This window comes from Hibiscus syriacus, unplaced genomic scaffold, assembly GCF_006381635.1.
Source record: "Hibiscus syriacus cultivar Baekdansim isolate YM2019G1 unplaced genomic scaffold, ASM638163v2 tig00002237_pilon, whole genome shotgun sequence".
Lineage (NCBI taxonomy): Eukaryota > Viridiplantae > Streptophyta > Magnoliopsida > Malvales > Malvaceae > Hibiscus > Hibiscus syriacus.
This window is the reverse complement of record NW_024061918.1, coordinates 2,155,986-2,228,074: the sequence shown is the minus strand read 5'-3', so window position 1 is coordinate 2,228,074 and position 72,089 is coordinate 2,155,986. Positions and strand designations below refer to the sequence as shown.

General features: G+C 34.0%; 3 protein-coding genes across 3 annotated transcripts; 1 reads left to right on the top strand and 2 right to left on the bottom strand.

Annotated features, from left to right (window-relative positions):
* Positions 1–11,386: 11,386 nt before the first annotated feature.
* Positions 11,387–20,190, bottom strand: LOC120138891. The gene is made up of 5 exons (XM_039154283.1): positions 20,088–20,190; positions 19,237–19,433; positions 12,277–12,423; positions 11,872–11,946; positions 11,387–11,776 (listed from the first exon to the last, which is right to left on the bottom strand). Exons 1-5 carry the CDS (start codon positions 20,188–20,190, stop codon positions 11,387–11,389), a joined length of 912 nt encoding a protein of 303 aa, XP_039010214.1.
* Positions 20,191–33,268: 13,078 nt separating this feature from the next.
* Positions 33,269–33,862, top strand: LOC120138881 (VQ motif-containing protein 8, chloroplastic-like). Its single transcript, XM_039154274.1, has one exon. The coding sequence runs from the start codon at positions 33,269–33,271 to the stop codon at positions 33,797–33,799; it is 531 nt and encodes a 176-aa protein (XP_039010205.1). The 3' UTR covers positions 33,800–33,862.
* A 7,632-nt stretch (positions 33,863–41,494) lies between these two features.
* On the bottom strand, positions 41,495–48,264 carry LOC120138871 (glutamine--tRNA ligase). Its single transcript, XM_039154268.1, has 10 exons — positions 48,254–48,264; positions 48,059–48,110; positions 43,220–43,335; positions 42,969–43,068; positions 42,802–42,897; positions 42,483–42,583; positions 42,265–42,370; positions 42,025–42,114; positions 41,804–41,933; positions 41,495–41,589 (listed from the first exon to the last, which is right to left on the bottom strand). Exons 1-10 carry the CDS (start codon positions 48,262–48,264, stop codon positions 41,495–41,497), a joined length of 897 nt encoding a protein of 298 aa, XP_039010199.1.
* Between the last annotated feature and the right edge of the window lie 23,825 nt (positions 48,265–72,089).

Below are 72,089 nucleotides of genomic sequence, written 5' to 3'. Positions count from 1 at the left end.
TCGTCGAAACTTTTTTTTGCCAGAGAGATGAGCAAAGACTCTATAGGCCCCTAAAGTTTTACATTTCAATCTTAGTGAGTCGAGTAGTTTCGAAACAGAATAGAAGAGAGAGAGGTCTATTTACCTGTTTTGTTTGAGCCTTCGCCAGAGTAGGGAGTTTGGTCTCGTTAAGTCGCCAGAGAAGTACAGAGTCATCGTTGAGGGTAGTTATTGGAGAGGTTTTCTCAACTAGGGAGCTGTAAAATTTTTGGTTAGGGTTTTATTTGATTGATTTAAGTTTGAGGTTAGATTGTTTTTAGGTTTTGGTGTTTTAGGAAAGATTATATGAGGTTTGGGTTGTTTATCGGGGTTTGTTTGGGTTCTCGTCGGAGCCGTTGAGATGATGGAGGCCACGGTGGCCATGGCATCTGGTAGGGTTAAAATGAAGAAGAGCTCGAGGGGAGGAATTGTTCTGGTTGATCAGAGTTGTGAATCGTGTCGAGTAGAGGGTGGCTACTATCGTATAGTGACCGGCATGAGGGTTTTGTTCTTTCGGGCTTTCGGAGGCATTCAGATGAGAAAAAGAGTAGTGAAGAGGAAGAGAGTTGCGGCTCTGTGAGAGAGGGAGAGTTTGGAGATGAGAACGGTTTTGGGAAAATGAGTTTGGCAGAAATATGGGTTAGGGTTTGATTTTTTCCATCAATCTTTATGCGTGTTACATTTTAATCCTGAGTTGTGTTAAGTTTTTATTACTTTGCGTATTTGGTATAGCATTTTCCCGGTTTTCATTTTAGTTTAGTATAGTGTCTCAGGTTTATTGCAATTTTAATACCTAGAATGTGAGATTTTCGTGTTTTTCGGCTTTTGTTTGTTTAATTAACTGCTTTGGTCCAATATTAGATTATTTTTAATTTCTTTTTTTTATTTTTAACTTGTAATCTTGCCTATTGTGTTTTAATCCTTAGATTAATTATATTAGTAATTAACCTTTTTGCTAGATTAGTTTGTTAAATTTTTTGTTAGTTTTAATAAAATTTGTATTTTTAATTTTAACATAGTTATATTACTTTGCCATTTTAGAATTAGTTCCTACATTTAAATCCCTTTTAATTTTGTCTTTTATTATATAATTACCTTCTTTGATTTAGTTGTTTTGCATGATGATATGTTTTGATATGCAAAAATATGCAAATAATTTATTTGAGAATTACATGACATCATTTGTTGTATAATGTGTATGATATCCTCATGTGCATAACTCGACAAAATTATATAATCGGATTAAGGATTATATCCTTTTAATCTAAAATTGTTTTAAGTGGGCTGTCTTAACTTATTAGATAGCCGCTTTTGACGATTTTAAATTAGAAGTGTATCCCATTAATGACACTTAAAAATTGATTCATCACTTTAAAATTTGGGAATGTAAGAAAAGGAAATATTAAACTATTTAAATTTATCGAGAACATGTTATTATAACTCATTTAAGATATGGTCTCGACATTTTTAAATAATCAAATATTCTTTATCCTTTTAAAGGCTGGGTAATTTTAATTTAATCTATTTTGGTACTTTCGATTATTGTAAAATTCATGTGTTGTTGTTTTGTTGGGGATCATAAATCAAATTAAAATCGAATTTTTAAATTTCATTGCAAAGACATTAATTAATCGACTAGGTACCAATTTAGGGTGTTGTGGGGGTGCTAATCTTTCCCCACACATAATCGACTCCCGAACTCATTTTCTGGTAACGCATACATCAATTTGTTGTTTTAATTAAAATTAATTTTTATTTAAAATGACGAAACATTTTTGGGTGCCCAATCACACCCTAATCAAGGATTGGTGTCGACTCCTCGAACCGTACGTTTTATTTAAAAAAAGGGAATCTCAAAATTTTCGAAACGAGTTTTTTTTAATCGCATTACTTTTTAACTAAAAAATCAATCAATTAAGAGGTAAGTTAAAAATAGTGTCGTTTTCAAAATCTCGCCTCCTTAAGAAAAAAATCGTTTCGACAGCTTGGCGATTCTGTTGGGGACTTTTTTTTAAAGAGTCGGGCCTATAGTCGATTAATTAATTGTCTTTGCAATTGAAAGTTATAAATTAGTTCTAATTTGGTTTTTGATCCCCTATTTGGTTTTAATATTGTTTGTTCAGAATTTGATTAACCAATAAATAGTTGTACTGATATATTTGCTAATGGTTTTCATATTAATTATGTGTTTAAAGATAATAGATTCTTTTGAGTGTTTTGTGATTATGTGTTGTTTTATTTTCGCTTTTCCTCAGACACCGTACAGTTGCATTTGCATAACATGAGCAATAACCCCGCTCCGTCCTATTTAAGTAGGAGTGAGAGACTACTCTCTCGTGAGGTTTTAACCTCCGCATGGGATTGTGGATTGCTCCTGGAGCTCACGCCTTATGATCCTCGTGATGGTATTCACCTCCTCATGGACATAAGGAGGTTTGTTCTCTCGAAATTGAACTCGATCCCAAAAGGCTGTGATGGGCTAGGATTAAGGGTTCGATAGCCCATGGGGGCACCGATAAGGACAATTCGAGAACCCAATGCTTTAGAACCAAACCCAGCATATAGTGAGCGTAGAGCCTGAACTTAGGTCGAACCTAACCCAAACATTAGGAGTCCTATGAGGAGGGTACACAAGGAAAAGCTTTTTGAGTCATTTATTTTCATTTTTTTGAAAAATGTATGCGAACTAGAGATCATGTGGTTAGGTTTGTTTTTCAAACAAGTATATGAATTAGATATCATGCGATTAGGGTTTTGATGTTCAAGTGAAGCATAGGGGTATATATCATGTTCGGGTAGGATTTGTTAAAGCATGATTGGGTAGTCAACATGTGAGGGTAGGTTTTATTTAATGATTTTGATACTTATTATCTTGATATTTATTTTATGAGCACTAACCCATTTTTTTTGTTTTATGTCTATTTTATTTTGGATTTATTGAATTTGTATCTTCATGTCATCCAAAGGTGTTAATTTGCAAGCGATTGACTAATAAGAAGGTTGGTCATAATGAGGCAAGGAATTCTTAATCATGTAGTAAAAACTGGGAGATCCAAAGATGGTCAAACGATCCATGAAGAAGGACATCCGATGAATGAAGAAATTTGAAGCTGATTGAAACCTTCCTTTAAAGAAGCGAATGTCAATATATTCCCTCAAGAGATAGATACAATCATACTAAGGACGAGGAGAGCCTTCACAAGGCCAGAATATTCCCTCGTGATATATATATAGTCATACCAAGGACGAGAAGACCCTTCACAAAGACATGAAGACCACTTTTAATTGAAAGTAAAGATGGGGGCATCCGAAGTCATCAAAGGTGATAGAATACATCGAAAACTTTTGGGTGTAATGTTAGATTCCATGAAGAGTATGGTACAAGGAAATGAAGAAATGAAGAATCAATTGTATTTTGACTACATGGTGTAATGAGATCTTGTTGTCTAAATGAAGGTTGTTCTATAGTGGTCACTTTTGGAATTAACACCTTTTGCATTTGTATTTGGCATCCACATTTGCATTCACATTGATTTATTTTAAGCATTTTTACATGCATCAATCATGAAAATGTGATAGTAACTCGTGAAAGATACTGTGACAGAAGCTTTGAAAGCAAATTAAAGTTACCCGAGGTGTGTTTCTGGAAAGATAGAAAACAATGAATGAGATATTAGCGCGTGTTGGTAGGATCGAGAGAATTCATGAGTAAAAGTTGGAAAAGGGTTAGGAAGTCAATTGCAAGGTCTGGTGAATCCAATTTACCCTATTACTAAAAGAGACATGCTTGGTTTAGGGTATCAGCTAACTTTGAAGGAAAAACTGAGGGGCATCAAGAAGAGTCAGGAATTGAGAAAGGCAAGATTGACTTGTGAGGACCCGTGCTGGGAACCCATGACCTTCCCTCCATTAAGCAACACTTTAATATCAGGAGGGCATATGTTTCAAATTCAAGGAACAATAAGGTGATGGTTGAGAATGCCTTGGAGGATTTAGGCATTAATGTTATAACCAATAAGGAGTTTGGAGAAATGAGAGCTACGTGCATTTAACCTACATCGCCAGGCTTCGTGTTGAACAATTGGACCGCGGAAGAACTGCCTGTAGTTTACAAGTCTTTTACAGAGTAATGCATTAGAAATTTCCCCTATTGTTCATACCCTGGGGTAATGGGTGATTTTTTGTAAAGGGTTAAGTTGTTTGTTTTTACTTGCTTTCAATAAATGATGTATTCCATTAGTTCAAAATGACAAACATTCTCTCATACATTTTTTCATTATTTGTTATATATATGTATGTATTATTTCTTTCTATTTATTTATATTAGAAAATATCCTCACATATGTATATATGTATATATATATATATATATATATATATATATATCTTCTCTTTAGTTATTCTTTCAAGAACTCAGATATCAATAATATGAATGCTAATGACCCTGACTCGGAGATTAATTTCAAGAAGCCTATGTGTCAAGGAGAAATCGAAGATTATGATGATGATAAAGGATGTGAACTACCTTTTGAATTGCCGAAAATGGTGGAAAATGAAGATAAATAGATTCTGCCTCATGAAGAGCTTATTGAGATTTTGAATTTAGGGACGGATAAGGATAAAAAAGAAGTAAAGATTGGTACCACTCGGTCTGTTGAAGGACGACAAGATTTGATAAAATTACTTTAAGAATACAAGGATATGTTTGCTTGGTCATACGAAGATATGCCAAGTTTAGATACAGAATTGGTTGTCCACAAACTGTTGATAAAGCTTGAGTGTAAGCCTGTACAACAAAAACTAAGAAGAATGAGACCTGAGATGCTGCTCAAAATTAAAGAAGAAATGACAAAACAATTTGATGACGGGTTTCTTAAGGTGGCTAAATATCCTAAGTGGGAAGCGAATACTGTCCCAGTGCTAGAGAAGGATGAGAAAGTTTGAATGTGTGTCGACTACAGAGATCTCAACAGAGCTAGTCCAAAGGATAATTTTCCTTTGCCATATATAGACACTTTAGTGGATAATACTGCTGGAAATTCTTTGTTCTCATTTATGGATGGTTTCTCTGGCTACAATCAAATTAAGATGAACCCTGAAGATATGGAAAAAATGATGTTTGTTACCATGTGGGGAATGTTTTGTTATAAAGTAAGGTCGCTTGGATTGAAGAACGCATGATCAACATATCAAAGGGTCACGGTGACATTATTTCATGACATGATGCATAAAGAAATAGAAGTTTATGTCGATGATATGATTTTCCAAGCCAAGACAGAGCAAGAACATATTAGGAATTTAAGAAAGCTCTTTAAAAGACTAAGAAGATGTCAACTAAAACTCAACCCAAATAAATGTACTTTTGAAGTGATATCTGGGATGCTTTTGGGATTCGTAGTGAGCCGAAAGGAAATTGAAATTGATCCAGATAAAGTAAAATCCATTCAAGATTTTCCACCCCAAGAACACATAAAGAGGTTAGAGGATTTTTGGGGAGATTGAATTATATAGCTCGGTTTATTTCACAATTGACTGAAAAATGTGATCCCATATTTCGTCTTCTTCGCAAGAATAAATCAGGCAAACCCTTGATCCTTTATTTGTCAGTTTATGAAAATTCCATAGGGTGTGTACTGGGGCAACATGACCAAACTGAGAAGAAATAGAGGGCTATTTATTATCTGAGTAAGAAGTTCACTGAATGTGAGACTAGATACTCACCAATTGAAAAGTTATGTTGCGCTTTAGTATGGGCTACCCGAAGGCTTAGGCAATATATATTGTATCATACTACTCGACTTATATCCAAGCTTGATCCTTTGAAGTATCTAATGGGTGTTCCTGCATTATCTGGAAGATTAGCTCGTTGGCAGATCCTATTATCCGAGTTTGACATCTAGTATGTAAATCGGACAGCAGTTAAAGGAAGTGCTATAGCATAATTCATTGCAAGTAGGGCTTCGGAGGAATATGAGCCGTTGAGCTTTGATTTCCCAAATGAGGATTTAATGGCCATTTCAGTGGAAGAAGCAGTTACATCCACTAGTAACTATTGGAAGTTAAACTTCGATGGTGCTTCAAATGCCATGGGGCATGGAATCGGGGCAATTTTGGTCTCACCAGACGAAGAGCATTATCCTTTTACTAGTCGGCTTAATTTTGATTGTACAAAGAATATGGTCGAGTATGAAGCTTGTGTTTTGGGTCTTAGAGCTGTTGTTGAATGCAAAGTAAAAATGCTCAAGGTATATGGGGATTCAGCTTTGGTAATCTACCAACTCAGGGGAGAATGAGAGATAATAGATCCCAAGCTTGTACAATACCGTAAGTTGGTTATGGAACTTGCTAAAGAATTTGAAGAAGTAACTTTTAATTACCTGTCCAAAGAAGAGAATCAAATGGAAGATGCCTTGGCCACAGTGGTGGCATCATTTAAGATGAACGAATATTCATATATATCACCCATTGAAATGAAGGCTTATGAGTATCCTTTCCATTGTTTTAACATAGAAGAAGAAGATGATGAAAACCCCTGGTATTATGATATCTTGTAATATATAAGATATCAGAGTTATCCAGAACAGACCGCTGAGAATTATAAGAGAACTATTAGAAGAATAATATCAGGGTTTGTGCTTGACAGTGAGACACTATATAAGAAAAGTCTGGATCAGGACTTGTTAAGATGTGTGGACACGAAAAAAGCCAAGTTCGTACCACAAGACATACCAGTCATCAAGATGGATCGACTGGTAAACAATATTCAAGCTGCTAATCTCATCTCATTTTCAGATGATGAGATTTTGTCTGGAGGAAGAGGTCGAGCTAAGGTATTACACATCACCACTCACTGTAAGGGGCACGCCTTACCGAGTGTGTAAATCGAAAATGGGTCAGCCCTTAATGTGATGCCTTTAGTTACATTGAAAAGGCTGCCAATGAACACCTCTCACATGAGAACCTGCCAAAGCGTGGTCAGAGCCTTTGATGGGACCAAGAGGGAGGTAATCAGCAAAATTGAGGTGCCTTTAACCATCGGACCGACCACCTACAACATTGAATTTTTAGTGATGGACATCATGCCTTCCTACAATTGTCTTTTGGGAAGACTTGGATTCATCAAGGTGGTGCTGTACCAAAAAGTTAACTTTGTCATTGATGGAGCTCTGGTAATTATTAATGCCGAAGAAGACATTGTGGTGAGTATGACCACAGATGCTCCATACATTGAAGTAGATGAGGAGGTAGTAGAATGTTCATTCCTCTCCTTAGAATTTGTGAATGCCACATTTGTGGATAAAGGAAGAAAGATTTCCAAACTGTGGCTTTCCGAGTGCACCAAGATGGAAATCAAACAGACCTTGGGAGGAGGAGCTAAGACAGGAAGAGGATTTGGGAAGTTGCTGTAAGGAATGATTAATCTCGTCCTTCTTATATCAAAGTTGGATCAGTTTGGGCTTGGTTTTCATCCCAGTCAACAATAAAAGAGGAGAGAAATTCAGAAGAACTTAGAGAGAAGGTTGGCCAGATTGAGTGGCAATGAATTTCAATGGGAACCCATGGTATTCCCATCTCTTTACAACATGTTTAAGTCAGGTGGTTATGTATTTGAGACCACCTAACCAGCTTACGAAGCTACTTTGAAAGATTTAAGTATCAACGCCATAGTAACAGAGAATGCTGAAGATGCAGATAGATCCGAGATCTGCCCACTGCCACCTGTGTTTATGCTTAGCAACTGGTTGGCGAAAGAACTAACTATGATTTTTAAAGTTATTTCAGAGTAATATTCAAACTATCCCTATTCGCCTATACCCGGGGCAATAGGTGATCTTTTGTAAGGGTGAATAAACATTTTTTTTAAGTTCAATAAAAGATGCAATTTCTTTCATAACAAACACTTTCTTATTTCATTTCTTTCTAATTCTTTCATTTAGTACTTCGTTTCACTCTCTTTCAAATTTAATTTTCAATCATTTCGTGTGGGATATTTTCCTCTCACGTATACACATTTCCTTTTTCCTTCAGGTCCTAAGATAACAATAATGCAGGAACTGATGATCCTGATCCAGAGGTGGATATTGAATCAGCCATTTGTCTCAAGTAAATTGATGAATGTGAAAATGAAGAGGAGTGCAACTTACCTACCGAATTGTTGAGAATGGTAGAAAGAGAAGACAAACAAATACTACCATATGAAGAGAAAATCGAAGTCTTGAATCTGGGCACTGAAGATGAGAGAACTAAGGTCAAAATTGGCACAAATCTTTCAGTTGAAGCAAGATAAAACTAGATAGTCTTACTTCAAGAATATATAGATGTGTTTGCGTGGTCGTATCAAGACATGCCGGGGCTAGATATAGATATGGTAGTCCACAAACTGCCTATTAAACCAAAATGCAAACCCGTACAACAAAAGCTAAGGATAATGCAACCTGAAATGCTCCTTAAGATCAAAGAAGAGTTCAAGGAGCAATTCGATGCTGGTTTCCTTCAAGTGGCCAAATATTCGGAATAGGTGGCCAACATAGTGTTGGTTCTAAAGAAAGACGGGAAAGTGCACATGTGTATTGATTACCAGGATCTTAACTAGGCAAGCCCCAAAGACAATTTTAACGTTAGGTAAAAAAATAATAATAAAAAACAAAAACAAAAAAGGAAAAATAATAAAATAAAAATATATTAATAAATATATTAGATTAAATAAATAAAATAAATAGAGAAGAAAAAAAGAAATAAAAATAAAAATATATATGTATAAATAAATATATTAGATTAAATAAATAAAATAAATAGAGAAAAAAATTAATTACAACGTGAAAAAGAAAATATATATATATATATATATATATATATATATATATAATAATAATAAAAGGAGTAAATTAAAAGAAAAACAAAATAGAGAGTAAATTTTAAGAGGAAATTGGGATTAAAATTGATTTTGGGGTTCAAAATGAATGTTTTAAAAAATGGGGGACTGAAACTATAATTACCCCTTTTTATCGACAAAACACGCGGATCCCCTAGGGGATCCAGTCGGGTCGTCAGATCTGGGTATAAAACCCAAAAATCACAAACAAATTTCATAATTCCTCCCCCTCTCAAATAGATCAAACTGAAAACCCCAAAATCATCTACACCATTCTTCGTGTTCTTCAACAAATGAAGAACACGGCCGCCTGGGTTCATCTGGAACTCAGAATCCGGCCACCGTCGCCTCGCCAGTCGCCATTTATCGACGGTAAAAAAAAATTTACATTAATCGAAAGACCTTCTTGCCCTCCTTTCAAAAATCTCATTTGTTTTCAAAAACAAGCCTCGAGGAGGGCTAGATTTGAGAAGAAAGTTCTCGAAACCCTCCCCCATTCATCAACTTAAACCTTCATTTTTTGGATTTTTTAAATCAAAAGCAAAGAAAAAAAAACCACATACAAGTATCAAAAACCGAGAAAGGTAAGAACTTTACCCTTTTATTTCTTTTCGAGACGTTACAAATGCTTCAATTTCGACTATTTTCTCTATGATTTACTTGTGTCCTTTTTTTTCTATGGCTTTACATGTATTTATAGTCCTAAGATTGTTATTTTTAGTTCGGTTATTGTAACCTACTTGAACTAAAATACTTTGGTTGCTTGTGTTCTATTTTGGTTGAACTCTATTGTGTGCCGGAAAACTTGGAGATGTGGGTGGTGGCCGCTGGGATGAGGACTCTCCAAGGGTCCTCCCTCTGCCCGATGACTTGCTGAGGGAGATGTGGCGCTGAGGAAACAAGGGTGAAAGTTAGGGTTTGAAAACCCTAACTACTTTGGGCCAGTTCGGGTTACAGTTTGGGCCAGTTCGGGTTGCTCCAAGATCCGGGTCTGCAATTGCTGGGTCTGTTGGTATTGGGTCACCATTTGTAATGGCTTTGGGATTGGGCCTAACATTGCTTGTAATTTTGGACTTGATACAAAAAAAATATATAATAAATATAAATATATGCTCCATACTATATAATAGAAACATAAATATAATATATGTAACTATACAATGTAGATATATATCATAAATATGTAACATATAATGTGTATATACTATATGATATAAATCACATATTATGCCATATAAATATGTTATTAACATAATAATATCACATAAAGTGGGACTAAATGGTGTGTCTACAATAGGGAAAAAAATTGAGAAAGTAATGTAACGTGTAGATCTCAACACAAATTTTGTTGATAGTTTGTTTGAAATAATTTATTCATTTATATTTTAATGTTTAAAACAAAATTTGAACGTAATAATTCTCAGTGTAATCAAATGTCAATTTTTTTTATTTATTGATTCTTTTTCGTCGGACTATAATATGATTAAATGTGACCACATCGTTTATAAAACATATAGAAAAAATATCGGAAGATGTCATTTCTTCCAACGTAATTTCATACATGATAAGCTTTATTAATTGGATTGTCCAATTGAATATTATAGTGTCCGATAGCAATGCTAATGCCACGCAATCAAAGTTTATGATTTTAGAAACTAATGGTCAAATTCTAAAGTTGGGACGAGTATAGGGATTACTAACAGAATTTGACCTATTAGATTCCAGTATTCTAAAAGTGATTATATAATCAATGGAGTTAGGTCCAAGTTGAAAAAATAATAATTTTATCTTTATTTGTAATGGTTTGATGCAACTAGGGATTTCTTTTGGATTTACTTAATATTAGCCATACGATGCCACTGAGGTCTTTTTAGTTTAATGACAAGATTAAGATTTGGGGCATATTTAAATTTTTTTATTTATTTAATTATTAACAGTCGATGTACTAATAAATTAATTTAAATCAAATAGTACATAAGTTCATTATTAGAGTAATTTTTCTAATTCAATTTACTTAATTCACAACTTAGGATTTAGTATCGCATCCAAATTGATCGACTAATTGTTGAGTAATCTAAATTGTGATTATAAGGATACATTTTTCACTAAAATAGATTTAGAAAAATAATTTTTGTAAATTGAATTATCCTTTTTGAAAAATAACTTTCATAAATCATTTTTTGGTGTTCGAATAATAAATCATTTTCCGCCCAAACCGATAAACGGCTAGCTGGTCGAAGAAGTTTGTAGCAAACTGAATGTTAAATTGAAGCACATGGATATTTGCTAGGAGTTTCTGTTTTTCAAAGGTTTCTAATGCAAGTCATTGTCACTGAACATGAAGAGTAAATGGGGTGTTATGGATGGTTCCATATAAACATGAACCCACTTCCAAAACATGCTTCCCATGGATACCCAAAACCAAACAAACAAACAAAAATCTACATTTACAACAGCAGCTCAAGAAACCGACCTCATAAACACAGCCTAAAGAATTCATGAGGCTACATCGGCCGAGGCAGGACCACCTTTAACTGTCAAGCCATGATTGTTGTAAGCGTGGCCACTGCTTCTGCCACCTCTTCCCCGGTTGTTATAATAGCTCCTAGAATAGTAGTTGTTGCCGGGCTGATCATAATATTGCCCACGACCGTTTTGGTAGGCTCCACTGCCCCTTCCGCTGCCTCGACCTCCACGACCATTGGAATAACCCCTACGACCACCCCCAGTACCACGACACCCCCTTTGGTTGTGACAGGGTCTTCGGGGAACAGACTGCTGCTCCCTGGGTTCTACATCTCTCTGATCGTGGTCCGTATCCGCCAGTAATTTGCCACCTTGTTGAACTGCAGTGTCATCAGGATGATTTTCCAACTCGGGTTCATTCTGAAGATCACAAGCCTCGCATATTAATTCCAATAAATGAAATCCTAAAGGAACATATACAACGTTTTTTGTTCATTACAGCTAACTGAGAGAACCTTTTGAAGTTCCTCTGCAGCATTAAATTGACTATCCGCTGTCTCAGTTTCTTGATAATTGGATGCATCTGCTTCCTACATCAAATGCAAAAATAACTTTAAAACATAATCCCCATTTGGAATCATAAAACAAATGGAGGAAGGACAGCTCCAAAAGATATTTAAACAGATCTGTTGAAGCAAAACAAATAACTCGTATCAATCAGAATCGACAGGCCTGAAAAAAGAAGCCATCCCAAACAGTAAACATCAAGTCCTACATCAGTATAAAGGAAATGAAAACTAAGAAACATCACATTGAAGTCATTCAAATCTTGCTGATCAATTCATTCCTACTTCAGCATATAAAAATCTGTAAGAATCACCTAATTACGCAGAGGGAACCAGCTACCATAAGATTTTGACTCTAGTATCTGGCGGCTTTCCTTGACAAACTGAAGGTAAGAGCTCAAGAAAACCCTCTGTTTCATTTTGCATTCCCTCTACTTTTTTAGGCTGATCTAGTTTCAGTCGTGTTCCATTAGTCTCTTTAAGCCGTTGCATGAACCCATCCTACAAACCAGCCTGATAATCAAGAGATCTTTCAGTATCACCTTGTGATATGAAATGAAAAAGTTTCGTTCTTTCTGCTAGAACACCCTAACCAAAGAAATAGCCATATATTTTTCTCAGTCAACTTCTGGTTTAACAACTCGTATCCAAATACTCTGTTCTAAAAAAAAAATAAAACCTTTCCCTTCCCAACATCTTCATATCTCAAACGTGTCTTGCATTGAATCAAATTTCACCTAGAGCTACAAAAGGTACAGCATGCCACTTGAGACTGTTCTAAGGGTGGTCACCAAGCAAGTGATCCAACAGAAATTTGAAATATTTGAAGGGCCTATTATATTAATGAATTCAATTTCAATCAATTATGCTGCAAGTTCCAACAACCAACAGCAAAGAATGAAATGCTATGAATGAACAAAGACAATGAAATGCTATGAATGAGCAAGGATGCAAGACCCTAAAGCCTGATCTGCTCTTGTTATGAATGGAAGTTTCTTTTGGTTTTAAAAAAGAATGGATGTTCAAGTGGAGGGGGAAATTTGGGAAACTACTTGCTCTAGTCTGTCCCAACTTTTAAAACTTCTGTTTTCCTCCTCATAATATTCATTGTCATTACAAATCCCTAAATATAACATAAAAAAAATCAGTAGCCCAGAAAGTCCAAAAGCTTTACACCGGAGAATAAATGTTCAGAATGCAACACATACAGGATGCAAAATAACAACATGAAGGAATTCAAGGCAACACCTATCGACATCCAAATAGGATATGCACATGCTTGAAGAAGTCAAAAGGAAAACTAGCAAGACAACAATGGTTCTCAAAGGCATTTGCATGTAGCCAAATTCCAGAGAACAAATCAGACTAGAACTCCCCATGAGTAGAAAGTTCTTCTTGATTCTTATCAACTTATTGGTTGAGTTTAAACTTTTTTCTGTACTTTTGGATTGGCTTGAAAGTGGAATGTTAGAACTCTGTAGATATGTCGGCACTTTCTTCTACTACTCAAAAATATTTTCAGAGCTGGTCAGCGTTGTTATTAAGTTGCCCAGTCTTAGGCATCATGTCCAATATAACTTGAAGTAAAGTCTAGAAACCTGAAGCTTATTACAGTTTTTGCTACTTTATAACTCAGTCTCAGTACTAAGAACTCAAAATCAAGAGTCCAGATCATTAATCGCCCTTGAATTCTTGCCATTAACAGAAAAACCTTCCTATAATCAGAGCTTGCAACAATTGGCCATTACATCAGACCTCAGGTCAAGAGTTACCATTGAAGTTGCTATCTGATATACATGACCAAAAACCTCACTTGAACAAACCCTCCCCCTGGTAAAAGGAAGAACAATGAATATTCTCATCTCTTTTCCTTTCTTATGCATGTGTGTGTGTGCACACATGTATAAGACTTGATAGAGTTTGATATGTTATTCCAAAGGATCTCGCAACCTCAATGAATGAAGACTGCTTTCCTCTAATTGGAAAGTAAAAATGATCTAGTTTCATGACAATAGAAAAATACCAATAATAGTCATTGTAGATAGCTAACAAACTGATCAAGTCTGGTAAAATATATAGAGTATTTCAACTTTCTGTACTTACAGGAACATAGAGAATTGGTCCAATTCTATTTCAACCTTTATGCTTACATAAATAACAAATAGCTACTATGCCAACAACCGTGTGGTCTGTTGGTAAAGTGCCAGGACTCTTAGTTAAAGAAACAGGGATCCAAACCCGATAGGTACCATGAAAAGAAAAATTAATATAATGATAGATTGATAAAAAAAAACCTATATGTACAGATGAATGCCCTTAAAATATCTCATTTTGCGGTTTATTATTCATTTATAAAAAGATGGATTCTCTCAGTTCTCTTCCCTACACCCCTCTAGACTGTGATATAGTTGAAAAGCAAGAACTAAATGTATGGCATCAAACCAAACAAATTAACAATCATTTCAATAATGCTAAGAGTATAGAAAAAAAGAGGGGAACCCTATGTTAAAAGTCCAAATTGGCAGCCTGTTAAAAGTCCAAATTGGCAATTGCAAATTGAGCAATTTCGGTGGGTGGAAAGCTGGCCAAAAACTTTCGGTCGTCTGCACATTGTTTTCAACATTCGGTGCAACATTTGTTGAAATTGGGTAATGGGATAATTACACATTTAGTACTTGTATTTTAGGGTATTTACAAAATTAATCCTTAAGCTTCAACTATAAATACCATAACCCATTTAGCTTCAAAACCATCCTAAATCATTCTAGCTTTCTCCCAATACTAGAGAATTTAGAGAGTTTTATTGAGAGTTGTTTTCTCTTTTTTATCAAGAGAGAATTGTCATTATTTTCTCCTTGGTAGATCGAGAGAAGTTGTAATTCATATTTTTTTCATAGTGAAATTCTTCTACCGTTGCCCGTGGTTTTAACCCTATATTATTTAGGGGTTTTCAAGTAAATTTTGTGTATTTTTTATCTTCATTTTTTATTTTCTCAAATTATCAGTTGCGATTTTGATCTATCCAATAGTCGTCTTCCGCAACAATTGGTATCAGAGCCAGATTCGAGTGTGTAATATCTACTTATTGTCTTTGTGGTTGCCACCAAAAGGTGGATCCTCCAACATAAGAAAGTAAGAAGGTATTACCCATTCTTTGAAGGTTCTAGAGAACTATTCACGATAGTGAAATAATGAGAGCTATCAGTAATAGAAGCTATGACAACGAAATTTGATATTGAAAAGTTCAATGAGAGATATTTCTCATTGTGGAAATTAAAGATGAAGGACATCCTGAGGAAAGACAGTTGTCTAGAAGCTATCAGTGAAAGGCCGATAGATTTCACAGATGACAACAAATGGATCGAAATAGACGGGAATGCTATGACAAACTTTCATCTAGCATTAGCAGATGAAGTATTATCAAGCATCGAGGAGAAGAAGACAACTAAGGAGGGATGAGATTATCTCACCAAAATGTACGAGGCCACATCGTTGCACAATGAAATTTTCCTTAAGAGGAAATTGTACACTTTCCAGATGCCATAATCTACTTCAGTGATAGAGCACTTAAACACACTGAACACTTTATTTTCTCAGCTTACATCCTTAAGATGTACAATAGGAGAACAAGAACGTGTTGAACTTCTACTTCAAAGTCTACCTGATTTGTATGATCAACTCATCATCAACTTGACAAACAGTAATGTCACCAGTCTAGTCTTCGATGACGTTGTAGCTGCTGTTCTACAAGAAGAAAATCGGCGCAAGAACAAGGAAGACAGACAAGTAAATCTACAACAAGCAGAAGCGTTGCAACGATGAGAGGGGGATCAACAGAACGTGGCCAAAGCAGCAGTCACAAACATGGTAGATCGAAGTCAAAGAGTAAGAAGAATTTAAAGTGCTACAACTGTGGAAAGAAGGGTCACTTGAAGAAGGATTATTGGAGTCTAAATAAAAACTCCAATCCACAAGGCAATACCGCAAACACTTCAGATGATGGAGATGCTCTATGTTGTGAAGCGTCAACCACCGTGGAAGGTAGAAAAAGATTTGTAGATATATGGCTCATTGATTCGGGAGAAACATATCACATGACCTCAAGAAGAGAATGGTTCCATCATTATGAACCTGTCTCAGGAGGATCTGTGTATAGTTGCAATGATCATACCTTAGAGATCGTTGGCGTGAGAACCATCAAATTGAAGATGTATGATGGAATAATTAAAGTTGTTCGAGATGTGCGGCATGCGAAAGGCCTAAAGAAAAATTTATTATCTTACGGATTGTTGGATAATAATGCAAGCAAGATTGAAACACGGAAAGGAATCATGAAGGTGTTCCGTGGAGCGCTTGTGGTGATAAAAGGCGAAAAGATAGCAGGGAACTTTTACATGATGAAGGGAGAAACTTTGGTAGAAGCAGAAGCGTCTGTTGCCTCATGTAATTCATATTCTATAATGCTATGGCATCAGAAACTTAGACATATGTCAGAACAAGGAATAAAAGTCCTTGTGGAGCAAAAACTACTTCCAGGCTTAACAAAGGTATCACTTACTTTGTGTGAGCATTGCATAACAAGTAAGCAGCACCAGTTGAAATTCAACACATCAAATTCTAGAGGCAAAAATGTTCTAGAATTAGTTTACTCTGACGTATGACAAGCACCAGTTACATCCCTAGGCGGAGCAAAATACTTTGTCTCATTTATTGATGACTACTCCAGGAGATGTTGGGTGTACCCTATTAAAAAGAAGTCGGACGTGTTTTCAACTTTCAAAATCCTCAAAGAACAGGTGTAACTTGATTCTGGAAATAAGATCAAGTGTTTCAGAATAGATAATGGAGGAGAATACACAAGTGAAGAATTTGATGACTTTTGCAGGAAAGAAGGCATCAAAAGATATTTTACAGTGGCAAAAACTCCTCAACAAAATAGAGTGGCAGAGCGGATGAACAGAACCTTGTTAGAAAGAACAAGAGCAATGTTGAGGGATACAGGCCTAGAAAAATCATTTTGGGCAGAAGCAGTCAATATTACCTGTAATTTGGTGAATCGAGCTCCATCAACTGAAATAGAGCTGAATACACCAATGGAGATGTGGACTGGTAAACTAGCTGATTATTCGAACCTCTATGTATTTGGAAGTATAGTGTACGTGATGTATAACTCCTAAGAAATTTCAAAGTTGGATCCAAAATCCAGGAAATACAAATTCTTGGGGTATGCTAATGGAGTAAAGGGGCATCGCTTGTGGGATCCCACTGCCCACAAAGTGATCATCAGAATAGATGTTATCTTTGTAGAAGATAAGCTACAAAGAAAAATAAAATGATGATAGTGCTAAAAAGTCAGAGACTACACTGATACATGTGGAAAAGGAGGTTGAACAAGGAGATTTTTTTGAAGCAAAACTAGCACATGATGAACAAGAACCAGAGAATTATGAAGCTCCAACAACTTGTCAATCAGATCATGTGAGAAGAAGTCCCAATTGGTACTCATATTATGTTATAGAAGGAAATATTACATATTGCCTTTTAACAGAGGATGATGAGCCATCAACATACCAGGAGACAATAAACAGCTCAGATACTTCACTGTGGATGATAGCGATGCAAGAAGAAATTGAAGCCCTTCATAAAAATAATACATGGTACCTTGTGCCACTACCAAAAGGAAAGAAGCCAATTGGAAATAAATGGGTCTTCAAAATCAAGCGAAATGGTGACGATCAAGTTGAAAGGCATCGTGCAAGACTGGTGGTCAAAGGATATGCTAAAAAAGAAGGTATTGAATTCAATGAATTTTTTCTCCTTTGGTTAGACTAACAACAGTTCGAGTAGTCTTGGCAATGTGTGCTACATTGAATTTACATCTAGAGCAGCTAGATGTTAAAACAACTTTTCTTCATGGAAATCTTGAAGAAGAGATTTATATGCTCCAGCCTGAAGGTTTTGAAGAAGAAGAAAAGAAGAACTTGGTTTGCAGGTTGAACAAATCTCTATATGGTCTAAAGCAGGCACCGATGTGTTGGTATAAAAGATTTGATTCCTTCATTATGTGCATTGGACACAACAGACTTAATGAAGACCCTTGTGCTTATTTCAAGAGGTTTGGTGATAACGATATTGTTGTTGTATATGGATGACATGTTGGTTGCAGGACCCAACAAAGATCATATTGAAGAATTGAAGGCACAACTGGCTAGGGAATTTGAAATGAAGAACTTGGGATCAGCAAACAAGATTCTAGGGATGCAAATTCACCGAGACAGAAGTAATAGGAAGATTTGGCTTTCACAAAAGAATTATTTGAAGAAGATCTTGCCACGATTCAACATGCAAGATTGTAAGCCAATTTATATCCCTCTTCCTATAAACTTCAAATTATCCTCCATAATGAGTCCTAGCAGTGAAAAAGAGAGGATGGAGATATCTCAAGTACAGTATGCATCAGCAGTGGGAAGTTTAATGTTCGCTATGATATGCACAAGACCAGACATTGCAGAAGCAGGGGGAGTGGTTAGTCGGTACATGGCAAATCCAAGCAAAGAGCATTGAGATACAGTAAAGAGGACCTGAGATACATCAAATAGACCTCAAATGTTACATTATATTACGGAGGATCAAACTTACTTATCAATGGGTATATTGATTCTGACTATGCAGGGGATTTGGATAAAAGCAAATATACTACAGGATATATGTTCAAAGTTGCTGGTGGAGCTGTAAGCTGGGTTTCAAAATTGTAGTCAGTTGTGGCTACGTCCACAACAGAGGCAGAATATGTAGTAGCTACACAAGCCAGTAAAGAAGCAATTTGGTTGAAGATACTATTAGAGGATCTTGGGCACAATCAAGAGTATGTATCTCTATTTTTTGACAGTCAAAGCGCCTTGCATCTAGCAAGGAACCCAACATTTCATTCAAGGACAAAGCACATACGAGTTCAGTATCATTTCATTTGTGAAAAGGTGGAAGAATGGACGGTAGATATGCAGAAGATCCATACCAAATACAACATAGCGGATTTCATGACGAAGGTGATCAATGCTGATAAATTTACTTGGTATCGATCATCTTTTGGCCTGTCAAAAACCCCTATATTATTTAGGGGTTTTCCACGTAAATTTTGTGTCTTCTTTATCTTTATTTTTTTTATTTTCTCAAATTATCAATTGCGATTTTGCTCTATCCGATAGCCGTCTTCCATAACACCCTAGAGCTTTACACTAAAACATATATAAAAAAATTATTAAATGCAATAAATCAAATTCATTTATTTCCTTAAACTAAAACAAAGAATATTACCTTCTGCTGATACTGCCCAATTGAATCTTCCACCTCAACCGGCACAGAAATGGGCACACTTTGCGCTAGAACCTGGAAAGTGGTATAAGTCCTAACAGCAACAGCGACAACCACTTCAACCAACACCTTTATCTCCGATGTTGTTGTAAAATAATCCAAAGCCATAATCTTGTTAAGCCTCTCTCTCAACCCATCATCTGCAACATAAAGAAATGCCAAGTTAGAAAAAGAAAAACAAAAATTGAACAACAAATAAACCCACAATTAGAGTGGTTTATTACAAGAAACGCCGACATTGGAGTCGATGGGCTGGTCAGAGTCTGAAAGCTAAAGCTTAGCATGTTGGATGCAACGGTGCAAAACGTTCTTGTGAGACAAAGTGGAATCAGTAGGTCGTGAAGTCAATAGTACACTCAATGTTGAAATCAAATCCAAATCGTTCTCGCTAAGCAAGTTAGTGGCGTCGTCGGTGACGTAATCATAGGTCAGGCAACAGCCCCTCTCGTGAGTCCGAGTTAACATCGTCGAAGTGAAATCATTCTGAGACTTGACATCGAACAACGACCCAAAATAGATCAGATTGAGGAGTTCCTCAATGGCATGATCAGTCTCATCGGTCGGCTGCTTTTCTTGAGTTTGTGAGGTAGTTTCTTCGGGAGAATTGTTTTGATGCTATAAAACGAGCAAGATTTCTTCGGAGACTGTAGAGGAGAGAGGTTTGCGAAGCTTCTCGAGTTCGTCGATGAGAGAGACGGCGGGTTTTGAACGGATGACTTTTTCTTGCTCATTGTTTAAGGTTTTACCTTGGGAGATGGATTGTTCCATTTAGAGGATGCGATTGTATTTCTTACATAATGCACGGATACGTTTGTTGATGAGACTAAGAACGGGATCATCAAAAGAAGTGGTGGTCGTTGCGTCGGAGGAAACTGTTGTTGGAGTGGCGGTCGCCATTTGAGGGTTGACTTTGGTTGTGGTGGTAGCTAATCAAATTTTGGAAGATCACCATTGGGATGTGGCGGCGGTAGTGGTTGCAAGCGGTGGGATGAGAAGATTTTTGGAAAAGGATAGGAAAGTGAATGGTTTTTATGTGGCCTTTTTTGTGGTGGGTTTTTTTTTCAAATAGGGGTGACAATCGGGGGGGGGGGGAAATCTGAAATTACGGGATCTGAATAGACGAAATAGGGAATAATTGAAATCTTCACCCATAAGAATGTGGACAGAGTAAGTTTTGTCTCCGAAGCTCTAATGGGCATAGGGATGATAAATGTTATATTCAAACCGTGAGGATAATTGAATTATACCCGTGTGAATAACTGTAGGGATCTCCGAAAAATATCCATAAGAATCCCTGATATTTTACAAAATTTTAAAAATATATTTATAATCATTTATCTATATGCCTTTAATATATATATTTTAATAAAAAATATATATGATAAGATTGTGATATTACGTGTTACCACTGTTACATCTCAAATGAACTAAAATTTAAGTTAAAATATTTTCTCATTTAATATACATTGATTTGTTGAGATTGGAAATGATTAAGATTGTACATATACATTAAGTGTTAGATGATTATTGACGTTTAAAACTTTCATATTATAGATAGAGATCAATCTGAAACAATCTGATATATCTTATAAGTTTTAGGTGTTGTATTGATTTAAAAAATGTTTGTTTATTTTTGGGATGGAGATTAATCGAAACTCGCAGGGATCCGTAAGTGATAAGTATGGGGATAAAAAAATCTGTGAAACATATAACGGGGATTCCCAAAATCATACCCGTAAGTGTTGGGAATAGATTGAGTAATGCAAAACCATCCCCACCTTATTGCCACCTGTCAAACCACTGATTCAAGTAATACAATAGTTACAAAATTAGGACAAATTACATTGTTTCCCACTGAACTTTATTCTCTCTTATTTTATTCATTGTTTTTCAATTTTTTTTATTTTGCTTACTAAACTTTTCAAATTGAATTATTTTTCTCACTCTATCGTTAAATTTTTAACGGTGTTATGATATGACATTTTTAATATTTATTTTAATAATAATAATAATAATTAAAATTTTAAAATTATACCCAAATCACAATCCCTACCCTTACCCTCACCCTCACCCTTATTTGTCTCTCCGACCAACCCTTACCTTTCCAACCATCATTTGTTCATCGAAGTTACGCCTCCTCTGATGCTAGAGAAAGTGTTTGAGAAGCATGTCGAAATCAATCACGATTTTCTCATATACATATTCCTTGAAATCGATTGGAGAGCCTTCTTCGATGATTTCAAAATCATGGGCTACCACGAGTTCTCGGAGGGGCTACCAAACCCGTCGATTTTGGAGATAGGCGTCGAGTTTTTGAGGAGGTTTCATCATTCCCTCTTAGAACTCCATGCCATAGCTGTCGATTTTGGAGATAGACTTCAATTTTTGGAGATACTGCTACGATTTCAGGAAATGATCTGGTGGTTAATATTGCTACAATTTGGGCATTGTTGGTTTTGGTTAAGGTTTTAAACCGCTTTTTTGTTCTTGATTTTTTGGGTTTGTGCTTGTTGGTTTGGGATAGGACTGAATTGGGGTTGAGTTTAGATATTAGAGATTGATTTTGGGATAATATTGTGAGGGTCATCAATGACATTTCCTTAGGGATTTAACTAGTTCAATCATTTCTTTTCTGTCAACAATTTAGTTTTTCAGTGGGAGTTGAGGATCGATGGGGGTTAGAGTTGGGGATTAAAAATTAAAACATTTTTATTTATTTTTTTAATATTAAATATTAATATATTTACCATGTCGTAGTTAAAATAATAATAAAATAATTCATATCATCACAACAATAGGGAGTTAACGATATAGTGAGTAAAATAATTCAATCTGTAAAGTTTAGTGAACAAAATATAAAAATTAGAAGTACAATGAGTAAAATAGAAGATAAAATAAAGTTCAGTGAGAAACAATATAATTTACCATATATATATATATATATATATATATATATATATATATATATATATAGGAAAAACTATCTCTACAAATATTAATTTACATAAAAAATTTAATGTCTAAAATTTAAAGTTTAAAATTTTAAGGGTAAAGAAGGCAAATGGTCTCTCGATTATATGGTATTATTTTATTAAGTCTCTCGAATATTAAAAATTATAAAATGGTCCTTCTATTATGAAGTGTTGCTTTGTTAAGTCCCTCGACTATTAAAAGTTACAAAATTGTCACCCGACTATTTATTATGCTCCAGACTAATCCTTTTCCGTTAAAAAATTAGTAGTTGTTGATTGATATGATGATTGGTGTTTAACTTATATTTTGATATAACAAATATTTGTAAAATTGGTTTTGGACTTCATCAAATATTTCAAAAATAATTCAAAGTCCAAAATATTTTTAAAAATATGTTTTCTAAATTGTTTTATATATGTGAAATGTTTTTGAGTTAATTAAAACACGTTTAAATGTGTTTAAAGCTTTTAAAATATGAAAAACACTATTTAGTTATTGTTTGGCACTGTTTATGACATTAATCATACACAAATACTGTTTATAGTTTGGAAACTTTTGTAAGAGTTTTGAAACTTTGCCCCCTTAAACTATTTTAACTCTTCAACTATCATATTTTTAAGTAAGAGTTTCAAAACTTTCATCAATGTTTCAAAACTTTCAAGAACAATGTGTTTAGAAGTTTCGATACTTTCACAATAGTTTTGAAACTTTCATCTAAGTTTCGAAACTTGCTCCAAAGTTTTGAAACTTCATGTGCAAGTGTCCTTTATTACATGTTTTTAAAGCTTCTAACGGTTATAATTCATCCCCAACGGTCATAAATGATTAGAAACATATTCCAACTGATAAAAACAAAGGGACACTTGAAGAATGTTACTACACCTATCGAAGCTTAGAGATCAAGAGAAAATAGTCTATATTCTTATTTCTTTCATTTTTCTCTTGTATATAAGTGTATAGAGCTTAATTACATATCGTTTGTATTCAATCTTGTGAGCTTAATACTTGTAAACACCTACCTATAGAGGTCTTCTTGTTTGACAAGTTATCATTTGTTGAAAATGAGAGGTTCTATTTTATCATTGAAAAACTAGAGAATTGTAAAGGTTACTCTTGAGTATAGAAAAAGAAAGAAAAAATTAGTGAATTTGTTAGAAAATCCTTAGCGTGGAGCTAAGGTAGTGGATGTAGACTTGGGTTGAGAAAGTCGAACCACTATAAATCTTGTGTCTAACCCTTATCTTTAATTACTTTCACACCAAAGATTTTTAAATGTCAATTCACCCCCTCTTGGCACATTTTCGGCTGATTGATAGAGCTACAAAAATCCTAAGAATTGGTATCAGAGCATGTCACAATCGACGGTTTAACAACCTCGTGAAGATCCTAGAAGAGCTTTATCGATTTTCTATTCAACCGAGAATATGGCTTCCACTTTCAGCTCATTTTACATGGAGAACTTTCAACTAATCAACAAGCTTCGTATATCAATGGAGCCAATTATGGTTTGAAGAACTTAATGAAGATATTCATTCAATCCATTGATCTTGGAGCATGGGATATGATCACGAATGACTATTCTTCTCTAACGAAGAAGATGAAGGAGTGGAGTGACCAAGAACGAAAGAAATTTCAACAAAATGCTATGGCCATGCATATTTTATTTTGTGCATTTGGTCCCGATATATTTGAAGGAGTGTCTTCATGTTCTAACGCGAATAAGTTATGGAATAAGCTTGAAGAACTTCACGATGACAAGACAGAAGAATCATCAAGTTTAAATCTCCTCCCCAATCCAAAGGTAGTGTGTTTTATGGCTCTTGAAGAGCATGAAGTATATTCTAACTCAAATGAATTAAATTCATATTCTTTTAATGAGTTACAAGATGCAAACAGTGAATTATTTTTGGAGTTTGAGAGCATAAACTCCAAATACAAGAAATTGATTTCAAAATTTAAAGTTAAAAATGATTTTCTTTTGAAAGCAAAATTTAATTTTGAAAATCAAAATAAAATTTTAAAAAATGATTTAGAGCTTCAAAAGTAAAAATTGAAAAAGAAAAAAATTTGATTTAAAAGTTAAGCTTGAATGCTTAATAAAAGAAAAATAAATCATTTTAAATGATTCATCTAGCTTAATAATGGCAAAATGTTCACATTGTCATTATCACAGTCATGATATACATAGTTGTCCTATTAAAAATAGAAAACATTTCAAAATTAGACAAGTATGAGTTCCTAAGGGAACTAAAGGCATTGAAACTAATATTCAAGAACCCAAAGCAGTTTGGGAACCAAAAACAAAGTAAATATCTCTTTGTAGTTTTGTTAGAGCAATGATGATGAAGGTAAAGATTTTGGATGCTCTAATCACACAAAGGAATGATGGATAACCTCTAAACTTAAAGTTTATTGATTTTGTATGTTTGTTGCCTATTGATTTTTATGCATGCATGAGTATTGAGCATCAATGTTTACATGTTTGTTATCTCATGTATATTGAAAATGTGTCATTATGGACATGTTTCAAAATTAAAAGCTTTTATCATTATTTAGTTCATCATAATGTTTTTTTTGGCAAGTAATATTTTTATGATTTCTTTAAAATATCTTGACCTAAATGTGCTTTTATTGAAAAATATTTTCTTTCAACAAGTGATATATTTATGATACCAAATATGTAAGAAAATTTTAAATATTTTTCTTAACTTGCATATGTTTCTTTAACATTCTTCACACCTACAATTGATATCATATTTTTTTTTTCAAATATCAATTGATATCATTTTTTTTTCAAATTAGTATCTCATGAGTTTTATCTTTAAAAATTTTATTGGGATATCTAAGTAAGGGGGAGTTATAGAAAATGATTTTAATAGATTTGCATGAATGCAAATCTAAATAATGCAAATTGTGATTTATGAAATATATTTTTCTATTGCATGATTATATAGTAATTAGTTTGAATGTTCATCAATTGATTTTAATTGCTTGAATTTTGATACTTTGATGAAATTCATTCTTTTGCTTTTTGCATATTTGTATATGTATGCTTAGTTTTCACATCTTTAATATGCAAATGCATATGGTTAAATGTTCATGCATATGCTCTCATTAACAATTGGTATCCATATTAAATGCATGAAATTATGTAGTGCTTCATGCATTTACAATTCATTATACTATTTCTTGATATTGCATAAAATATGATAGTCTTGGATCTATTGAATTTCATATGCTACTAATGTGTTTCTCTCTTATCTTATTGAAATTCAATATTCTTCTTAAGTGCATAAGTGTTTTTGTGCCAAAACTTTTATGGAATGCTTTTATTAAGGGGAACTTTGTTTTTAAATGATTTATATGCTTGAACTCTTTATTTTTTTTTTATTTTTTTATTTAATTTATTCTCCATTGTTGAATTATTTTTATATATAACAAAAAAGGGGGAAAGTAAGTGAAAATTAAATTTCTCAAAGAAAAATGGAGAGTTTAAATATTTTTAATAAATTCTATTTTTCAAAAAGTGGAGCTTTTGTCAAAAAAACAAATTTTCAAAGAAGTTTTCTTATATTAAAAAAGGGAGATTGTTGAACTTATATTTTGATACAACAAATATTTGTAAAATTGATTTTGGACTTAATCAAATATTTTAAAAATAATTCAAAGTCCAAAATATCTTGAAAAATATGTTTTCTAAATTGTCATATATATATATATATATATGAAATGTTTTTGAGTTAATTAAAACATGTTTAAAGCTTTTAAAATATAAAAATACCATTCAATTACTATTTGACACTCTTCATTACACTGTTCATACACGAGTATTGTTCATAGTTTGGAAACTTTTTTAAGAGTTTCAAAACTTTGCCCCTTGAAACTGTTTTAACGACCCATTTTCTTCAACAATCATATTTTTATGTAAGAGTGTCGAAACTTTCAAAAAACAGTGTGTTTAGAAGTTTCGATAATTTCAAAATAGTTTCAAAACTTTCATCAAAGTTCTCCAAAGTTTCGAAACTTCATGTGCAGGTGGCCTTTATTACATGTTTTTAAAGCTTCCAACGACTATAATTTATCCCCAACGGTCATAAACGGTTAGAAACACATTCAAATTGATAAAAATAACAAAGGGACACTTGATAAAGGTTACTACACCTATCCAAGCTTAGAGATCAAGAGCAAATAGTCTGCATTCTTATTTCTTTTATTTTCTCTTGTACATAAGTGTATAGAGCTTAATTGCATATATTTTGTATTCATTATTGTAAGCTTAATCCTTGTAAACACCTACCTAGAGAGGTCTTCTTGTTTACACAAGTTATCCTTTGTTTAAATGGGGTGGTTCTAGTTTAACCTTGAAAAAATAGAGAATTGTAAGGATACTCTTGAGCCTACAAAAAGAAAGAACAAATTAGTGAATTTGTTAGAAAATCCTTAGCGTGGAGTTGAGGTAGTGGATGTAGACTTGGGTTGAGAAAGTCGAACCACCATAAATCTTGTGTCTAACTCTTATCTTGTATTGCTTCCACACCTAAGATTTTTAAAGGCCAATTCACCCCCTATTGGCACATTTTCGGTTGATCGATAGAGCTATGAAAATCCTAACAATTGGGATATAAAAATCTTTTGAAATTTTGGGATAAAATTTTATTATATCACAGTCAATAAGTTAATGTTCAACTCAGAATATCGTCCTTTTTAATGAGAAAGGACAAGTTTGGAACATAATGAATAGTCGGGTGACCATTTTGTAACTTTAATAGTTAAAGGACTCAACAAAGCAACACTCTATAGTCAAATGATTATTTTGTAACTTTTAATAGTCAATGAACTTAATAAAGCATTATCCTATAGTCGAGGGACCATTTGCATTCTTTAGCCAAATTTTAATGAGTTTATGATCAAGTTTTAGAGTACATAATTTAAGGTTTAAGATTTAAAATATAAAGGAGTTTAGGACTTAAATTTTATAATTTAAAGTTTAAGAATTACAAATTTAGATTTTAGAATTTAAGATTAATATATGTAGATTGTGTTTAATAAATTTTAGTACGTGAATATATTCTCATTTCTTACTGTTAATCTCACTCATATATCTTTATTAATTAATGATCTTAAAAATCTATAAAACTAGAAAAAAAAATTCATTATGTAAGTGGGCACGTCACAAAAATTAGATTAAACTATCACAATGATCACTTACATTTTATAAGTATTCACTTTTGTTAATTAAATTTGCAAAAGTAACATTTTGGTCACTTATATTGTTATTTTATAACATTTTGATCGTTGAGACGTTAAATGTCTTAGTTTTATGACGTGTTATGTTGGTAAAATAGTTAATTACTTTTTAATTTGTGATAAAATATTAATTTGATCATTAAATTTTAGATAAAATATCAATTTAACATTTGAATTCGACCAAAATTATTTCACTTTCAATTGTTTACCACTATCGTCGATCACTGTTAGTCAGTGTCGCATACAATAATTTTACCTCAAAATCTTTAATTCACTCCTTTTTTTTTTTTACTCCTTTTCAACTTCTAAAAGTGAATTCAATGTTTATTCATAAAAAATGCTTTGAACCCCACAAATTCGACGTTTGCTTACCTTTTAAGTGAAGAACTCGTATTTTAATTTCACAATCAAGTATCTTCATATGATCTCTTTCTATATATAAGCCACATGTCGCCCATTCAATACTGTATATAAAATTTTTCAATCCAAATGACAGTGTATGTAATAATTTTCATATATATATATATATATATTCAGTATCAAAACAATGTAATGATGCTTTCAATTCTTTCTTCTTTGCTTTCATCACACTTTGTTTTCTATTTTTCTGCAGACTCAAACTGTTGCCATTAAACAAGTTCAATTTCAACGGTTAACTTTCTCATTAATATATTTAATCCACTCTTATAGCCGACACTAATTCTGGGTTTATCTTTAAATTTCTTCAAATCCCTTAACATTATTTGTCTTTTTTATTCAAAATGTACATGTTGCAGTCTTATACAATGTACTTGGGAGCACATACTCGTAGTCTAAATCCCACATCGGTCGATCTCGATTATGTCGCGAATTGTCATCATGAAATGATGGTTTCATTTGTGGGATGATATATGATTTAATGCATTTGTCAATCGCAATTCCTTATGTGTGTGTATCTGAAATAGATAGATAGAAAATACTTTACACGTATACTCGAAACATCAATGACTTTGCTGTTGTCCTTGATGAGAAAGAAGCAACAGGTATAGCATGTAAGAAGTTCAATTTCATGCAGATACAAACATTAACACATCCATGCATGCATTTATATATGTTTTGGTGATGATTTCAAAGCGTTTCTTGTATACATTGATATTTTGATTGCAGTCATATACAGATGTAAGATTTTATATCGATAGGTGGCTTTATAAATTTTAAGAGTTAAATTTATAAAATTCTAGAGATTGAAAATAAATTATTAATAGAAAATACAAAGAAAAAACTTAAAGTATATGATAATTTGAATTTTGAGGGGATCGATCTCTCTCGCTAACTCCCTCAATCCATCCTTGGTTACATATAAGAATCTTGATGCAGTAGCACTTGCATGCAACTGCCTTGATTAGCAAACGATGTGAAACGATTATAAAACTTAAATTTTATAAGTCCATCCCCTAAATAGAGTATAGTAAAGGGAGATGTAGACTAACAATATGAGGTTAGTTAGTCGGTTGGGTTTGTTAGTCTATTGAGCTAATTTTGTATTGGGCTATAAATATGGCCAAACTAACAAACCCAACCGACTAATTAATCTCATAACCGTTAGTCTACAACTCCCTTTACTTTATTCGATTGTCTAATATAAAAAAAAGATAAGGGAAATCAGATTTAAAAAAAAAACATAAATAGAGTAGAATAATTTCACAATGGTCGATATTCCATGCGTCCTCTCTCATAGTCACCTACAAATTACAAGAGGATTATACAAAAGTATATCAAATTCTAAAATTCAAGTTATATATATATAGTTGTACATACATATAAACCTTAGTTTAATTAAACTGTATCGTGGTCATACAATTTTTACTCTCTTAATATTTATACATTATATCAATTTAGTCATAATTTTAATTTAAATTAATAAATTTATTCAATTAGATGATGATATGTCTCACCACTTGATTGGATAAAAAATTAATTGAAGAAGAGATAGATAACATGGGGGAATCAAACCCATGTCTCAAGAGAAGATTTAGTGCGCCTAAACCACTATACCAAACTCCATAAATATAACTGATAATTGACGCATTCGGTATCAATTCTATTAATCTAAGAGTTATTTTATACAATTATGAACCAAACTAATAATTTCTATAAATATTGAAAATCAATATGTTATTATTTTAATTATTTAATGATCATGTCATTTCTTTTCGTTATGAGTAATAGGGGTGAGCGTTCGATTGAGTCGAGTAAAAAAAATTCGAGTTATTCGAGTTGACGAGTCCTATTTTATAATTCAGATTTGATTTGAATTTTTTTTGAGTCGAGTCAGTTTTATAAAAGTTGAGTCGAGTCAAATTTTTGAGTTTCTATTTAAATTTAACAATAAATATTTATAATATTATGAAATTATTTAATTCTAATTTAAATGATATTTTATAATCATATACAATACATATATACATTTTTTTTATATTTTTTCATATGTGATTTACATATACCATATAAATTTGAGAGACTCAACTCAAACTTCAACTTAAACTTGAAAAATCAATCTACTAATTACTAAAATTTCGAGTTATTCGAGTTGTATTTTACAACTCGATTTGAATTTGAAATTTTTTCGAGTCAAGTTTATGAAAGTACAATTCGAACTCAATTCTAGTCAAGTTTTTTTGGAATCTAGTATAAAAATCAATTTTTCGAGTCGAGTCAAGTTTTGCTCACCCTTAATGAGTAGAGATGGGCATGGGTCGGGTTTGAGTCAACCAGACTCGACCCAAAAGTTTTACATTCTCCACCCGGCCCGATCCGACTCGAAAATTTTACATTCTTCACGCGACCCAACTTTTTGAGATAAAATCCGAAGCCGACCGACCCGAAATAATATAATTATTAAAAACATTCAACAAAAATATGGATTTAATTGAAAAAAATAATATGGAGGTATTATTGTAATTATCTCTAAATATATAAGGTAAAATTATATTTTTCTGGGTCGGGTATTTTTCATCATAAATCCGAACACAACCCGACCCAATTTTTTTTATTATTATAAAAAACGACCAGATTCGGGTCGAGTAGGAACCAGTAAGGTTCAAGTCTCATGCTCATCGTCAATTATGAGTTAATAACATAATAACTTAAATAATACAAAATAATCAATAACTAAAACATAATTTAAGTAATAATCGAGTAACTGTGGGGTTTGTTCAACCTGATTCATTTAACTTGGAACATGAACCGGAGATGATGTAAATTTTTGTTTGTTTAATATAAATATGTTAAAGATATTTACGGGGTAAGTTTTTGAAGGTCAAATTGTTTTTTCATGGGTGCAAATGGAATAGCAGGAAGTGAATATAGTATTTGACAAGACCATGGAATTCAAATTTGTACCATATAATATAAAAAAAAAGTTAAGCATTTACACCTTCTCTTACACGTTTCCTTATATTAATAAATCGCGGTTGCTTCACTTTTACTATTTCCACCACCCAATTTATATTAGTTTCAACGATTGGATTATTCATCAAACTTATTTAAGTTGAATCGTAAATAAACTTTAGTTTATCTTACTTTTATAAACACCTTCAATACGATATGGTATAGTAAATAATTAAAATATGATTCAAAATACAAAATGATAACAAATAGTCCATGTTTAAAATTTTATATATTTTTATCAATCGGTATATATAAAATATAGTCAACGTGGTTGTGATATAATAAAATACTAAAGAAAAAATATTAAGAAATCTACGACAAATGATATACAAAAAGGGAAAGGACGATTGACATTTGACTTTTTTTACCTATTTTTAAAAAGAGAAATTTCTCTAAAATATTATACTATGTTAATTATTATTAGTTTTTAAAACTATGATTTAAATAAACAATTTAAACAATACAAAAATGCTAATTTATTGAGACAAATTTATTAATTTTTTAAAAAAAGAAACATAATAATAAGATTTTGGGTAAACTAGACATTTATTTCATAAACTATCAGTTTTGTTTCATTTTAGTACATAAATCTTTATTTTTTTTAAAATCATACCCAAAGTTTATTTTTCTAAACTTTTTGGAACCTCTTCGTTAAAAACTTAAAGGAATTGTTGTAGGGCATTTTTTATGGGTAAATTACATAATTCATCAATCAATTATCTTCTCACTCTTATTTTGTTCATCGAAATTTATTTTTTTAATTTAATTACTTAACATTCAAATTACTCCTAATTTAACACTATAGCTTTCAAATTTATTTTTATTTGAACTATAAATTAGTAAAAACAATAAGAAATGTCATGTCAAAAAATTATTAATAAAATAAATTAGATTGATTAAAACATGAGAAGTTTGAAAGTTGAGTAGTTAAATTGAAAATTTTCAAACTTTAGTTACTAAGATAGGAGTGAGAAGATAGTTGAGTGATGAATGATATATTTTACCCATAAACAATACAGTGTCGTTAAGTTTTTAACGACAAAGGTACTAAAATGAACCAAAAAGTAGACATTAGGTATGATTTTAAAATAAATGAAAGTTTATATATTAAAATGAAATAAAATTGATAATTTAGGTACTAAACGTATAGTTTACCTTAAGATTTTTTTAAATAGGATGAGGTGATTACAATGTTCAATTTATTAATTATTTTACCTTAAAATATACATATATTAATTATTTTTTACTATTTTATAACATAATATCTAAAATAAATATTTCATATTTTTAAAAATTATATTTTTAAGAAACAATACCAAACCGTTACCAATTTCACATTGACAAATCTTAATTGTTTGGATTGAAAATTAAAACAGCGGGTTGGGTTTGACAATTCACCGTTTGTCAGCGAAAATGGCAACTTGGGTTTTTCAAATTCCTTGAGAGAACGCCAACCGCTACTTCCGACTTCAGCCTACTTAAAGGTTAATTCATGACTTGGGCATTTAATGATCAATAATTTTGAAATTAACACTTTCTAATGCGTGTAGGTTGAAAGAATAAAAAAGCAACTTGACAAATGAGGTATTACGAGAAAAGTACTAAACCCCAAAACAAAATAGTTGCAATCACATATATACATATATTTGCTTATTTATTAAATTAAATAAAAACATAATTAAGGGTAAATGATAATGTTTTATTAATTTAATATATCACTTCACTCCTTTAATGAGAACTAAAATTATCGTATATATTCTAAAAAAAAACTTAAATAAAGGTTTTTTTTATTAAACTAAGATAATTATAAAATTATATATATTTTAAATACTCTTAATCACTTGACGATGAATATTTAATCACCTTATTATAGTGACAGGAACAACACCGTTCCCTTTTATCATTAAGTTAAGTTGGCAAAAATGGAAAGATATTGAATGATAATATGGAGTCCAAAGACCGGTCCTACGTAGCCGTAGCCATGCCGTCGTGGGGCGATGACAAAAATGGCCTCAAAACCAAACAATTAATTAACATTCAAATATGTTAGCTTTTGACAATTATTTAAAGTCACCCCTTAATTAAACCACACACGTTGTTCCTTTTTCATAATTTAAGGGGTAATTATTTACTTTTACTTGCGTATACTTTTTTCTCTTCGTCAACGGTCGGAATCGCTGGCTTCAGCTTCAGCTCCATATTCATATTCATCTCTTTACACACATATATATGTATGTTTAGGGCTTCCTCTCTATCTTCATCAAGGCTGTAAACAGTTTCTCAATTTAATTTCTCAGGCTTTTTACGGTTTTTCGATCACCGGAAGATGAGTCCTCCCAGAAGAGAAGCGATGATGAACGGGGTTCGTCCGACTCCACTGAAGATCAACAAAGAGTCTCATTTGATCCAAAAGCCATCTTCATCAGCTGATCACCCCAAGCACCAGCAGCAACAGAAGCGAGGAGGTCCCATCATCATTTACACGCACTCGCCCAAGATTATCCACACGCAGGCACGGGATTTCATGGCCTTGGTTCAAAGGCTTACAGGCATGTCCAAATTCAACCGTGGGGTTAACCAAAACACTGCACCGGTACGGAAGAACGACAAGGTTAACAGACAAGAAGACAACGAGACCTCTTCTGGAATTACGGATGAAAACGGCGGCTCTTATGTTCCTACTACGGCGACGACGACTGCCGGTGGTATGGGCCCTTTTTTCGCTGATATGCCTCTCTTCACGCCGAGCTCCACTGATTTCTTTTGCTCACCGAGGCCTATTCATAAGTTTGGTGATATGGGGACTTTGAACTCACCAACTTTACTGGAATTCTTGAAAGGACTCCCAGATTACTGAAGACAACTTTTTTTTTTTTTAATTTCTTATGCAAATAATCATATCAATTGTTTAATTCATGTTCATAGTATTTTTTTAAATTCTTTGTATTTTTGTGATTGAATCTTTGTTGGATTTATCTAGACATCAAATGTATGAATTAGAAGCAGATTTCATTCTTCTCACCATCTGAAGGCTGAAGCTCAGATGATCTTGTTAATCATATCTTTAATAAATAATGTATGTGGAATTTATTCAAGTTTTTTTTTTATCTATTACTATCAACAATCACTTTATAATTGTCATCTTATGAATTTAGGGGGCAAAAGAATAATAACTGCTCCTCCTCTCCAACAAAAGAGAGTTTTCTTTACTTTCCTTATATTTACAGATGTCTAAGTCCTCCCTCTTCCGTATCATAACACTTACATATGCTCTCAAAATAACCCTAAATTCGTCATGTCATATAACATGCTCTGAGAGAGAAGCAAGTACTACATTCTTAATAAATTATACATGTGAGACCCATCTAAGCTTCCATCAGTTACCATCGAGAATCACCCTTCGACTATCATCCCAGTTAAGAAAGCAGTAGCTTTTCCCTCTTCTTCCCTACATAAGAGAGTTTTCTTCCATTTTCTCATAGAGGGATTTAGAAGACTCACTTGCTCCTCCATACCATACCAGGGGCGGATGTACATGGCTCCTTAGGGAGCCATTGGACACCCATTATTTTGATAAAAGTGTTAAATTTAGTTTAATTTGTTAATAGGAATAGAAAAAAAATAAGAAAATTTACATACCCAAAATTTTGGACCCCCACTTTTTAATTTCTAGATCTGTCACTGTACCACACCAAAGCATTTGTATATGCTTTTAAAATACCCTCAACCTCAAACCTAAGTCTTATATATCACCATGGCCAACGATTATCCACCCACACTAAAAGAGGTGATCCTCCTATGAAAAGAGGTGATCCTCCTATGCAGGGATGGATCAGGGGGATGCTGGGGGTGCTATCTCACGCCCTAGAAATTTAAAATTCCCTTGTATTCTATATGAATTAATTAATTTCTCACCTCTTATATTTTATTCCCTAAAGTTTTAATATAATTTTTTATGTTCACAACTTTGTGTGTCCGTACCTACTCCAATGATCAGGGATTCAAATAGCGGAACGCAATCGCAATAGTGGTCGCTATTTCGCGGTAGCGCCGTCGTCCGAAATCGATATTTGGAAAAACTATGGTGGACAGCAGAATCACGACAATAACGGTCTGTCGCGACCGAAATTTAGCGTTTAATGGTAAATAACGCTGATAACGGGACGCTATTCCCGTTATTCAACCGTGACTTGAAAAAAAAAAGATTTATGAGGTCAAGAGCAGCATCGTCGGTGAAGAAGCAATGGAGTCGAAGGACCGAGGGTTGTTCGATTTCATGGGAAAGAAAGACGAGGAGATGCTCGTAACTGAGTTTGACAATGTTAAGATTGAAGAATCAAAGCCAGAGAAAGAGGGAGAGGAGAAGAAGAAGCATGGTCTCTTGGAGAAGCTTCACCGATCAGATAGCAGCTCCAGGCAACAGGACATTGATGGAGTATTGAATCCAGCGGCACCGAATAAGGTTTCTTTAGATGGCCATGATGGTGCATGGCTATTTTCCCGGTATATCACCGGTGATCGATATTATTACCGATCTAACACCGGTCAGACTATATTTCCTGATCAAACACCCTTAGCAGGAAAGCGTGCCCCCTGCACCGCGCTATATGCTGATTTGGCACCACGTGGGTATAGCGCGCCCCCTGCCCCGCGATATACGGTGATATGGCGCCACGTGGGTATAGCGTGCCCCCTGATCCGTGCTATACCTGGATATCTGACACGTGGGATATAGCGCGGTGCAGGGGGCGCACTATACCCCTAATTACCAGCCCCTCACGTCCCCATCCTCCCTATAAATACCCCCATCCTTAATCACTTTTATCACACCAAATTCTCTAAATTTCTCTCAAATACTCTCTTTTTAAGGAATATTTTATAATATTTTTACTATTATGTTTCTACTTTATTTAATATTTTACTAATATAATTCTTTTGTAGATATATAATGGAAGGCAGTCTACTTCGCTCGGATGGAAATCATATATCTCTACACTTTGCTGATACGGTAACATTTTAACGTTTTAATTTAATTTAAATTATTAGTAATATTTAGTTGATTTATTTAATGCATGGTTATTAGATTAAGAATTAAATATCTCGACACTTTACTGATACGGTAACATTTTAACGTTTTAATTTAATTTAAATTATTAGTAATAATTAGTTGATTCATTTAATGCATGATTATTAGATTAAGAATTAATTTTTGTAATTATTTATTTTTAGGAGAAGGACTGTGTATTAGATCCTTTTATTAGGAATCTTAAGTTAGTGATACCCAGCCGTGTCTTGCCGTATTTAGTAGAGGCTGGATTCGGTTACATAGGTAGATATCAGGGTTACTGTAAGATAGAGCCAGACCTGATTTCTGCCTTAGTAGAGCGGTGGAGGCCGGAGACCAACACATTCCATCTTCCGTGCGGAAAGTGCATGATCACGCTTGAGGATGTTTCTATGCACCTGGGGCTTCCGGTGGATGGAGATGTGATATCGGGGATAGCTTCCGGTTCTTGGACTACTTTGTGTCGGGATAGTCTAGGACGTGTCCCAGAAAATTTTATCGGAGGTAGGATACCGTTAAATTGGTTAGATGCCAATTTTTGGGAGTTGAGCGCAGACGCCTCTGAGGATGAGGTTAAGATGTATGCACGGGTATGCATACTGCAGCTGATAGGAGGGTTGCTGATGCCAGACAAATCACGCAACCTAGTTCACTACATGTAGTTGCGACATCTTAGCGACTTTCGTCTCGCCGGATCATTCAGTTGGGGCTCGGCAGTTTTGGCTTTGCTGTATAGGGAGATGTGTGGAGCCACTGACTACAGGCGTAATGCTATCGGCGGATGTCTCCTGTTGCTGCAGTCTTGGGCATGGTATCGATTGCCCTTTTTATGTCCCGTTGTGAAGAACCCATTCGTATTTCCACTACTTCTGAGGTAATTATAAAATTGATTTTGTATATTAATAATTTTATACAGCGTATAACAAATTTTTTTCCTTGAATAGGTGGTCTACTGATATAAAAAATCATCAAGAGCTACCTGATGATTTAGAAAAAATTAGGGTGCTAATCGATCAGAAGGCTGGCACACAGGTATGAATTTTAATGTTTACAAATCGATTTTAGATTATAGTTATATAATTAGATTATTATTTTGATAAAAATTATATATTATTTGAGGGCGGTGATCCCACCTGAGTTGAGGGGTCCATCAGATGTTTGGATGGCGATAGCCCCTCTGATATGTTATGCGACCGTCGAGTGGCACTCCACTGATTGCGTGCTCCGACAGTTTGGTTGTTTTCATCCAATTCTGGAAGCACCTCGCAATATGGATGAGTTGCATAGCTTAGATAGACGCGGAAAGATAGATACAGATTGGCTGGTGAGGCATCGTGAGTGGGTCGTGTTATGGGAGGATCGACATCGGCGCCTTCCACGTAAAGAGTCCATTTTTACTGACTTCTTGATGTATGCTGAGGATTATTATGAGTGGTTCAACAGTAACGGGAAACCGTTTCTACTTCCCGAGGATGCATGAGGGTAGACCTTTCCACGACGTCCACAGAGACGTTCACCGACACAGCACCATCGTCCCCGACTCGTGGACGGAGAGAAGGTGCTTCCGGTTCATCTTTAGCTGCACCAGCAGGACCTTCCCAGCAGCCACCGTAGCCATATATGATGCCACAGCCATATATGATGCCGCCATCGCCTTTCCATTACTAGATGCCGCCGCCGCCGCCTTCACCTAGTTTTATGACCCCGCTACCGCCACCGTCACAAATGACCCCTCCTGGAGGCTATTATGGGTCTATGTTTGCAGATTCAACTTGGGGTTCATATGCTGGATATTTGGCGGGTTCATCCTCATCACCCATGGCCGCAGCACAAACACCTCATGTACAGTTTTCACACTCAGCGATGTCTGGGTTTTCCCAGTTTTCGCATGCCGGTGGGATAGTCAGTCATACACCTCCAGGGTCCTTATTCTATGGAGGTGCTTCATCGTCATCAGCTCCTCATCAACCTGATGTACCTGCTCAGGACGATGACGATGACGATGACGACGATGACGATGGTGATGACGACGATGACGATGATGATGACAGCGAGGAGTCAGAACCAGTGATACGAAGAAATCCTCCTCGAGACCGACAACCACCGCCATGCGGAACACATTCGCGACGCAGGCATCAATAGATTTTTTTTATTATATTTGTATTTACTTTATTTTGTTTAATTGTAATTTTTTATTATTTCTCATTTAATACTTACTTTATTTTGTTAAATTTGTTAGATTTTTTTTTAATATATTTTAGTTAATTTTGTTTATTACCATTTAATATCAGTTATTGTAATTTAGTTATCATTTACCATTTAATTCTTATTGTAAGTTTGTTGTATTTAAATATCAAATTGTTATTAGTTTGATAAAATTTAATAATTGTGTTCGTTTTTTTAATCTTCATCAGCGATTATCGAATGACATTAACTTGAAGTAAATGCAAATTAAAATACAAGAATTATTATTTGATAAACAAATACATCATTTCCTCATCAATTGTTACTTGATGACAACATAAGTGGACATGTTTTTCTAGTGTGTCATGGGTTTCTACAATGACCACATCTTCATAATAAACAATAGCTGAAAGTCGCGCCATTCTTTGAGTTTAAAAGTGCGGCAATATTATATCTGCAAAAAAATAACTTAAACAAACCTGATTAAATAAATTATATATGAACGAAAATATGACACAATACATTTTTTACACATCAACGTAAATAATTTAAATAATATAATTTTATATTATTACTTGCACCGCAAAACTATTTTGACGTATGCTCCCGCTTTTCAATTTTACAAACATAAAAATTAATTGAAAATAATTAATATAATATTTTTTTTCAAATAATGATAATAAAAAATAAGTTTAATTAAAAAATTATAACAAAATTACCTTATAACGAAAAATCGAACGAACTTCTAAATCAAATTTGAGAAGATTGCGAGAATTATTACTCGTTGACGGAATTGTTGTATTAATTTATAAGAGAGGAGAGATGTGAGGAGATGTGAGCCGAAAGAGTGTATTTATAAGCATATAAGGCGCGGTACCTGCACCGCGCTATATGTAATTATTCAAATAAAAGATATAGCGCGGATCATGGACCACATTAAATATAATTTTGGTACGGCGTATAGCACGTCCCCTGATCCGCGCTATACCCCTACGTGGCGTATAGCGCGGATCAGGGGGCGCGCTATACCCACGTGGCGTCAGATCACCATATATCGCGGGGCAGGGGGTGCGCTATACTCACGTGACGCCAAATCAGCATATAGCGCGATGCAGGGGGCGCACTTTCTTGCTAAAGGTGTTAGATCAGGAAATATAGTCTGACCGGTGTTAGATCGGTAATAATACTGATCACCGGTGATATACTGGGAAAGTAGCCATGGTGCATTTGAAACCACTGTTGTTGAAACCACTAATCCAACCGACTTGTTGGATTCTACTGATAAACTGCTGTTGAAACCACAAATCCAACCGACTTACTGGATTCTACTGATAAAGATATGTTGGATGCAAAATATTGGGAGATTAGTATGTATAAGACTGCATTGGAAGGGAGGAATGGGGGAGTTGGCGGATGGTGAAGTGGATATAGATGATGATTTGGAGGTTTAGATTGGGAATAAGTTGATAAGTGATGCCTTTTTAGATAAATTGTGTGATAGGAAAAGTGTATCCTCAATTATAATTATTATATTTCAAGATAAATTTTGTGAAATTTTAAAAAATTTACGACTGCGACACCGCGGTAATCATGATGATATCAATTATGTCCGCAATCGCTATAAATACAATACGACCGAAAATATAACCGTAAACGTTATTTAAATCCCTGATCACCACAAACCATGATTTCTCATCATTCATATCAACCATTCTATTTTTCTTTCAAATACATTAATTATTTTCCTCACTGTCCAATAGGAAAGTTTTATTAAAAAAAGCGATTAATCAGTTCGAGCTTACGAAAAAGAGAGTAAGCTGAAAAATCCAATACTCAGTGTAGGAGAACATTAGCAATTTTACTGTTTTAGACAAATAATGTATCAAATCTTGAATGTTTAATTTATAATCCTATTAGAATGCATGCTACCATTTACTTAATTCCATCTTTGCATTTCTCAGACTCAACATTTAACCATAGTTTGAAAATATTATATTAAATTAAAACTTAATATATATACATTGAAATTCAAACTTTATAAATCTCATTTTATATATTTCAAATGATTTTATGAAAATAATTTAAAAATTGAATTAATTTGACCCTTCGATAGAAATATGGTACGATAGGCGAGTGGGAAGATCTCCCATATTATGATTGTACAAAATAATAACTAAAATTAATTTTTTTATTTAAAAATTCAAGTTTCATGTATATTTTCATAAAGTTAAAATTGTATATAAATTAAAGTTCCATATATCAAATAATGAATTAAAATTTTGGAGCACATAATTCAGCATGTGAAATGGCCAAGATGCCGCGTGCTGTCAACTTCACCCAAGGAACTCTCATTTCTGTAGAGCCACACATGGAAGCGTCGGGGAGCTCAATAAGAAATACTCCTACTATAAAATATATCTCTTATTGATTTTTAATTTTTTTTAATTTTGACCTCGATTAAACTTTTTTAAAATATATATATTTTTTACATATTTTCATCAATAATAAATTTTAAATAATATTTAGTCAAAGTAAAAAAAACGATCTAAAAAGTCAATAATAAACATCTTTTATAAGACCGATGAAGTAAAAAAAATATAGTCAAATCATGAATTTTTTTGAATATCGTTTAAAGTATTTTTAAATGAACATAAAGTACATAAAGGATTAGATTGGGACACTAAAGTTTGACCTTCAATCTAATTTTTTAGGTTGATGAAAAATTATTTTTATTCAGTATCTCATATAGTAATATTTAAATACTTTTAAGTTCTTATTTTATTTTATAAATAAAGAAAATTTCTGTCAAGAAAAAAATAAGAGGTTTTATTGAACTTAAAAATACTTTAATAAAAAAAATACATTATTTATCATTCAATCAAACATTCAAATGGTATTAATAAAAAAGTAAAAATACAACTCCGTTGACACCATGTTCACGTTCAAACTGTGTGTACAAACCGGTTTGGCCACTCTGTATTAAAGTAATTACTAAATTTTAAGGAGAGTTATGCTTATGCATTTGGCCTCGGAATCCTTCAGCTTTATCTCAATTTCAACTTGAATGGTCTAAGTTAATCAAATAAAATAAATTTCACATACTTTGTAATTCTAACAAGAATTTTATATCTATCAGATTCAAAACTATGTTGAAATATTCATTCAAACCAGTAAACAATCTGTATTAAATCTGTCCAAAAGAAAACCAACTTGATATCTTTTGTATAAGCATAGCATTCACAAGTCCTAGCTCCTAACAGCAGCATTCTTGACGTGTGCGTGTGCGATTCATGGGGCGAAAACCTATTTCCCATCCTTGCCGTAAGTATCCTTGAGCGTAACCGTACGCTTAAATACAAGTTTTTCAGCACTAGAGTCCTTGGCAACGCTAAAATACCCTGAAATTACAAAATACAGAAATAAATATATAAAATTAACACACTACAAGGAACCCTATACTTAAAGCATTAACAGCAATAATTAAACCTTTTAACAAGATTTATAACTCGCTATAATGTAAGTGCCGAAATAAAATATAAGAACTAAGAACTTGAATCATATTGTCATTATGCCAAACTAAGAAAGATATATCCATTAGACTGCTGTGCATACCTAGCCTTTCAAACTGAAATGTATCCCCTACGGCAGCATTCCGAAGTGATGGTACTGCGTATGCAGCATGTAGAACCACTTTGGAATTAGGGTTGAGATCAGTGAGCCAATCATCAAGTTCAGCAGGATTCTGATGAAATAAATTGAAGTTGTAAGAATTCATGATACAATGTGACAAAAAGCAAGAAAAGAATCCAAATAGCTAATAGATAACTGCCAACCTCAGAATTAAAGAGTTTGTCAAACAATCGTACTTCAACCTTCAATGGATCAGAACCTGGAGACGGTTCAGCAACCCAGTGGAGAACCCCCTGTGCAAATATTTTGTAAGGGGCTTAGGAATAAATACCGAGCAGAAAATATACACGCATTGTACAATCCTTAAAGAATATGATTCGAACAAGTAGATGTAATCAGAAAAGTCTAGAACTGCTTCAAAAATAGTTGAAACAAATAAGAACCTTTGGCTTGCTTTTCTTAGAAGGATCATATTCAGCTCGAATCTCAAGCATGGTCTCTTTATCATCTGCCAATATCACGTCTGTACACTTAATGGGGAATGCATATCTGCGAAAGGAATCATGCTAGACATTTACTAAAATTTTCTACACAAAGTTTACAATGTATATTCCTCTGTGAGAGGTATTGGGGTGGAGGGAGGTTATGTTCATATGCATGCCTAAGCAATGCTGACCTGCCAGGAGCCAACCCATAGTAATTTTTAGAATCCTTCATCCGGAAATCTGAGTGCTCAATGTATACAACATTCGAAAAAGGCACCTAAAGTTAAGAGTAGAACAAGTAGTTATGACCACAGACTAGAATAAAAAAACATTTTGGAGCAAATTGCAATTTAAAGTTAATATCTGCTTTCGTAATTGAAGGGAGATGCGTCATGCATGAGCAATACTGGTCCAAAATGATTCTGAAGGGGAAAAAAACAGGCAGAACATTCAAATTAAAACAATCTAAAATTAGTCACTCTTCTTTACCCCCACCTTGTAAAAGGCAGATGTGTCATCTGCTTGAGCATCAGGCCATTTCTTTGCATCGAGATCCAAAACAGACCCAGATTCAAGGTTGGTTATTACTACCTGAGAACAAAAATATGAGGTGGAGACTGGATAATATGGTTTTAAAGGAAGAATCCAGACTAGATAATGACCTTAAGAGGATGCAGCACAACCAATACACGAGGTGCTATCTTGTTTAATTCTTCTCTTATGTGATACTCGAGGCGATCCAAACGAATCATACTACAATCACTGTGGAACAAGATGTTAAAGCATTAGCAAAAGTCTTGGCAAATATGAAACGCCAGGTTTGTCTTTCATGCATGTATATATAGTGCACTAGACAATAACTACACATAAAACAAGTGAATAAGATGAGAATGTGGCAATGTGCATATTCAATCTTCTAGTGATTCCAATTCCTCGAACAAAAGAATTTATCGCAGTTGAAGTCACACCCCTACGCCGTAAACCAGCTAATGTCATGAGACGAGGATCATCCCAACCATCAACATATTTGTTTATCACAACGTAGTTTAACCAAACCACATCATAGTGGATGCATATTAGGCATCAACTTAATAAACTTTGTAAAACAAGCAGAAACTTTAGATGCAAAATCTTTTTATGCTCAAATTCTAGTTTAATGAACTATGAATTATCTTTGAAAACTTTGAACAAATTCAATCAAGTGCAAAAACATTTTGCCTTAATTTGTTATATCAAATATTATAAAACATGGTTCAATAATCTCCCCTTTTAGATATAACAAACATTTGAAAATTTGTTTTGGCAAAACTCCCCATTAATAAAACATTTCATGAAAAAGAGAAATATTTAGAAAATATTAAAGCTCCCCCTTTTCATTCTTGAAATTGAATTTTTCAAACTCATACTTCTCCCCCTTTTTGTTATATCAAAAACAATTCAACTTTAAAGTTAAAATATAACAATGGAGAGTAAGTGGTAAATTTTAGCATAAAATCATTTGAAAAATCAAAGCTCCCCTCAATAAAAGCATTCCAAATAAAAATTTGACTTTAAAGGCATGACACTTAAAAGACATTGAATTTCAACAAAGATGAACAAACATGTTAATAGCACATGAAATTCAATATATCTAAGTCTAATATACTTTATGCAATACTAATTGTTATATTTAAGTGCATGTGCTGTTATATTTAAGTGCATGTGCATAAAGCTATCCAAAAATGTTATGCATTTGAAAAATTGATATCAATTGTTAGAGAGATATCATTTGCAATAAATCACATGCATAAACATTTAAATTAAAGTCAAAAAATAAAATTTGTAAAAACAAAGAATTAAAACCAAGTTTGACCAAAATTCATTATAATGAACAAACATTTATGAAAAATCATCAAAACTTTAGAAAACATTCATCACGATTCTTTTTAACATACATGAGATAGAAAAAATAAAATTATTTAAAATCAAAACTCATGCACACTTAAACTAAATGAGCAACCAATTATGCAAGAAAATCAAAATAAGCTTAGAGGTTACCCATTCCATATCAAGTGTGGCTAGAGCATTTGAATATCTTCACTTTCATCACTATTGCACCCATACACTACAAGAGACATTTATGTGGATTTTGGTATCCAAATTGCTTTGGATCCTTGAACATTTTTTCAATGCCCCTTGTTTCCTTTGGAACCTATACTTGTTTAATTTTAAAACGTTTTCCTTTCTTTAAAGGACATGTATGTTCCAAATGACTATGGAAATGACAATGTGAGCATTTTACCATTTTTAAATATGATGAATTGGTTTGAGAAATTAATTCTTTTTCCTATGTTAAGCTTTCAAGCTTAACTTTAAAATCAAGATTTTCTTTTTCCAAACCATTGATTTTGATTTTTGAAAACTCAAAATCATTTTTCAAAATTTCATTATACTTTTAAAAATCTAATCGTGCTTTCAAAAGAAAATCATTTTCAATTTTCAATTTTGAAATCAATTTCTTATATTTGGAATTCATGATCTCAAGTTCCAAAAACAATTCATCATAAACATCTTGTAACTCATCAAAAGAATATGAATTTAATTCATTTGAGTTAAAAGATACCTTAGGCTCTTCAAGAGTTGTTAAGCACACTAGCTTTGGTGGTTCTTTTTTCTTGTCACCATGAAGTTTGTCGAGCTTATTCCAAATAACTTTGGCATTTGAACAAGAAGAAACGCCTTCATAGACATCGGGACCAAATGCACAAAACAATATGTATATGGCCTTGGCATTTTGTTGGGTGTTCTTTCGTTCTAGGGCACTCCACTCTTTCGTCTTCTTCTTTGGAGAAGAGTAACCGTTCTCAATAATCTCTCATGCATCAAGATCATTGGATTGAATGAATAGATTCATTAATTTCTTTCAATGACGATAGTTGGCTCAATTGAAGTACGGAGGTTTGTCGATCGGTTAGAGTCTTCTATGTGGAATGAGCGAGAGGTAGAAGTCATCTTCTCAGTTGCTTCAAAAATGGATAGAGCTTCTTCAAGGATCGTCTCAAGGTTGTTAGACCTTCTAATGAGTCAAACTCTGATACCAATTGTTGGGATTTCGATAAAGCTCAAATGATCAACCGAATGATTCGCCAAGAGGGGGTGAATTGAATTTTTAAGATTAGAGAGTAAGAAGTATAAAGATGAGACAATTTGCATAAGGATTTATAGTGGTTCGACTTCTCAACCAAGTCTACATCCACTACATAAGCTCCTCATGTAGGATTTTCTAACAAATTCATTAATATGTTTTTTCTTTTTGTAGGATAAAGAGATAACCTTTACAACTCCCTAACTTTTCAAAGGCTAAGCTAGAACCAATCCCCTTTACAAAGGTTAAGAAATGTAAACAAGAAAAATCTCTCAAAAGAAAGGTGTTTAGAAAGATTTAAGCTCACAAAAGCAAAACATAAGGATATACAATTAAGCTCAAAACACAAATATTTATAAGAGAAAGGAAAATAAAGATTGAAAAACTTTTCTTTTGTGTATGAATGTTTGGATAGGTGTTGATAACCTTCTTCAAGTGTCCTCAACTTGTTTTTATATGTTGGAATGATTTTGTGACCATTTTTAGCAATTGGGGATTAATTTTCTTCAAAATAAAAATGCACAGGACATGGAGTATCGATACTCCTTTAATGAGAATCGGTATTACCTTTGTAATATTTAAATAAAATAGCCGTTAAAGACCGTTGGGCTTGACCAGTATCGATACTATACTTCATGGTATCGATACCACTATGCAAAGTAGTATCGGTACCCCTTTGAGTATCGGTACCTATTTTGTATTCTGGAATTTCAGCAATTTGGAAAACAACTGGTAGTATCGATACTATCTAGAGAGTATCGATACTTCTCTTACCTTTGGTATCGGTACTACATGAACATTATCGATGTTGTTCATGTAGTATCAATACTGTAAGAACATTATCGATACTACATACCTAGAAAACCTTTTTGCTCAAATTCTAGTTTATTTAACTTTGAATTATTTTTGAAAACTTTGAACAAATTCAATCAAGTCCAAAAACATTTTTCCTTAATTTGTTATATCAAAATATTATAAAAATGATTCAACACTTACTAACCAAACAGACAAGCAAACATAAAAATAAACTTAGAAACTAAGTTCAACTATGAAAAAAGCTGAATTTTTTCTAAAATAATGCAAAAAAAACAAAACAAATAACTAGAACAATAAATCAAATCCATAAATAATAAATGTAATATTTGAATTTTATTTCAGATTTTGAAATCCTCATACAATCTTCAAAAAACTTTTTGCAAAAGTGAGATGGGAGAGACTTGTTGACGATGACAAAAATTAAAATAAAACTCTTAAGCATGCAAAGGAAATGAAGAACAGTGAAAGAAAAAAAATAAAGCTTGAAAATGAAGAACAAAAGAAAAACAAAGTGAAAGTGGAGAGAATGAATGACTCAATAAGAGCGGCAGCCACGTAAAAAATGGAGGAAATGAAATGAACTAAAACCTTAAATATTATATATGTGATGGCATATTCGTAAATATTTCAAATCTTATTTTATGATTATACCGGGTTGAGTCGGATATTGTTTTACTCTGAACCCCACTCTGACCCAAACCTGACATTCTCTTATGTACAACCTGATCTAATCCAACTCGAATCTGATTTTTTTTAAGAAAAAAACCCGATCCTATAAGATTGGGTTAAGTCGGAACCCATTGGACTAGGGTCAAATGCCCATCCATATTCACAGCTATATATGGTACGTTTGTTTACATGTATTTTGTTTTCTTAAAAATATTTTACATGGTTTTATATGTTTGGCGGGAGGAAAATATAAAGTTAAAGTAATTCATTTTACAAGTCAATATAAAATTAAATTGTTTTCCTCTAGAATGACTTGCGTATTTTTTATTGATAAGTTGTTTTACAGGATTTTATTCTCTATAACATCTTCCCAAACCCTACTCAACAATATTTTCAATTCTTTCTTTCTCTCATCGACGACACCATAATTCATTTCTGACGAATTTCATCGGTGAAATCACTGGTAAAATTTATTTGGCTTAAAACATATTTTAGTATCTAAACTATACCTCAAAATACCTTTTGGTGCCTAGATAATTTTGTTTGCTAATAATAAGAGCCTAACGTTTCCAATTTTACACTTTTAGATGCATAGACCATAACGGTCGTAAATTTGATCGTTATCTAAAACATGTCACACATGAAAATTTAAAAATTATTTTTTTCGATACTAGTTTTTGTCCGTTCTTCTTATTATTATATTATATTTATTATTATTAAATAATATTACAAAGCCCAATTTGAAGGCCCAAATTACAAGCAGATCCATGTCCATAGTGATCTAGACCCGGGGATACAACCAAACCCGAGGAGGCCCGAACCCGAGAAGATCTGACCCAGGAAGCCCAATACATCCTGGCCCGATCCAGAGGCCCAATCTAGAATCAACAGCTAGGGTTTCCACTCATCAGCTTCAACCGCCATCTCTCACAACTTTTGGATATGGAGAGATCCAACGGTCCACAGCTCATCTAGATAAAACCCTAGGGTATCATAACCCTAGGGCTATGATTTCGGCTCCAACGCCTCCAATCATCTGCTGCTACGGCGCCACCGCCTCCAATGAAAGGATCTAGAGGGTGAAGGAGAACCGCACAACACATCGGCCTATAGTGAGTCACCACCATAGATCCGGTGACTCACCAAAATCTCATCATTACGACCGATTTCCTGAGGCCTATAAATAGCCTCGACCCTGCAAGAAAACAACAGACACAACAACATAACAAATGAGAGCAAGCAAGAACATACAATAACGAGAGAGAAATAGAGATATCAACCAGAGAATAGCAACCAACAGTCATCAACAAATCGAAAAGAAAAGGAAAAGAAACTTACTGAGGAGCCATAACACGTTGTCGGAACGTTGGGATTTCGAAGGTAAAAAATTAGATCTAGCCCTATTTATTCGCTTTTAGGACGAAAGGGGCATAGATTTGGGTTTAGAAGAAAAAGGGCGAATGGCTGTCGGCCAACCATCCCACCGGTGGGATTTTTAGAGAGAGGGCAGAAAGAATGAATTCTCTCATTTTTAGAGAGAGAAAGAAATTTGAAGAAATGAGAGAACAAAGGCCATTTTCGACCATTTATACCTAAATTGAAACTACGTCGTTTTAAGGTGGAGGTGTCTGTGTAATTTGGGGATGGGAAAATTATACGTGTGGTCACTCTAATCTCACAATTCAGTCACGAAACAGGTTATTGAGCATTTTAATTTGGTATTTTTATTTTATTTATTTTCATTTTAGTCACTAAATTAAGTTCGTACCTTTATGTTTTGGGTTTTTAATTATTGTTTCTTTTAATTTAGTCATTCTATATTATATGTTATTATTTTAATATTTTAATTGCCTTGTATACGAGATGCCATATTCTACATACCATTTTGGTCATGCATAATACTTGGATTTATTTTAGATTTTAATTTAGCCCTATTTATTCGCTTTTAGGACGAAAGGGGCATAGATTTGGGTTTAGAAGAAAAGGGGCGAACGGCTGTCGGCCGGCCATCCCACCGGTGGGATGTTTAGAGAGAGGACAGAAAGAATGGATTCTCCCATTTTTAGAGAGAGAAAGAAATTTGAAGAAAAGAGAGAACAAAGGCCATTTTTGGCCATTTAAGGGTATTTATATCCAAATTGAAACTACATCGTTTCAAGAGAAGGGTGTCTGTGTAATTTGGGGATGGAAAAATTATACGCGTGGTCACTCTAATCTCATAATTTGGTCACGAAACAGGTTATTGAGCATTTTAATTTGGTATTTTTATTTTATTTATTTTCATTTTAGTCACTAAATTAAGTTCGTACATTTATGTTTAGGGTTTTTAATTATTGCTTCTTTTAATTTAGTCATTCTATATTATATGTTATTATTTTAATATTTTAATTGCCTTGTATACGAGATGCCATATTCTACATACCATTTTGGTCATACATAATACTTGGATTTATTTTAGATTTTAATTTAGCCCTATTTATTCGCTTTTAGGACGAAAGGGGCATAGATTTGGGTTTAGAAGAAAAGGGGCAAACGGCTGTCGGCCGGCCATCCCACCGGTGGGATGTTTAGAGAGAGGACATAAATAATGGATTCTCTCATTTTTAGAGAGAGAAAGAAATTTGAAGAAATGAGAGAACAAAGGCCATTTTTGACCATTTTCGGCCATTTAAGGGTATTTATACCCAAATTGAAACTACGTCGTTTCAAGAGGGGGTGTCTGTGTAATTTGGGGATGGGAAAATTATACGCGTGGTCACTCTATTCTCACAATTCGGTCACGAAATAGGCTATTGAGCATTTAATTTGGTATTTTTATTTTATTTATTTTCATTTTAGTCACTAAATTAAGTTCGTACCTTTATGTTTTGGGTTTTTAATTATTGTTTCTTTTAATTTAGTCATTCTATATTATATGTTATTATTTTAATATTTTAATTGCCTTGTATACGAGATGCCATATTCTACATTCCATTTTGGTCATGCATAATACTTGGATTTATTTTAGATTTTAATGCATATGTGGGTTTTTTTTCTATTTTTAAAATAATTTCACCTTGATTATCGTGGATTAATTTTTAAAGCTAAAGTTTTTCCCTTTATATATATAAGTTTACCTTATATTATATTATATTGCCTAAATTATTTATGACCTATTTTATATTTTACATATTAAGTAACTTTCGTACCATATATATACTATCTACAATGGAAAATGGTAATATTTATAAACATATGCAGAAAATGGATATATTCTATATTGTATTTACTATGTCGTAATATATATGCCATTCCTTGTTAATTATAATGTTATATTTTATTTATTAATATCATATGTATTATCTTCCATATATATATATATATATCTTTTTAATAAATATGTTTGTTTAGGTGCCATTAATTTAGACATTTTTCAATTTAATCCCTATAAGTTTAATATATGTAATCGGATTATATTATTTCCTTAACTAATTAGGAATATATTTTAAATGATTTGTTGGTATAAAATAATGTCCTTAATGTTTCTTAAGGGGATTATAAATTAAATTAAATACAAATTTATCATTTACTGCAAATACATTAATTAATAAATACCGGTATCAATTTTGGGCGTTTTGGGGTGCTAATCCTTCCCCATACGTAACTGACTCCCGAACTCATTTTTCTGGTAAAGCAGATACGAGTTGTATTATTTTAATATTATTCTCAGAAATTTTATTAAAATAATATGACATTTTGGTGACCAATCTCACCGAATAAAAGATTGGTGGTGACTCTACAATTTGGTGTTTTATCTGATTCATGGAGGATAAACACTTACTTTTTCGAGACTAGTTACACTGTATGGGGTGTACTATTTGCACTCTCCGTCGCCAGGGCAGAGAAACGTCTCGACAGCTTGGCGACTCTGCTGGGGATTTTAAAAAAAAAAAAATAGAGAGTCCAACCACCAGTTTATTAATATTTGTCTTTGCAATAAAATTATAAATTTGTTTTAAATTTAGTTTTTTCTTTTCATAATTTTTATACTAACTTTTTGTTTTTATGTATGTACAGATTTAATTTTGGGTTATTAAAATAGAATAATAGGTTGTATATTATTATTTTATGCTTTTCTTCACCCACTATACACTACATTCATGACATGAGCTAAAACCCCGCTCTTATCCTATTTAAGTGAATTATGGTTTTCACCTCTGTATGGGATAGGGGACCATTCTTTGAGCTCACACCTTATGTTCCTCGTGTGATTTTCACCTCCGTATGGACATAAGGAAGTGTGTTCATTCGAATTGAACTTAATCTGAAAGTCTGTAATGGACCAGGATTAAGGGCTTGACAGTCTAAGGGGACACCAACAAAGGATAATTTGTTGATCCTTCTTACTCTAGAGCCTAAAACCAGCATATAGTAAACCTAGGACTTGAGTCTAGATGGAGCTTAACCCAATTAAGTCTTGTAAGGATAGCACACAAGGAAAAGTATGTCGAATCTTTTAATTTACGCATTATTGTTTTATTTTTTGAATAAATGCATGCGAACTAAAAATCATGCGGTTAGGTTATTTTTCCAAACAAAGCATGGAACTAGAAAGAATGGGGATATGATATATTTACATATATGATTCTTTTTGTATATACATTTTATTTTACCCTAACTTGTTTATATTAATTAATTTTGCTTGCATGGCATAATCATGGCATAAACAGAAGGTATTAATTCAAGAGTGGTCATCAAAATAAAAAAAATCATTATGGACAAAGGGTTTAATGATCAAGTAAACTATAACACAGCCAAGTAAGGGCATCATGATGAAAATTTGAGGATAAAAGAGAGCTATGTGCCCAAAAATCGTATGTCCGTTGAAGAGCAAAAGGAGATACGAGAGATAAAGGAGCAAATGTCCAAAATGATGGATAAAATATCTGTTTTGACCAATGAAAAAGAGACTTCTGCACAAAAAAGAGAAAGAACTCAATGAACCTAATCCTGCAATCTTAGATATACAAGGGACTTCTGATTTTAACCAATGTAAGAAATTTTGCACAGTCACTATTCATACCAACAATTCATCAGGAGACCCTAAGAAAATAATTGTAAAAGTTCCTAGAGATGAAAAGAAACCCTGTACTCAGAAATCATCATCGTATAAGAGTTATTTTCTAACTTTAGAAACTCAGGGTCAATCCAGTTTGGTCACTGATTATCCTGACAAGTTGATACGAAAGGTAGTCAAAGGTAAGAGTAATAGTGAGGGCATCCATAAGGAAGAAGATCTGCTGAAAAACGAGACTCAAATACGCCAGTTGGAAAATGAAAATGATAAATTGAGCACAGAAATAGAAACTATGCGTGAGGATCTCCAAAGGATCAGTCAAGCCTTTCAAAAGGTTGGTTTAGGAAATACCCTAGAAGAGTGGATAACAGGGGTCACTAGACTGAAAAAGAATTGCAAGAAACATGAAGATCAGGGTAATAGGTTTTTTCATGATCTACAGGTTGCAAAAGAAATGCGCAATATAGCTGATATCAAGTTGGAAAGGTGTCAAGCTGAAAATCAAATTTTTGAATAAGGTCATAATCAAAATGGAGGATTCACATCATGTCCATCAGTGTGGAATTGAAGTTGAACTAGAAGACATTAAAGCCAAAAATAAGAGATTGATGATGTTTTTGGATCATTTATAAGAGCTTATTGATCATAAAGATTCCCTTAGAAGGAAAAATGAGCAGTATTGTTTACAAGTCCAGGAATTGACATATAAGCTGAAGGAAAAGGATAATGTCATAAAGGAAGTTGCTACCTAAGCAAGCAATGTGGCTCGTAAACTGATTGATTTAGCTGGCTTTACGCAAGAGTTAAAGCAGATTGACAACTCTACACCTGAGCATGAGTGGAAATCAATTTTTATTTTTAAAGAAATATAGAAATTGGGAATTAAAGAATCCCTTATATGTAAAGTTTATTTTATGTATCGAAACTTTTGTTTCAATAAAAGTTTTTCAAGATAATCACTCTCGAATGATACCTTTTGCATATATATATTTACATTGCCCATTTTTTTCCATTTTTGCATTTACATTACGTTTACTTAATTAAGTATTGCTATATACATGTAAATAATTCATGAGAGGTTTTGTAACAGTAAAACCTAGATCATTAATTCATATTACTGTATCATCATCATGGAAACAATGGGGCAATCTCATGAGGAATTGCAAGATCAGCTGCAAGAACAGTTTGACGGGGTACATCAAGATACGAGTAATGAAACATTAAAGGATGGATCGAATCATATGGTCCAAGTAATGGAAACTAGGACTGCTAATAAAGAAGAGATGACCGATAAAGAGCAACAATGCTATCAGGTTAATGCATCGAGGATGATAATATACCCTGGGGCATCCCAATCGAATCCAAGGCGGCCGGTGCATTCGTAACTCCAAAAGGCATCACAATGAATTCATAGTGACCATACCTTATTTGAAATGTGGTCTTTGGAATATCTTTCTCCTGAACCTTCAACTGATGACATCCAGATCGCAAATCAATCTTAGAGAAAACTGAAGCTCCTTTCAACTGATCAAATAAATCATCAATTATAGGGAGATGATACTTATTCTTTATAGTCACCTTATTAAGCTGCCTGTAGTCTATGCAAAGACACATTTACCCATCATTCGTTTTAACGAACAATACTGAAGCTCCCCAAGGTGAAACACTCGGTCTAATGAATCCTTTATTTAACAATTCTTGTAACTAAATCTTTAACTCTTGCAACTCTTTTGGAGCCATCCTATATGGTGCCATTGCAATGGGTGCAATTTCAGGCATTATCTCGATCTGAAATTCCACTTCTCTGTCCGGAGGTAACCCCAACAACTCTACTGGAAAAAATCAAGAAACTCTCTGACTATATGGATTTCTTCTTACCCTTTCTCATTGGTTCTAGTATCCAGTACACTAGCCATGAAACCCTGACATCCTATAGTAATAACTTCTTTGTTGACATCACCGAAATAAGATTTGCCAATAAATTCCATCTTTCACTAAACATTATCACTTCTAATCTATCTGAACTGATTAGCGTTACCCTCTTCAATCTATATTCAACATTCGCATGATAGCGATATAACAAATCCATTCCTAGTATTACTTCGTATTCTTCAAAGGGTAATTCTATCAGATTAGCAGGTAATTCAATTTCCTGAATTTGTATGGGACACCATCGACATACTCGATTTACCCGCGCACTGTGGCCTAAAGGATTTATCACTATCATATCATTACTAGTAGTTTCTAATTGAATTCCCAATTCTCTCACCAATTTACTACTAATATATGAATATGTAGAGCCAGTATCAATCAATACTGTAATACATTTATCATACAGTAGAAAGATAACTGTAATTATTTCTGGATCATCACGATCTTCATTGGTCTTGAGATTATACACTCGAACAATGGAGCATACTTCATGTTGAGTAAAGGACTTTGGCTGACTTCTGCTTCTTCCTCTCTGAGACATCGAAGCAGATCGCTCTGACTGTACATGTTCTCTTGTCCCCAATGGACAATCTGTCATGAAATGTCTTGTTTCTCCACATCGGAAACAAGCTCCGGATTTTACTCTACATATCCCATCATGGTATCTTCTACAAGTCTGACAGTGTCTGTGCTGCGCTCTTCGATAATCAGATCCTATTGATTCAGTCTTTCTAGCTCTCATCTGATTTGATCCTCTATTAGAGGATGCCACCGATTCAAACCTCGCTTGAGATCAAAATCCAGAATGCCTACCTCTATTGGATGGTGCAGAACTTGATGAAGCCCTAATTCTTTTAGATGGTTGGGCTATTTGCTCCCTAAACCGTTCATTCTGAGCTTTCTTTAGAGCTATAGTATATTATTTTACTACCTCTTGAAACGAGGACAAGTTCAATACGATCAGCATCTCCTTTAACCTTGGACGCAAGCCCTTAATAAACCACTCGCAAGCGTCTTTCTCTATAGGCACCAATTCAGCCACAAAATGACTTAACTTGTTGAACTCACACTCATAATCATACACAGTGCAATTCTTTTGCTTTAAGTTTAAGAATTCTTGTTCATCTGCTTAATAAATTGACCTCTTATGTACTTGTTCTTAAACTCTTCAAGAAACAGAGACCAAGTTACTTAGTCACTTGTCATCCTCAAGGTGACATTCGTCCACCAGATTCTTTCTTGCCCACGAAGCAAGGAGATCACTCTGTCTAACTTCTTCGCATCAGAACAGTGGAGTCCCTCTAATATATCTTTACATCATTGAGCCAAAGGTCCGCAGCAAAAGGACCTTCCTCAGCTTCTCCTTTAAACTCAAGAGCTTCTAGTCCCTTCAACTCCTTCGTAATATTCATTCTTTGAGTTAAGGAGGTAGGAGGTTGGAAATGCATCAAGATAGCATCCAACGTCTTGAAGAAGATATCTTGATGTACAAACACTCCAGAATGTGCCCGCTCTTCACCTTGCCTGGCCAGGGCAGGTGGATTACTACCCTCAGCTAATTTATCATCTCCACCTTCACTTCGGGAGCTATCTTCTCTGGACATCCAATAAAATATAACCAAACAACTATATTAGTATAACAACATACTTATTATTCTTATCAGATCAGAAGTTCTTACTATTATGTTGGCATGTACACTTTTTAAGATACCCTAGACTCCGATTTATGCCTAGAATCAGCTAAACCATAGCTCTGATACCATTAAATGTAACACCCCCAACCCGTACATGATCTGGATACGAATATGTGGTGTCACATCGACTATTCAAAATTTTTAAAACTTATACAAATTAGGAAAATTCACGTTTTCATTAACATAAGTTAATAGTTTACATAAGTACAACCCAAAATATTACAAAAATGATCAGAGCATACGTAAATTACACTTTTCTACATGACAACACTTCTAATACAACAAAAGTACATACTGTGAATTTACTTCTGATCTGATCTTCGAGTGGATGTATCTTCTCAGTTCCTATGTGTAAAACACTTACACACTAAGTCATAGACTTAGTGAGTCATAACACTCTTACAATACATTCTCTATAAATATGAACATGTAATCTAACTATCCAAATACAAGGATATTTATCGTCTCATGATTCACTGATGTCATATATGATTCAATGTAACAATAATAACATGTTAATATATACTCATGTACATACTCTTAATATTGTTTATAAGGCCATGTACATTACTGAGAACTCAAGGTATATGAGTACTTTGAGGTTGTGCACACATATGCTGTCACCAGAGCTCGTATAAAAATCCACTGAGTGACATGTGAAATCTATGTTTCGAAGGACGTCATATATGTCCCGAAGGACCTATCCATAGGTTCCGAAGAACCCATGTAACCCTCGACTCTTGGCATGCTAATTATACCTATAGCTCTCATATCACATAACATGGGCACTATCATTATGTTTTATATATTCATATATTCATATCATTTCTCTTATGATCACATATCTCTTCTCTTCTGTCACATATCACATGTATGTGTAACCATCAATCTTATATCATATAAAATATGTTATTCAACTATATTAACATGAATCAAATCATATAAACATATATAACTCATGCATGTATGTATATATATTGATTGTAACATATATAATATATGTCCGTAACTACTGTACCATGAAACTAATATAGGAAATAGACTTATCACAAGTCTTATTTCCATTGGACTATACCTATAGTTTGCACTCACCTTGGTCTCACTTAATTTTCACATCCACCCTTATGATTTCCTTTCTTTGGATCGAATCCTAACTCGGTGGTTGTTCTGGAACTGGCTTGTGCTTGATATCTTTGTTATTAAGGTTTACGACTGAAGAAGAATAAGAAAAAGAAAGTTTTCTGGATATTTCATTTCTCTTTTCCTTCCATCTCCACGTATACATATCTCTTCCATATCTCAATTTTTAATTCATTTTCTCCTCAAATGACCATTTTACCCTTTTATTCATCTCTCTTTGTTATTTAGTCATATACAAAATTTCCAATATAAGTCCCTGAATTATTTAATTAATCTAATTCACCTAATAAATTCTAAAATTTTTTAATTTGGTCACTAACTCAATATTGAGGTTGTTACAAGATCACTTAAATCCTATTCTTGATGATCTTAACCCTGGAATCGTGGCACCAGAAATACAGGCAACTCACTTCGAACTCAAGCCGGTGATGTTTAATATTCTTAATTCTATCAGTCAGTTTGGTGGCTTGCCTAATGAAGATGTTAGACAACATGTGTATACTTTCCTTGAGGTATGCGACTCGTTTAGATAACAAGGTGTGAACGAGGACGTGCTGAAACTAAAATTATTCCCATACTCTTTGTGCGACCGAGCAAGAGCGTGGTTGAGTGGAGTCCCATCTGACTCAATGAAATCTTGGGCTGACTTATGTAAACATTTCCTACTTAGATATAACCTGCCCAATATGCACACCCAGCTCCGCAATGACATTACAAGTTTTCTCCAACTTAATGACGAATCTATGTATGAGTGTTGGGACATATACAAAAGTTTTCTTCGCAAGTGCACTAACCATGGATTCCACGACTGGACTCAAGTTGTCATGTTTATAATGGTGTCAATGCACCTACTCACATGATGTTGGATGAGTCGGCGAATGACACTTTGCTTAACAAATCACCAGAGGAAGCCTTTGATATCCTCTATCGGATAGTCAATAATGAATATCAATTCTCATCTTCAAGTCTTGGAACCGGTAGGAAAATATCTAGGGCGTATGAACTTGACGGTAAGGATTTAGTTTCTGCCCAACTTTCTGTCATAACTAATATGCTGTAAAATTTGCAGCGTTTCAGTGAGGTGAAAGAAATCAAGGCAAATAACTCTGCATGCTTTTTTTACCACGATAACCATCATGAGAGTGAATGCCCAGAAAACCATGAGTCCATCAATATCATGAGCAATTTTAACAGAAGAAGCAATAACCCCTACTCAAATACACACAATCCTGGATGGTGACAACATCCAAATTTTTCGTGGGGTAATAAAGGGAACAACGATAACAATTATGCAGACAATTTTAATAGGCCACAATAAAACATTTATGAACACTCAAGTTTGCAACATCAATATATACCCTGGCAAGGTAATAATAAAAGTAATGTATCTTCATCAAATTCTAACTCCCTTGAAGCTTCATTGTAGGAATTTATGATCTCGACAAAAGATTTCATGGCTTCAACAAAGATCTTGATATACGAGCACTCATCGACAATCAAGAATCAATGTGATTTATTGCAAAGCCAAAATACTCTATTACAAAGCCATAGTTTATCATTAGGAGCGTTAGAAAATTAAGTGGGCCAAAAAGCCAGAACAGTACATTCTCGACCTCAAGGAACCCTCCTTAGTGTACTCAAGTCACTAAGCCTCATGAGAAGGAGCAATCAGTGCGCTTACACTTAGGAGTGGTTCCTGAATCAATATTGATGATAAGTTTAGGGGAGAGAAGCAAGAAATTTCTTGCCAAGGCACTACACCTCGAGACCGAGTTCAAAAAGTTTGTTGATATCCTTAACCAGTTGCATATCAATGTTCCATTACTTAAAGCCATTGAGAAAATGCCTTCATATGCTAAATTTTGAAGGACATTGTCAAAAAAAAGAGAAAAGTGGAAATAATAGAAACTGTTGAACTATGTTTCGATATAACAAATTTAAGGAAAAATGTTTTTGGACTTGAATTGAATTTATTCAAAGTTTTCAAAAGGTTTCAAAAATAATTCAAAGTCCATTAAATTCTGATTTGAGCAAAAATGCAAAGAGGTACCGATACCCCTATGAATGGGTACCGATATCCCTATGAAGGCTCAAACTTCAAATGTAAAAAAGGTACCGATACCATGCAAGGGTATCGATACCATAGTGCAAAGGAGTACCGATACCCCTTGAAGTAGTACCGATACCCCAAGGCTCCAACGGCTAGTAAACGGCTAGTTGATTTGAATTTAATGAAGTACCAATACCCTATAAAGGGGTACCGATACCCCCTGTTATGGACATCCTTGTTTTACAGAAAAATAATCCCCAAACAGCTCCAAAACATCCCCAACGGCTATATATGACTTCAAACTCATTTCAAGCTATAAATATAAGCTAAAGACAATTGAAGAAGTAAGAGAACAACTATCCAAGCAATCAAACAAAAGAAAATAGTTTTTCATTCTTATTTCATCTTTCTCTTGTAAATATTATGTTCTTGTGAGCTTAATTATTGTAAAAACCTACCTTTGAGAGGTTTATTTGTTTACTTCTTTTATCTTTTTGTAAAGGGGAAAGGTTATAGCTGATCCCGTGAAAAGCTAGGGAAATGTTAAGTTTAGCCCATGAAAAACTAGGGAGTTGTAAAGGTTATCTCTTTATCCTTGAAAAAGAAACAACAAATTAGTGAATCTGTTAGAAAATCCTTGGTGAGGAGCTAAGGTAGTGAATGTAGACTTGGTTGAGAAGTCGAACCACTAAAAATCACTGTGTAATTTTTTATCTTTCAATCTCCTTACTCCCTAAACACAAAAACCATTTCTCCCCTCTTTACAAATCGTTTCGGTTGTTGATTCGAGCTTCCACAAATCCCAACAATTGGTATCAGAGCTTGAGTCATTAGAAGGCTTAACATCCTTGAGACGATCCTTGAAGAAGCTACCGATTCCCGACGTAACCGACATAGAAATGGCTTCAACCTCCGGTGCTTATTAATTTAAAGATATACTGATTATGGATTCACAACCGGTCAACAAGCCACCATTCTTCAATGGAGCAAATTATGTCCATTGAAAGAATAAGATGATTACTCCACTCCACTCGGTGAATATGACAATTGGAGTAATGAAGAGAAGAAAAAGTTCTAGCTTAATTGTAAGGCTATACATATTCTCTTTTGTGCTTTAGTCCCAAACGAATATGGAAGAATATCCTCTTGTTCTACTTCCAAAGAGAGTTGGGATAAGCTCCAAGTCACTCATGAAGAAACCGATGAAGTGAGGGAATCAAAGATAAGTCTTCTCAACTATAGCTATGAGAACTTCAAGATGAAACCCGATGAGGACATAAAAGCTATGACGGATAGATTTTCAGTGATTTTCAACCGTCTCAGGGGATTTGGAGAAGTAATTCTTAATGAGAAGCTTGTAACGAAGATGATCTACTCTCTTCCAAAGTCATGGCAATCAAAGAAGGCAACCATTATCGAAGCTAGAGACCTAAAGTCTCTTACTCTCAACAAGCTAATTGGTTCCATTCTCACTCATGAGATGATGTTGAAGGAAGAAGAAAAAGATGAAAAGAAGAAAAGCAAGAAGAAGAAGGAGGTAGACATTGCCTTGAAATCCACCAATGAAAGCTATCAAGATTCAAGTGATGAGGTGGATGAAGATGATGGTGAAAAAGAAGATGATATGGTCAAGCTCTTAAAAGAGTTAAAGAGATTTATGACATCCAAGGTAGTAAAGCATGAAACAACCAAGGAGAAGAGTCCCCCGGTGTGCTTTAATTGTCAAAGAAAGGGGTATGTCAATCATGAATGTCATCTTCTAAAGAAAAAAAGGTCAAGTAAGAAGAATGCATTTGTTGCATCTTGGAGTGATGAAGATGATTCCAATGATAAAGATGAAGTAATTAACCTATGCCTCATGGCCACTCAAGAAGAATTCGAGGTATCTTATAACTCAAATGAATTTAATTCATTTACTTTTAATGAGTTACAAGATGCTTATAATAGGTTGTATTTAGGATTTGAGACCATGAATTCAAAATTTACGAAATTAATTTCAAACTCAAAATTAAAGATGAATTGATTTTGAAAGTAAAAGTTGATTTTGAAAATCAAAATGAAATTTTGAAAAATAATTTAGAGCTTTCAAAAATCAAAATAAAATTTTGATTTAAAAGTTAAGCTTGAAAGCTTAACAAACAAAGAATTAATTTCTAAAAATGAAATATTATGTTTAAAAATGACAAAATGCTCACATTGTCATTTTCATGGTCACAAAGAACATACTTGTCCTTTGAAGAAAGGAAAATGTTTTAAAATTAGACAAGTATGGGTTCCGAAAGGAACAAGGGACATTGAAACTAATGTTCAAGGATATAAAGTAATTTGGATAAAAAATCTACTTAAATGTCTCTTGTAGGTGTGTGTGAGAAATGGCGATGAAAGTGATGATAATCAAGATGCTCTAGCCACACATGAAAAAGGAATTGGTAGCCTCTAAGCTTAATGCTTTTAATTTTGGTTATTTGGTTGCTCATTTGATTTTAATCATGCATGAGTTTTTGTTTTTAAATGATTATGCATTATTGTTTTAATATCATGTATTTTAAAAAGGTTTTATGATAAACATTTTAAAGTTTTAATGATTTTTCAAAATTTTTAGTTCATCATAATGACTTTTGGTCAAAATTGGTTTTAAATTCAAATGATATCTCTCTAACAATTGATATCAACTTTTCAAATGATTTGATTTTACAAAATTTATTTTTTTTGACCTAAATGTTTATGCATGTGTTTTAAATGTAATAAATATCTATCTCTCTAACAATTGATATCAAAATTTTCAAATGAATAACATTTTTGAAAACTTTATGCATATGCACTTAATTTTAATAATTGATATTGCATAAAGTATTTTAGACTTGGATATATTGAATTTCATGTGTTACTAACATGTTTGTTATTCTTTGTTGAAATTCAATTTTGTTTAAGTGTCAAATTTTTAAAGCTAAATTTTGTTTGGAATGCACTTATTGAGGAGAGCTTTGATTTTTCAAATGATTTTAAGATAAAATTTAACACTTACTCTCCATATGTTATTTTAGAACTTTAAAAATTGAATTAGTTTTTATATAAGAAAAAAAGGGAGAAGTATGGTTTGAAAAAAAATCAATTTCTTAATAAAAAAGGGAGAGCTGAACATTTTCATATATTTTCCAATAATTGGTAACAATTGATATATTTTCATTAAACATTTTATTAAGGGGGAGTTTTGCCAAAAACAATTTTTCAAATGTTTTGTTATATCAAAAAGGGGGAGATTGTTGAACTATGTTTCAATATAACAAATTTAAGGTAAAATGTTTTTGGACTTGAATTGAATTTATTCAAAGTTTTCAAAAGGTTTCAAAAATAATTCAAAGTCCATTAAATTCTGATTTGAGCAAAAATACAAAGAGGTATCGATACCCCTATGAATGGGTACCGATACCCCTATGAAGGCTCAAACTTCAAAAGTAAAAGGGTACCGATACCATACAAGGGTATCGATACCATAGTGCAAAGGAGTACCGATACCCATTGAAGGAGTACCGATACCCCAAGGCTCCAACGACTAGTAAACGGCTAGTTGATTTGAATTTAATGAAGAAAGTATCGATATCCTATAAAGGGGTACCGATACCCCCTGTTACAGACATCCTTGGTTTATAGAAAAATAATCCCCAAACGGCTCCAAAACATCCCCAACGACTAAATACGACTTCAAACTCATTTCAAGCTATAAATACAAGCTAAGGACACTTGAAGAAGTATGAGAACAACAATCCAAGCAATCAAACACAAGAGAAAAGTTTTTCATTCTTATTTCATCTTTCTGCTGTAAATATTATGTTCTTGTGAGCTTAATTCTTGTAAACACCTACCTTTGAGAGGTTTATTTGTTTACTTCTTTTATCCTTTTGTAAAGGGGAAAGGTTCTAGCTGATCCCGTGAAAAACTAGGGAAAGGTTTTAGTTTAGCCCGTGAAAAACTAGGGAGTTGTAAAGGTTATCTCTTTGTCCTTGAAAAAACAACAAATTAGTGAATTTGTTGGAAAATCCTTGGTGAGGAGCTAAGGTAGTGGATGTAGACTTGGTTAAGAAGTCGAACCACTATAAATCTATGTGTAATTTTTTATCTTTCAATCTTCTTACTCCCTAAATACAAAAACCATTCCGACCTCTCTTTGCAAACCGTTTCGGTTGTCAATTCGAGCTTCTGCAAATCCCAACAGAAATTGTTGCCATGGTGACATAATATTGTTCGACAATGAGTAAACTCCTTCCGAAGCAAAAATATCATGGTAGCTTTCTTATAACATGTTCCATCGGTGATAAATATGTGGGAAGAGCTCTCTGTGACTTGGGGTGAAGTGTAAATATGATGCCCAAATCCATACTTTTGAAGCTTGAAATGGGTAACACTCAACCAACCACCATTATTATATAACTAGCTGATCGAACACTTGTTCGTTCCGATGATAGAATTGAAGATCTGTTTTTAAAGTGGAAAAGTTTGTCTTTCCAATAGATTTCCTCATTTTAGACTTTGAGGATGATAACAATGAACCTATTATTCTTAGGTGCCCCTTTTTAGCTATCAAGTGTATTCTAATATATTGTGAGAAGGAGAGTTCATGACGAGGGTGGTTGATCAAAGTGTCACGATCAATGTCTTCAACACTCTTAAATATGTTGATGATTTTGAAGAATGTCATTACATTGAAGACATTGATTCAATAGAGGAAGTTGGAATAGAAAATTCTGGCCAAGGGGAATTTTTACATATCGATAGGTATGGCAATCTCTGCCAAGACAAAAAAAAATTTAGAATGAAGAGTGTAAAACGTTTTGCCAAGACGATGTGTTACAACAAGAAGGACACAATAATTTTTGCCCATGCAAAATTTTTCTTAACAAGGCATACAAAGATATTTGATTCGGCAAAATTTTTTTTATTGAAGCTGGTAAAAGACGTACTGAAAATAGAGTGAATACTGAGTCTGAGGACAATTCATTGGAGAATGAATAATCTAGCTTACTTCAAGTTAGATCAGGTATGTGATTTGAACCCTTTGATTTCAATGAATTTGTTCCTCCAAAACCTTTGCTGCAACATGCACCTACTTTAGAACTTAAATCGTTGCCATCACATTTGAAATATTCGTATCTACGTAGTGATAATACTTTACCAGTTATAATTTCTGTTAGTCTAACCCCCGAGTAAGAAGGTAGCTTGTTTAATGTTTTGTCATGTCACAAAAAAACTCTAGGTTAGACTATGGTAAACTTATATGCATGCACAAGATCTAGCTAGATGATTGCCATAAGAATTCAGTGGAACCACAATGGAGGCTTAATTCGATAATGAAAAAAGTGGTGATGAAGGAAATCATCAAATGACTCGATACTTGGGTGATCTATCTAATATTTAATAGCTCTTTGGTCATTCCAATTCAATGCATACCAAAGAAAGGTGGAGTGACTATGGTAAAGAATGAAAATGATGATCTTTTGCCTACAAGAACCATCACGGGATGGTGGATTTGTATAGATTAAAGAAAGCTCAACAAGGCAACAAAGAAAGACCACTCCCCCTTCTTTACATCAATCAAATGCTTGACTGATTAGTAGGCAAGGCATTTTACTGCTTCATTGATGGGTATTCTGGTATAATCAGATTTCTATAGCATCGGAATATCAGGAGAAGACCACCTTCACCTGCCCATATGGCACCTATGCCTTTAGAAGAATTTCATTCAGACTATGTAATGCCTCGATAACTTTTCAGAGGTGTATGATGGTCATTTTCTCATATATGGTGGAGTAATTCATGGAAATATTTATGGATGACTTTATTGTCTCGGGTGATGATTTTGACCGATGCCTCGACAATTATCTAAAATACTAATGCAATATGAGGAGTCCAACCTTGTGCTAAACTGAGAGAAATGTCACTTTATGGTGACTGAAAGAATTGTGTTGGGACACAAAATTTCTCGCCAAGGCATCGAGGTTGATAAATCCAAGGTGGAAGTGATTGTGAATCTGCCTCCACGCACCACTGTGAAAGGCATAAGAAGTTTCCTAGGGCATGCAAGATTCTACATGCGGTTCATCAAGGATTTTTCGAAGATTTCAAAGCCTTTGTGTCTTTTGCTTTAACAAAATCAACCATTCGTGTTCAATGACGACTACTTCAGTGTGTTCACTGATCTAAAGAAAAAATTACCTCTGCACCAATTATTGTTCCACCTGATTGGGACGCCCCTTTCGAGCTGATGTGTGATGCCAGTGACTATGCTGTAAGGGCAGTGCTAGGGAAAAGAAAAGGTAAAATCTTCCATGTCATCTATTATGCTAGTCATACCCTTAATGATGCTCAACTTAATTATACCACTACTGAAAAAGAATTTATTATCGTGGTATTCAGTTTTAATAAGTTTAGGCCATATCTTATAGGAACTAAGGTCATAATACTGACATAGTTAACTTTCTTGTTAGTGGTATTATGCCTCCAGATTTATCTAGCCACGACAGAAAAAATTCAGACATGTTGTATATCACTATTACTGTGATGAACCAATCTTATTCAAGCAGTGAATAGACCAAATCATCTAAAGGTGTGTCACCGAAGAAGAACACAAGAAGATCCTATTTCATTGCCATACATCCCTGTGTGGAGGGCACTTTGGTGGGATGAATATTGCTGCGAAGGTCCTCTAGTCCGACTTCTATTGGCCCACCTTATTCAAAGATGCACACGACTTCTACAATTCATGTGATCATTGCTAGCATACTGAGAATATATCAAAGAGAAATAAGATACCATGGCAAAACATTTTGGAAGTTGAACTCTTTGACGTTTGGGGGATCGACTTTATGTGACCCTTCTCATCATCCTTTAATGATATGTACATACTCTTGGTAGTAGACTATGTTTCCAAATGGGTTAAAGTTATGGCCACACCTCGCCATGACTCTATGATCGTGCTGAAATTCTTACACAAAAACATATTCACGCGTTTTGGAGAACTATGAGCAATTATCAGTGATGAAGGAACTTACGTCAATAACAAATAATTGCCAAGGTGTTGAAAAGATATAGGGTGTACCATAAAATTTCTACGGTATACCATCCAGACTAATGGGCATGCTGAGGTCTCCAATCGTGAGATCAAGTAGATTCTTGAGAAGGTGGTCAACCTAAGGCGTAAAGATTGGTCACCGAGGCTCGATGAGGCACCGTGGGCCTACCATAAAACATTCAAAACGCCACTTGGAATGTCCCTATTCAAGTTAGTATTTGGCAAGGCATGCCATTTATCTGTGGAAGTAGAACATAAAGTTTTTTGGGCCATCAAGAAACTAAATATGGATGCACATCTTGCTGAATAGAGAATATTGTTGGAGCTAAATGAAATGGACGAATTTAGAGCTCAGACATATGGAAATGCCTCCCTTTACAAAGAAAAAGTAAAAAGATGGCATGATAGAAAAAATTTTCCTAGGAAATTTTTTCTTGGACAACAAGCACTCCTCTATAATTCAAGACTCAAGTTGTTCCCAGGAAAGATGAAGTTTAGATAGTCAGGACTATTCATAGTACATCAAGTGCATAGCCACAATGTAGTAGAAATCAAGAACATGGATGATGAGTCTACCTTCAAAGTGAATGGTTAACGACTCAAGAAGTACAATAGAGCACCCATTCTGTGTGATAAATCGGCGTCGTTACTCAACGATGTCTAAGAGTTTGGCATTCTTTCTTGAACAAATTTTGTTGCCTAGGCAACAATAATTTTCACTCTGTACACAAATAATCTGTTTTTATTTTATTTTTCACGAGTGGTTTATTTCTATTTTAATCTTTAATTTTGTCTCTTTTAGCAGCAATGGTACATATGGAAGCATAAGGTTCACACTCACAAATAGAAAGAAGTTAAACCCTAAAATATTAGTTTTGACGATACTTTCGAGAGAGAAATAAATATATTTCCTATTATTTTATTATTATTTATCAACTCATATACATTCCCATTTAATACAATATCTCCTTTCCCTTGAGTTTTTTTACCAATTTACCCTAAAGAAACCGCCCACTACCCACATTTTTCCTATAAAACAACCCACGTTTATCTTTTACCTTTCAGCGTTTCTTTTAATTTTCTTTTCCATCTTTTATTTTATTTTCTTTGAGTTTTCAACCTCCTAAAACCCTCCAAAGCTGTCATAAAAATCACTTGCTTTCTCCATAAAAATATTTTGATCATGGCTCACTCGAAGAAGAATCCTTGTGCCTCTACATCCTCCACCACGGCTACACGCTTCCAGCGCTTCTCAAACGACGCAGAACTCACACGTCTAGCCGAGCATTTCCACCACAATGAGGTACCATTCTTGCATTTGTATTTGTATCTGCATGATCATGTAATTTTCCTTGAATTCATATTCATGCATTGAGGACAATGCACCCCTCAAGTTTGGGGGAGGTGTTGTACTCCATACTTAGGTTAATTGCATTTGATAATAATTGGTTGAAATATTTTTTGTCATGGCATGAATTTCATTAGAATAGTGGTTGGAATAAGTTGATGATGCCCGATGATGAAAGCGAATTTTATTGCCTAGGCTAAAATTATTTCACATGACTGTTGAAGGATAGAGCCTACCCTAAGACTTGATGCTTTGTGATCTTGTAACATGATTGTATGTTTTCTCTATGTAGGATCGAGTCATTCATTTCTGAACAACTTCCCAGTGGGTCACCCATCCCTGGATTTCCTTATTTTAAGCATGCTTAACTACAGAGTTGTGAATCGAATGGTCATCATTCCTTCTAAAAACAAATTGGTGATAAGTAGGTGGGCCATTTTAATCTCATATCTTTATAGTGGGTGATCACTGGGTTCCCCCAAGCCAAAGTGGATTCTTGTGGGGAACCCCCCACAGTTCACCACGGTATTGCAGAGCCCCGCATCTATAGATTGCTGCGGGCGGGCCTAGGGGTTTCGCAAGGCACACGTGGGCCTCGGCAGGTTGGACAGTCATGTACCGATATAGTGCCCATACACGATAGAATCCCTAAGGGTGATCAGTGGACCCCATAACCCAACAATCACCCCCAGCGACACCTGGGGGATTCGAACCTGCAGCTCTGATACCAATTGTTAGGATTTTTGGAAGCTCAAATCGATAACCAGAAGGGTTTACAAAGAGGGGACGGAACGGTTTTGTGTTTAGGGAGTAAGGAGATTGAAAGATAGAGAATTGCACAGCGATTTATAGTGGTTTGACTTTCTCAACCAAAGTCTACGTCTACTACCTTAGCTCCTCACCAAGAATTTTCCAATAAATTCACTAATTTGTTCTTTCTTTTGAGGATAAAGAGTAACCTTACAAACTCCCTACTTTTTTCGGGCTAAACTAGAACCTTTCCCTAGCTTTTACACGGGATAAGCTAGAACCTTTCCCCTTTACAAAAGGATAAAATAAGTAAACAAGAGAAAACCTCTCAAAGGTAGGTGTTTACAAGAATTAAGCTCATAAGAACAAAATATTTACAAGAGAAAGATGAAATAAGAATGAAAAACTCTTCTCTTGTGTTTGATTGCTTGGATGGTTGTTCTCTTGCTTCTTCAAGTGTCCTTAGCTTGTATTTATAGCTTGGAATGTGTTTGAAGTCGTATATAGCCGTTGGGGATGTTTTGGAGCCGTTTGGAGATGAGAATCCATTAATAAAATAGTTTGGAGCGTGGGGGAATCAGTACCCCCTCATAGGGAATCGGTTCCCTTAGTAAAATCTGATTTCGACAATTAGACATGGGGGAATCGGTACCCCTTGGGGGGGAATCTGTTCCCCCTGGGGGGAATCGATATCCCCTGGGGGGAATATATACCCACTAGACATTCTGTTTTCTCGGAGCCAAAAACCTGCAGGGGGAATCTGTACCCCCTGGGGGGGAATCTGTACCCCCTGGATAATCTGATTTTTCTTGGCTTTGAAACGGTTCGAAATACTTTGTAAAATTGTTTTAAAAATAGTTTAAGTATAAAACATAATTTTACACTTTAGTAAGGATTAAAATGAACTTTGAAAGAGTTTGAGCAATATTTTGATATTCGAATAATTACATTGAATATACTTAGAAAATCTTTTGTAAAATCTTAAAATTCATTTAACTTAAGTTGTTATATCGAAACATCAAAATGTTTTCAACACTCTGTTTAAGGTGCCTAGAAAAGTTTTAGGGAATAACTTTTTGCTCATCATGGAATTAATGATTAAAAAGATTGTGTTGAACTCCTTAATGTTTTGAATTGTGTTGAATTGAAAATAAATGTCTCGGCATAACTGTAGAGGGTCACTCCTCTATGTGTTGGCATAACATGGAAAAACTTCTTAAATAAATGGTTTCCTTAGCATATGAGTGAATGAAAGTAGTCACGAGATGACTCTACCTGACTAGCTTGGGGTGGAAGGTATGATTTCTTTCACCTAGAGTGTGGGATGATAGGTGTGATGAGTTGACTCCCCTTGGGCAGTATGCTAAAAAAATAAAATAAAATATGACAACACAAAGTCTGAATAAATAGGAGTGAATTGTTCTTAGTGAATTATTTGATGCCTTGGCAAAATAGAAAAACTTACTTAGGAGTTTTCTAAATACGTTAAATCATAGAATAGATACAATTACGCACACACACTAACAAAGATTCTTGACCTAGGGAAAGGTGCTTAACTTCTCGTACAGTCTAGCATGTTGTGGCTAAACTTTTTGTTGAGGGCTAAAATTTTTAAACCACATGATTGTCCTAATTTTTAAACCACATGATTGTCCTAATTTTTACTTTTCCCTGACACTTAATCTTTTTACCGTTTGTTATTTATTACTTGAGGACAAGAAATAACTTAAGTTTAGGGGTATGACAACTCCGTAAAAGATAATTTTTTGGGTCTTTATACTTAGGTTATTGTTTGCCTAAAAGCCATTTGTCATAGCATTTTATTTGCATATAGTTGCATATAGAATACATTTGCATGTGGTGGATAAATTTTGTCGAGGCAAACTTTATTTGGTTTAACTGATGTTGCTGAAGAGGGAGGCTGTTTGCTGGTTGAGTTGTGCAGGAAATGACGAAGGAGGAATTTATTTGCCGAGGCAAAGCAATTCTCCAAGGCTACAGGAACAAGAGTAGACAACAGTGAGGAACATATTTTCTTCCCAAGGCAAGATTTATCTTACAAGTTTAATGTCACTCAACAGAACTGTTGATGTCACTTGCCTAGCTTTATCTTCACGTGCCATCATGTCCTCATCAAGGAAATTGACCACTGCCATCTGCTATGTCATTTATAAAATGGGCATGTCATTATGGGTATTTAGGGAATTTCTAAGGGCACTAAACCCTAGAAATTCCCACTATAAATACCCCATCATAGATTTTCAAAAGGTAACACAATCAAGGAGAGAATATACCTTAGGATTGTAGTAAACAGTTAGAGTAAACATTAGCAGCACCCTACCTTCCCACCATTCCCACTTGACCATCCTTGGTGTCCTCCATAACAGGGCTTTATTGGAGTAGCGGTCATGCCCTCGAGAGAGGCTAGCACCTGGAGCAGGCATGGTGGTGATCAGAATGTCATGACAAAGCTCTTATTTTGGGAGTTTTTCTTCCTTTGTTCGTCATCTTCAAATCATGTTAAGGGATGTACTTAAAGAATGATTTTTAGATGATATTCACCGCACCATGAACTGTTTTACTTGGTGTTGGTTATTGTTTTGTTAAAACGTTATTTGCTTGCTAATGAATGATGCATTTTGTTTATGCTAAGTGTTGTTTTGTTTATTGTTTAAATATTTTATCTTGACACTGTAAGAGCTTTTGAGAGATTGCTTGGTGCCTCGATAAAACATTCATAGACTTTGTAAGAGCTTTCGAGAGACTGCCATTTTTCTAGGAATAGATGCCTAATATCAAGAGAGTTAGGTAGATCTACGTGAACAATGGAACTAATCCAGGATGGTGAGGTTCTAATCCACCTTAAAGAGAAGAAGAGGCAAAGACGACAATTTACGTTGAGGAGTATTGCCATAGTAACAATTTGACAAACAAAGGGTTGTAGCTCATGCCAAGTAGTATTTCAGTAGCAACCGTCCTTAAATACTCTAGTAATACTATTGGGCAGCCTAAGCATAGAACACCAAATCATTCTTAGCATAAAATAACTTTTCGTCATAGCAAAACCAACCTAAGTGCTCTGTAAAAAGTATGATTGTGTGAGGTTTTTTTTATTATATCGAACTCAACATTTTTATTTGCTCATACAACTTTTATTTGTTTACTTTTTCATATTTTAATTGTATCAACCAAACTTTTCTGAACACCACACTTCATAATATTTCTTGCCTCGACAATACTTTTCCATCTGTTTAAACCATTTAATCCCTTTTATTTTCCTTTTTGACAAAAACCGTAGGACTAACTTGTGACACCTAGTTCTAGCTGCAGTAAAACATCAAAAATTCCCACCAATCCCTACGGAGACGATACTCAACTTACTACTATATTACTTGCATCAATTGTGTACACTTGCACATATTTGCTTCCCTTAGCATATACATTTACAAGCGATCAACTTCTAATCCTTTGTGATAAGGCTTTCATAAATATGAAGAATTGCTAAGATTTGTTTATCTGAGCATTTTAGGGTTTATACTTGATTTAATGATTAAATGCCGTTTCAGATTTAAAGAATGTGTTTTTATGACACTTTAAAACCCTAAGTAACCTATTAAAACTTTAACATACGATTAGGAATAGAGGTGGCAAACGGGTCACTTGAATTGGTTTCGGGTCGGGTTATTTCGGGTCGGGTAATTTCGAGTCTAGATTAAATTCGATTTAATTTTGTTTAGATTGGATCGGATCTGATTCAGATCTAGTTTGGGTGTACGGTGAATCAGATGGGGTCAGGTCAATTTTCTGGTTGGGAGATTATTGGATCGGTTGTTTTTTAGTTGAGATCAATATCAGATCGTTTGATTTTTGGATCGGGTCAATATCGGGTTGGATCAATACCAGATTGGTTGATTTTTCGGTTGGGACAATATTGAATTGGTTGATTTTCGGTTTAGGTCAACCTTTAGATCAGGTCAATTCGGGTTGAATTGGTTATGAATCTAATCAGGATCAAGTATATATAGAATAATTGATATATACTTGTAAAAATATATCTTCTTATTTGTTAATTTTATCATTTAGGTTTAATTTCAATTTTCAATCGTTTAATAATTTGAATTAAGCCATCATTTAGAGA

Coding starts and splice junctions, on each gene's coding strand:
- LOC120138891 (XM_039154283.1), bottom strand. CDS start 20,190: ATGGCGACCGCCACTCCAACAACAGTTTCCTCCGACGCAACGACCACC. Junction 12,424..19,236: donor TTGGGCAGTATCAGCAGAAG/GTAATATTCTTT, acceptor GCTGGTTTGTAG/GATGGGTTCATGCAACGGCT. Junction 11,777..11,871: donor CTGCAGAGGAACTTCAAAAG/GTTCTCTCAGTT, acceptor TGTGATCTTCAG/AATGAACCCGAGTTGGAAAA.
- LOC120138881 (XM_039154274.1), top strand. CDS start 33,269: ATGAGTCCTCCCAGAAGAGAAGCGATGATGAACGGGGTTCGTCCGACT.
- LOC120138871 (XM_039154268.1), bottom strand. Junction 43,069..43,219: donor GGAATTGGAATCACTAGAAG/ATTGAATATGCA, acceptor CTTGTTCCACAG/TGATTGTAGTATGATTCGTT. Junction 42,371..42,482: donor GGCAGGTCAGCATTGCTTAG/GCATGCATATGA, acceptor TTCCTTTCGCAG/ATATGCATTCCCCATTAAGT.